The 71210-nt window shown below is 37.3% G+C and overlaps 5 protein-coding genes across 33 annotated transcripts; 3 read left to right on the forward strand and 2 right to left on the reverse strand.

The window, feature by feature from the left end:
* Positions 1 to 17796: 17796 nt before the first annotated feature.
* Positions 17797 to 20237, reverse strand: LOC104244154 (protein FAR-RED IMPAIRED RESPONSE 1-like). The gene is made up of 4 exons (XM_009799501.2): positions 19190 to 20237; positions 18627 to 18959; positions 17959 to 18407; positions 17797 to 17883 (listed from the first exon to the last, which is right to left on the reverse strand). The coding sequence occupies exons 1-4, from the start codon at positions 20235 to 20237 to the stop codon at positions 17797 to 17799; spliced, it is 1917 nt and encodes a 638-aa protein (XP_009797803.2).
* Positions 20238 to 20830: 593 nt separating this feature from the next.
* On the forward strand, positions 20831 to 22574 carry LOC138872585 (putative F-box/FBD/LRR-repeat protein At5g62970). The gene is made up of 2 exons (XM_070150872.1): positions 20831 to 20869; positions 21894 to 22574. Exons 1-2 carry the CDS (start codon positions 20831 to 20833, stop codon positions 22572 to 22574), a joined length of 720 nt encoding a protein of 239 aa, XP_070006973.1.
* LOC104244149 (putative F-box/FBD/LRR-repeat protein At3g49480) lies at positions 21951 to 33550 on the forward strand. Of its 6 annotated transcripts, XR_715417.2 has the most exons (7): positions 21951 to 22556; positions 22850 to 23010; positions 24136 to 24431; positions 25521 to 25562; positions 28252 to 28310; positions 32270 to 32369; positions 32753 to 33548. XR_715417.2 is itself a non-coding variant. In XM_009799471.2 (6 exons), the coding sequence occupies exons 2-6, from the start codon at positions 22945 to 22947 to the stop codon at positions 32302 to 32304; spliced, it is 498 nt and encodes a 165-aa protein (XP_009797773.1). In that variant the 5' UTR covers positions 21951 to 22556; positions 22850 to 22944; the 3' UTR covers positions 32305 to 33550. The 6 variants fall into 6 exon arrangements, 3 of the variants coding, with proteins under 3 accessions (XP_009797773.1, XP_009797774.1, XP_009797775.1); XR_715419.2 differs by lacking the exons at positions 32270 to 32369; positions 32753 to 33548 and adding an exon at positions 25670 to 25772 and having other exon boundaries at positions 28252 to 28329; XR_715418.2 differs by lacking the exons at positions 28252 to 28310; positions 32270 to 32369; positions 32753 to 33548 and adding exons at positions 25670 to 25772; positions 27144 to 28245.
* A 1487-nt stretch (positions 33551 to 35037) lies between these two features.
* Positions 35038 to 43760, forward strand: LOC104244152 (putative FBD-associated F-box protein At3g50710). 24 transcript variants are annotated; one of them, XM_070166156.1, is made up of 9 exons: positions 35045 to 35450; positions 36219 to 37295; positions 38096 to 38146; positions 38755 to 38879; positions 40123 to 40266; positions 40438 to 40551; positions 40650 to 41249; positions 41676 to 41840; positions 42996 to 43760. In XM_070166156.1, exons 6-9 carry the CDS (start codon positions 40480 to 40482, stop codon positions 43227 to 43229), a joined length of 1071 nt encoding a protein of 356 aa, XP_070022257.1. In that variant the 5' UTR covers positions 35045 to 35450; positions 36219 to 37295; positions 38096 to 38146; positions 38755 to 38879; positions 40123 to 40266; positions 40438 to 40479; the 3' UTR covers positions 43230 to 43760. The 24 variants fall into 24 exon arrangements, 23 of the variants coding, with proteins under 23 accessions (XP_070022257.1, XP_070022272.1, XP_070022276.1 ...); XM_070166171.1 differs by lacking the exon at positions 38755 to 38879 and having other exon boundaries at positions 36219 to 36714; positions 37241 to 37295; XM_070166175.1 differs by having other exon boundaries at positions 36219 to 36714.
* Positions 43761 to 59795: 16035 nt separating this feature from the next.
* LOC104244153 (probable WRKY transcription factor 12) lies at positions 59796 to 64403 on the reverse strand. The gene is made up of 4 exons (XM_009799500.2): positions 63991 to 64403; positions 63617 to 63690; positions 62712 to 62873; positions 59796 to 60129 (listed from the first exon to the last, which is right to left on the reverse strand). Exons 1-4 carry the CDS (start codon positions 64297 to 64299, stop codon positions 59967 to 59969), a joined length of 708 nt encoding a protein of 235 aa, XP_009797802.1. The 5' UTR covers positions 64300 to 64403; the 3' UTR covers positions 59796 to 59966.
* Between the last annotated feature and the right edge of the window lie 6807 nt (positions 64404 to 71210).

Here is a 71210-nt window from a genome sequence, read left to right on the forward strand (position 1 = left end):
TCGCTGCACAAACCTCCAAAACTGTAAAGTAAATTGAGTGCTCCTATCTAGAATGATAGAAACTGGGACACCATGCAAACGAACAATCTCCCGGATATAGATCTCTGCCAACTTCTCTAATGAATAGGTAGTACACACAGGAATGAAGTGCGCGGACTTGGTCAGCAGATCCACAATCACCCAAATAGCATCGAACTTCTTCAAAGTCTGTGGGAGCCCAACTACAAAGTCCATAGTGATCTGCTCCCACTTCCACTCTAGAATATCCATCCGCTGAAGCAAGCCACCCGTCTCTGATGCTCATATTTCACCTGCTGACAATTGAGACACCGAGCTACAAATCCCACAATGTCTTTCTTCATTCTCCTCCACCAATAATGTTGTCTCAGATCCTGACACATCTTCGCGGCACCCAGATGAATGGAATACTGCGAGCTATAGGCCTCCTCTAGAATCAACTCCCGAAGCCCATCCACATTGGGCACCCATATCCGACCCTGCATCCTCAATATTCCGTCATTACAAATAGTCACGTCTCTGGCATTATCATGTTGAAATCTGTCCTTAAGGACAAGCAAATATGGATCATCATACTGGTGCTCTCTGATGCGATCATATAAGGAAGACCGAGAAATCACACAAGCTAATACCCGACTGGGCTCCGAAATATCCAACCTAACGAACCGATTGGCCAAGGCCTGAACATCAACTGCAAGAGGTCTCTCCCCCACTAGAATATATGCCAAAGTCCCCATACTCACCACCTTCCGGCTCAAAGCATCGGCCACCATATTGGCCTTCCCCGGATGGTACAAAATGGTAATATCATAATCGTTTAGCAGCTCCAACCATCTTTGCTGCCTCAAATTGAGATCCTTCTATTTGAACAAGTGTTGGAGGCTATGATGATCAGTAAACACCTCACAATACACACCATACAAATAATGCCTCCAAATCTTTAATGCGTGAACAATGACAACCAACTCCAAATCAGGAACAAGGTAGTTCTTCTCATGGGGCTTCAACTGGAGAGAAGCATAAGCAATAACTCTACCCTCCTACATCAATACACACCCAATACCAACTCTCGAAGCATCACAATACACGGTATAGGAACCTGAAGCTGATGACAACAGTAACACTGGAGCTACGGTCAAGGCGGTCTTAAGCTTCTGAAAGCTCTCCTCACACTCATCCAACTATTCAAATGAAGCACCCTTTTGAGTCAACTTGGTCAAGGGCAACGCGATAGATGAGAATCTCTAAACAAACCAGCGGTAATAACCCGCCAAACCAAGAAAACTACAAATCTCTATAGCTGAGGACGGTCTGGGCCAACTCTGGACCGCCTCTATCTTCTTTGGATCAACCTGAATACCCTCACTGGACACCACGTGTCCCAAGAAAGCCACTGAACTGATCCAAAACTCACACTTGGAGAACTTTGCATAAAGCTTCTCCTCCCTCAATCCCAGCAACACAACTCTTAAATGCTCTGCCTGCTCCTCCTGATCATGCGAGTATACCAGAATATCATCAATGAAAACTATGACAAACAAGTTGAGATAAGGCCGAAACACGTTGTTCATCAAATGCATGAACGATGCTGGGGCATTGGTCAGCCCAAAAGACATCACCAAGAACTCATAATGACCGTATCGGGTCCTGAAAGCCGTCTTAAGAATATCCAAGTCCCTGATCTTCAGCTGGTGATAACCTGAATGGAGATCAATCTTAGAGAACACTCTCACTCCTTGAAGCTGGTCAAATAAATCATCAATGCGAGACAGAGGATACTTGTTCTTAATTGTTACTTTATTCAACTGCCTATAATCAATGCACATCCTTATAGTGCCATACTTCTTCTTCACGAATAGAACAGGCGCACCCCGTCACACTAGGCCGAATGAACCCCTTATCAAGGAGTTCCTGAAGCTGCTACTTTAACTCCTTCAACTCCGCTAGAGCCATACGATACAGTGGAATAGAGATGGGCTGAGTGCCTGGCACCGGATCAATACCAAAATCAGTATTCCTGTCCGGTGGCATGCCCCGTAGGTCTGCAGGAAACACATCGGGAAAATTCCTCACAACTGGAACAAAATCAATACTAGGAGTCTCTACACCGACGTCCCTCACAAAGGCTAAATACGAAAGACAACCCTTCCCAGCCATACGCTGGGCCTTCAAAAATGAAATCATCCTACTGGGGACAAAATCAGTAGAACCTCGCCACTCAATCCGTGGCACACCCGGCATAGCCAAAGTCACTGTCTTAGCATGGCAGTCCAAAATAGAGTGACACAGAGATAGCTAGTCCATGCCAAAAATAACATCAAAATCCACTATAGATAAAAACAAAAAATCCACTCGGGTCTCCAGACCCCCAATAGTCACCACACATGACCGGTACACATGGTCTACGACAATAGTATAACCCACCGGAGTAGATACACGATTAGATGAAACAAGAGACTCATGGGGCGTATCCAAATAATGAGCAAAGTATGATGACACATAAGAATAAGTAGAACTGGGATCAAATAATAAAGAGGCATCTCTGCGGCAAACTAAGACAATACCCGTAATCACAGCATTCGAAGCAACAACATCTGATCTGCCTGGGAAGGCATAGAAACGAGCCTGACCACCACATGATCGACCTCTCCCTCTGGGGCGACCCCTAGCTGACTGACCCCCACCCCTAGCTACCTGAGCGGGTGGTGAAGTGACTGGAGCTGAAGTCGAGAGCTGACCCCTCTGCTGAGATAGACCCTCAAAAAGATGAGGGCACTGCCTCCTCATATGCCCAAACTCTCCACACTTATAACATCTCCCCGGTGTTGGAGACGGGGACTGAAGGGAACCCCTGGCACCAGAATGACCGGTAGAAGGCTGGCACGGAAGAACCCTGAACTGATGGGGCACGGGACGAACTCTGGGCTGGAAAGTCACTGAGTGATGAATGGCCTTGATAAGAACTATGAGAACCATGACCCAATGATGCCCCACAATAACCTGGGCGAGCTGACTGAGCCTACCTGAATGGACGACCTCTACCGTGCTGAAACTGACCCCTCGAAGGAGCATTACCAAAGCCACCAGATTCTCGAGGCCTCTTGGCCTCCCTCTTCTCTCACTCCTGGAGACATACCAACTCAATCTCGCGGGCGATGTCAACAACCTCCTCAAAAGTAGTACCTGACACCATCTCCCTAGTCATGAGAATCTGAAGCTAATATGTGAGGCCATTAATGAACTCCTGATCCTCTCTCGATTTGTGGGAACCAACCAGACTACATGGCGAGCTAACTCAGAAAACTGCATCTCATATACATCACAGTCATATCTTCCTGATGCAACTGCTCGAACTACATGCGCAGCTCCTCTCGGCGAGACTATGGCACATACTTCTCTAGAAAGAGAACGGAGAACTGTTGCCAGGTAAGGGGCGCTGCACCAATAGGCCTATGCCTCTCATAAGTCTCCCACCAAGTAAAGGCAACTAGAGAAAACTGAAAGGTAGTAAATGCTACACCACTGGTCTCTAGAATACTTGTTGTACAAAGAATCCTCTAACACTTGTCCAAACAACTCTAGGCATCCTCGCCCTCAGTACTGCTAAAAGTCGGAGGCTGAAGTTTACCAAACCTCTCCAATCGACGCTGCTCGTCGTCAGGCATAACCGGTACCACATACTCCTGTGATGGTGCAACTGGCTAGGTTGGAGGTGCCCCCCGGTGTCTAAAGTCCCTGCACAACCTGCTCAGGTGTGCGAGCAATGGGAGTTTGGGTGCCTCCCCCGGAATGAGAGTAGTTGCGACCGTTGTAATTGAGACCGCCTGAGCCAAATCGGTGCACACTGATAGAATCTGAGCTAAAGCCTCCTGAAGGCCGGGGATCACAATAGGCATAGCTGGTGCCTAAGCTGGTGCTGTTGGAGCATCAACAACTAGGAACTGATCCTGAACTGGGGCGGCTGGTAGATCTGCAGGTGCTACCCTAGCTGCTCTGCGTGCTACACCTCTGCCCCTACCACGGCCTCGACCGCGTCCTCGACCTCTAGTGGCCCTAGTTGGTGGTACTGGTGATCGTCTATCTTGACCGATAGCACGTGTCCTCACCATCTGTGAGAGAATGGAATAACCGAAGTTTAGTACGCGGATCAACAGATTCGCACGACAAGAATTTCAAGAATGTGAAGTTTTTCCTAAAGGTTTTGCAGCCTCCCGAGGATAATTATAGACGTCTCTGTACCGATCTGCGAGACTCTACTAAACCGGCCTCATGACTCGCGAGACCTATGTAACCTACACTCTGATACCAACTTGTCATGACCCCAAATACTCGATCGTGATGGTGCCTATCACAATACTAAGCAATTCAACCCAACAGGTAACCACAGTCAATTTCTTTTATTAAAAACATTTTTCTAACATTTAGTTAAGTCTCAACTTTCATAAGGAATTTCTAAATCACTGAAATGTGTGGAAAACATTACAGAAATAGACCAACACAACCCAAACATCTGGTGTCACGAGTCTAGAGCCTCTAAATACACTGATCCGACTTTCTACTACATAAGAACTCTAAAAGTGCTGAAACACAAAGATAGGAAGGAGGAAAGCAGGGTTGCGGACGCCGTGCATCTACCTTGCAATCTCCGATAAGCTTTGGAAATGCTGGGAACCCTCACTCTGGCGCTCAGGCACCTAGATCTACACACAAGGTGTAGGGAGTAACGTGAGTACGCCAACTCAGTAAGTAACTAAGGTAAATAAGGTCTGAAAGCAGTGACGAGCAGTTAAAGATCATATAAAAAGTAAACAATAGAATATCAAGTCAAACTCAACGGTTTAAAAACCAATTTCTTCATAAAGCTTCAGTTTCAGTTGAAATACTTTGAAATCATTTACTTAGCAGTTTTCAACAGAGGCTCATTATAAAAGAAGAGCAAAATGAGCAAAAATATCATAAATGGGCCCCTCAGGCAGGGTATCACTCATAAATATAGCCTCTCAGTCACTCGTGACTCAGCTCTCCTCACTCAGTACTCACACTCAATACTCTAGCTCAATAACATCTCATAATAGTAATAATCATAATAACCGCTGCGGCGTGCGACCCAATCCATAGTTTATAGTCGACTACGCTCACTGGGTGTACAGACTCCGGAAGGGCTCATACAGCCCAAGCATCATATCGCTGCGGCCCGTAGCCCGATCCAATATATATATATATATATATATATATCACTACGATGTACAGCCCGATCCATATAAGTATCGTTGCGGTGTGCAACCCGATCCATAATATATATATATAATATTGCTGTGGTGTGCAGCTCGATCCGTAATATTTATAATCCTTACCATTAGGTTCTCAACCTCTCTCATTTATTAACCTCACAGCCACTCGGGCATAACAGTGGAAATCAGGGAACTCAGTCCAAACAGTTCTCACATTTTTAAGAAGTAGAGTGATGAAAATAGTTTTTAAAACAATAAATAGGTAAAACATGACTGAGGATATGCTTTGAAACAAATAGAGTGAAGAAGATAGTAAAAATGCCCTTAAAGGTCTCAATAGGTCGGCACAAGGCCACAAACATGGCATACAACCCATAATACAGTATAAATGTGACGACCTCGCCAGTCGTTTCATGAGTTACCATTCCGTTTTACCTTTTTCTACTTCTTATTGCTTTTTGTATCGGTTCTATGTATGATTGGGTTGGTTGGCTCGGGTTCGAAAAGGATTTAGTAAGGTTTGAGACACTTAGTCTCTTTTGAGGAAGCTTAAGATAGAAAAGTCAACCGGATGTTGACTTATGAGTTAGAGGGCTCGGATATGAGTTCCGATGGTTCGGATAGCTTCGGTAGGTGATTTGATACTTAAGAGCGTGATCGGAAGGTGTTTTGGAGGTCCGGAGTAGATTTACGCTTGAATTGACGAAAATGGATTTTTGGCGTTTTCTGGTTGGTAGGTGAGATTTTGATATAGGGGTCGGAATGGAATTCCGGGAGTTGTAGTAGTTCCGTTGGGTCATTTGGGATGTGTATGCTAAATTTCAAGTAGTTCGGATATGGTTTGGTATACTTTTTGATCAAAAGCATAATTCGGAATATTTTGGAAACTTAGGCTTGAATCCGATGTGTTTTGGTTGATTTGATGTTGTTTGGGGTGTTTTGAAAATTGCTACGAGTTTGAATAAGGTTATGGAATATGCTTTTGCTTTTGGTTGAGGTCCCGGGGGCCTTGGGGTGATTTCAGATGGTTGATGGAGAGTTTGGAAATTTGGTTTGGCAGCTGAAGTGTGGAATTTGCTGTCATAACCGCACCTGCGGCTAGGGCACCGCAGGTGCGGTATCGCAGAAGCGATTTAGGAGTCACAGAAGCGGAAAGGGGCTAGGAAGGCTGGAGCCGCAGAAGCGGCTGAGGAGTCGCGCCTGCGATGGCGCATGTGCGGAAGGTGCATCGCAGATGCGGAAGCTGGGGAATAAGTGAAAACCGCAAAAGAGGCATCTTGGACCGCAAAAGTGGTACTGCATAAGCAGTAGATGGGGCCGCAGATGCAAAATGCCTGGGCCAAAACATATAAATTCATTCCTTCGCGATTTTTGAGCTATTCCCCCATTTTTAGTCGGTTTTGGAGCTTTTTGGGCGATTTGAAGAAGGATTTCAAGGGAACTTCATTGAGGTAAGGATTTTGGACCTAAAACTCGTTCATATGGTATTATTTCACGGATTAGAGCTATAATTAATAGAATTTAAGGATCAAAGTTTGGGGAAACTAGGGTTTGGTATTGGAGACCTAGACTTGGGAATTTGAGGGACCATTTGTGGTTGGATTTTGGGACTTTTGATATGTATGAACTCATGGGGAGATAAGAAATCTATTGATGTGAATTTTATCGAATTTCTAGACGTAGGCCCGGGGGTCGGGTTTTGGTAATTTCGGGATTTATGCTATAAATTGATTATTTTCGCTTGGGCTTTATTCCCTTAGCATATTTTGACGTCGTGATTCTGATTTTGGATAGATTTGACGCGAGTGGAGGCCAATCGAGGGGCAAAGGCATCTCGGGCTAGAGTTTGGACCAGATTGAGGTGAGTAATGATTGTAAATGTCGTCCTGAGGGTATGAAACCCCGGATCGCACATCGTTGTGCTATATTGAGGCGACGCACACGCTAGATGACGAGCGTGGGGTCGTGCACTGTTGGGGATTGTGACTTAGTCCATCCCGAATGGCTATTTTATCGTGTAATTGATTGAAAACTATTTGCTATCATCATGTGTTGGGCTGAAGGCCATATTTGGGTCTCGTGCCAACTATTTGTACCCTTAGGGGATTTTTACTGGTATTTCCTCACTATTTTGACTTTATACTTGAACTCAGTTATGTTATATTCTATTGTTTTCATAACTCAGCCATGTTTACTCTGTTTTAACACATTAAATGAGATTCTAAATAATAATTTGGACTGAGCATCATGTTTTACTGTTGCCCGAGGGGCTTATGAGATTCTGACTAAGTAAGGCCGAGGGCTTATGTTATGAGGATACACTGATTTATGATTATGAGGCCGAGGGCCTGTGTTGTACGCCACGAGATGGCTTGATATTGTGCTTGAGCCGTAAGGGGCCCCTCCAGGAGTCTGCACACCCCCAGTGAGCGCGGGTACCCATTGTGATGTGAGATATAGCCCGATGGGATGGTGTTGTTCTATGATATTGCCCGAGGGGCGGATTTTGTTGACATTATGCCCGAGGGGCGATCTTTTATGTGTTTATCTTTCCTAGTATCCTGTTATTTACCTGCTTAATTGTTAAAAAGGCATTTCATGAAGTTTAATCTAAACTAAAATAAATTTACATATCTTCACTAATTCACTGTTTTTACTGGTTTTTATTGCTTTATTATAGCCTGTAATGTGCCTTATGTAATTTCATATTTCACAGTCTTTATTTATGATTATTACTCACTAAGTTGGAGTACTCACTTTACTCCTTGCACCCCGTGTGCAGATTCAGGCGCTGCTAATCCTGCTTGCGAGGGTTGAGAGCTCTAGGCAGATTTTGGAGTTCACGAGGTAGCTGCTCGGTGTACTACTGTAAATTGCTTAAAATGAATTGGGAATGTGTAAGCTGGCCTTGTCTTCATGAGAAGCGCCATCACGACCGGGTCCGGGTTTAGGGTCGTGACAAGTTAGCATCAGAGCCTAGGTTACATAGGTCTCACGAGTCATGAGCAGATTTAGTAGAGTCTCGCGGATCGGTACAGAGACGTCTGTATTTATCCTCGAGAGGCTGCAGAACCTTTAGGAAAAACTTCATATTCTTTAAATTCTTGTCATGCGAATCTGTTGATCCGAGTACTAAACTTCTGTTATTTTATTCTCTAACAGATGGTGAGGACACGTGCTACCGGTCAGGATGGACGACCACCAGTACAACCAGCTGTGGCCACTAGAGGCCGAGGATGCGGTCGTGGTCGCGGTAGGGGCAGAGGTGTGGCCCGCACAACAGTTAGGGCAGTACCTGCAGATCTACCAGCCGCCCCAGTTCAGGATCAAGTCCCAGTTGTAGATGCTCCAGCAGCACCAGCTCAAGCACCAGTTGTGCCCATTGTAATTCCGGGTCTTCAAGAGGTCTTGGCTCAGATTCTATCAGTATGCACTAGACTAACTTAGGTGGTCTCAGTTACTACAGCCGCAACTAATTCTCAAGCCGGGAGAGGCACTCAAACTCCTGTCGCTCGCACACTTGAGCAGGTCGTGCAGGGACTTTAGACACCGGCGGCGCATCCAGCCTAGCCGATTGCAGCTGCTCAAGACTATGTAGTTCCGGCCATGCCAGAGGACGAGCACTGTAGGTTGGAGAGGTTTGGTAGACTTCAGCCTCCGACTTTCAGTGGTGCAGAGGGTGAGGATGCCCAGGGTTTCTTGGATAAGTGTTAGAGGATGCTTCATACAGCGGGTATTTTGGAGACCAGCGGGGTCGCTTTCACTACATATCAGTTTTCTGGAGCTGCCTTCACTTGGTGGGAAACTTTTGAGAGGCGTAGGCCTATTGGTGCAGCACCCCTTACCTGACAGCAGCTCTTCATTCTCTTTCTAGAGAAGTATGTGTCGCAGTCTCGCAAAGAGGAGCTGCACAAGCAATTTGAGTGATTGCGTCTGGGAGAGATGATTGTGACGCAGTATGAGATAAGGTTCTCAGAGTTAGCTCGTCATGCTATTTGGTTGGTTCCAACAGATAGAGAGAGGATTAGGAGGTTTGTTGATGGCCTCACTTATCAGCTTTGTACTCTTATGACTAGAGAGAGGGTGACTGGTGCTACTTTTGAGGAGGTTGTAGACATTGCTTGTGAAATTGAGTCAGTTCGTCGCCAGGAGCGAGAGGAGAGGGAGGCCAAAAGGCCTCGAGGATCTGGTAGTTATAGTGGTGCTCCTTTTGAGAGGTCAATTTCAGCATGGCAAAGGCCGTCCATTCAGGCATGCTCAGCCAGCTCGCCCAGGTTATCGTGGGGCATCATCGGGTCATGGTTCTCACAGTTCGCATCAGGGCTAGTTATCACTTAGTGCCCTTCCAGCTCAAAGTTCATCTCGTGCTCCATCAGTTCAAGTCTCTTCTATGCCAGGTGCATCTGCTAGTCATTCTGGTGCGAGGGGTTCCCTTCAGTGCCCTTCTCTAACACCTGGGAGTTGCTATGAGTGTGGAGAGATGGGTCATATATGGAGGTAGTGTCCTCATCATCTTACGGGTTCATCTCAGTAGAGGAGTCAGCCATCGGCTTCAGCACCAGCTACTTCATCACTACCCACCCAACCAGCTAGGGATGGAGGTCAGTCAGCTAGGGGTCACCCTAGAGGGGGAGGTCAATCAGGTGGCGATCAGGCCCGTTTCTATGAACTTCCATCTAGACCCGATGTTATTACTTTTGATGTTGTTATTACAGGTATTGTTTCAATCTGCCACAGAGATGCCTCTGTATTATTTGATCTCGGTTCCACCTTTTCTTATGTGTCATCATATTTTGCTCATTATTTGAGTACGCCCCGTGAGTCTCTTGTTTCACCTGTTCATGTATCTACCTCGGTGGGCGATACTGTTATTGTATACCGTGTGTACCGATCATGTGTGGTAACTATTAGGGGTCTGGAGACCCAAATGGATCTTTTATTATTGTGTATGGTGGACTTAGATGTTATTTTGGGCATGGATTGGCTATCTCCGTGTCATGCTATTTTGGACTGTCATGCTAAGATAGTCACATTTGCTATACCGGGTGTGCCACATATTGAGTGGTGAGGTTTGACCGATTATGTTCCCAGTAGGGTAATTTCATTCTTGAAGGCCCAGCGTATGGTTGGAAAGGGTTGCCTTTCATATCTAGCCTTTGTGAGGGATGTCGGTTCAGAGACTCCCAATATTGATTCTGTTCCAATTGTGAGGAATTTTCCCGATGTGTTTCCTGCAAACCTGTCGGGCATGCCACCGGACAAGGATATTGACTTTGGTATTGAACTGGTGCTGGGCACTCAGCCCATTTCTATTCCGTTGTATCGTATGGCACTAGCGGAGTTGAAGGAGTTAAAGGAGCAGCTTCTGGAACTCCTTGATAAGGGGTTCATTCGGCCTAGTGTATCACCTTGGGGTGCGCCGGTTCTATTTATGAAGAAAAAGGATGGCACTATGAGGATGTGCATTGATTATAGGCAATTAAACAAAGTAACAGTTAAGAACAAGTATAATTTGCCTCGCATTGATGATTTATTCAACCAGCTTCAGGGAGTAAGAGTGTTCTCCAAGATTGATCTCCGTTCAGGTTATCACCAGTTGAAGATAAAGGACTCAGATATTCTTAAGACGACTTTCAAGACCTGATATGGTCATTATAAGTTCTTGGTGATGTCTTTTGGGCTGACCAATGCCCCAGCAACGTTCATGCATTTGATGAACAACGTGTTCCAGCCTTATCTTGACTCGTTTATCATAGTCTTCATTGATGATATTCTGGTGTATTTACATGGTCAAGAGGAGCACACGGAGCATTTGAGAGTTGTGTTGCAGAGATTGAGGGAGGAGAAGCTTTATGTAAAATTCTCCAAGTGTGAGTTTTGGCTCAATTCAGTGGCTTTCTTGGGGCACGTGGTGTCCAGCGAGGGTATTCAGGTTGATCCAAAGAAGATAGAGGCGGTTCAAATTTGTCCCAGACCGTCCTCAACCACAGAGATTCGTAGCTTTCTTGGTTTGGCGGGTTATTATCGCCAGTTTGTTCAGGGATTCTCATCTATCGCATCGCCCTTGACCAAGATGACTCAGAAGGGTGCTTCATTTGTATGGTCGGATGAGTGTGAGGAGAGCTTTCAGAAGCTCAAGACAGCCTTGACCACAACTCTAGTGTTGGTTTTGCCATCAACTTCAGGTTCATATACCGTGTATTGTGATGCTTCGAAAGTTGGTATAGGGTGTGTATTGATGTAGGAGGGTAGAGTTATTGCTTATGCTTCTTGTTAGTTGAAGCCCCATAAGAAAAACTACCGTGTTCGTGATTTGGAGTTGGCTGCCATAGTTCACGCGTTGAAGATTTGGAGGCATTACTTGTATGGTGTGTCTTGTGAGGTGTTTACTGATCATCGTAGCCTCCAACACTTGTTCAAATAGAAGGATCTCAATTTGAGGTAGCGGAGATGGTTGGAGTTGCTAAAGGATTATGATATCACTATATTGCACCATCTGGGTAAGGCCAATGTGTTGGCCGATGCTTTGAGCCAAAAGGCGATGAGTATGGGGAGTTTGGCATATATTCCAGTTGGGGAGAGACCTTTTGCAGTTAACGTTCAGGCCTTGGCCAATCGGTTCGTGAGGTTAGATATTTCGGAGCCCAGTCAATTATTGGCTTGTGTGATTTCTCGGTCTTCCTTATATGATCGCATCAGAGAGCATCAGTATAATGATCCTCATTTTCTTGTCCTTAAGGATAGAGTTCAACACGATGATGCTGGAGATGTGACTATTGGTGATGATGGGGTGTTGAAGATGCAGGGTCGGGTATGTGTGCCCAATGTGGATGGGCTTCGGGAGTTGATCTTGGAGGAGGCCCATAGTTCGCGGTATTCCATTCATCCGGGTGCCGTGAAGATGTATCAGGATCTGAGACTACATTATTGGTGGAGAAGAATGAAGAAGGATATTGTGGGATTTGTAGCGCGGTGTCTCAATTGTCAGCAGGTAAAATATGAGCATCAGAGACCGGGTGACTTGCTTCAGTGGATGGATATTCCAAAGTGGAAGTGGGGGAGGATCACTATGGATTTTGTAGTTGGACTTCCACGGACTTTGAAGAAGTTCGATGCTATTGGGTGATTGTGGATCGGCTGACCAAGTCCGTACACTTCATTCCTGTGTGTACTACCTATTCTTCAGAGCGGTTGGCAGGGATCTATATCTGAGAGATTGTTCGTTTGCATGGTGTTCCGGTTTCCATCATTTCAGATAGAGGTACTCGATTTACTTTGCAGTTTTGAAGGTCTGTGCAGCGAGAGTTGGGTACTTAGGTTGAGTTGAGCACAACTTTTCACCCTCATATGGACGGGCAGTCTGAGTGCACTATTCAAATATTGGAGGACATGTTGTGTGCTTGTGTCATTGATTTCGAAGGGTAATAGGATCAGTTTCTACCGCTTGCAGTGTTTGCTTATAACAACAGCTACCAGTCGAGTATTCAGATGGCTCAATATGAGGCTTTGTATGGGAGGCGGTGTAGATCTCCAGTTGGTTGGTTTGAGCCGGGTGAGGCTAGGCTATTGGGAACAGACTTGGTGCAGGATGCTTTAGAAAAGGTGAAGGTATTCGGGAGAGGCTTCGTACAGTGCAGTCGAGGCAAAAGGGTTATGCCGACCGGAAGGTTCGGGATGTGTCCTACATAGTTGGTGAGAAGGTTCTGTTGAAGGGTTCACCCATGAAGGGTCTTATGAGTTTTGGGAAGAAGGGTAAATTGAGTCCTCGGTTCATTGGACCTTTTGAGGTGCTTCGAAGGATTGGAGAGGTGGCTTATGAGCTTGCTTTGCCCCCAGCTTCTCGAGTGTGCATCCGGTATTTCATGTTTCTATGCTTCGGAAGTATATTGGGGATCCATCTTATATTCTGGATTTCAGCACGGTTCAGTTGGATGGTGATTTGACTTATGATGTGGAGCCAACAACTATTTTGGAGCGTCAGGTTCGAAAGTTGAGATCAAAGTATATAGCTTCAGTGAAAGTGCAGTGGAGAGGTCAGCCTGTGGAGGAGGCTACCTGGGAGACCGAGCGGGAGATGCGGAGCAGATATCCTCACCTGTTTGAGGCTTTAGGTATGTTTCTTAACTCGTTTGAGGACGAACGTTTGTTTAAGAGGGGGATGTGACGACCCATCCAGTTGTCTCATGAGTTACCGCTCTATTTTCCCCATTTCTGCTTCTTATTGCTTTATGTATCGATTTTATGTGTGATCAGGTTGGTTGGCTCGGGTTCGAAAAAGATTGGTAAGGTTTGAGATACTTAGTCTCTTTTGAGGAAGCTTAAGATGGAAAAGTCAATTGGATGTTGACTTATGAGTTAGAGGGCTCAGATGTGAGTTCTGATTGTTCGGATAGCTTCAGGAGGTGATTTGAGACTTAGGAGCATGATCGGAATGTGTTTTGGAGGTCCGTAGTAGATTTAGACTTAAATTGTCGAAATTAGATTTTTGGCATTTTCCGGTTGGTAGGTGACATTTTGATATAGGGGTCGGAATGGAATTCCGGGAGTTGCAGTAGATCCGTTGGGTTATTTAGGATGGGTGTGCTAAATTTCAGGTCGTTCGGACGTGGTTTGGTATACTTTTTGGTCAAAAGCGTAATTCGAAAGATTTTGGAAACTTAGGCTTGAATCCGATATGTTTTGGTTGATTCGATGTTGTTTGGGGTGTTTTGAAGATTGGTACGAGTTTGAATAAGGTTATGGGATATGTTTGTGTTTTTGGTTGAGGTCCCAGGGGCCTCGATGTGATTTTAGATGGTTGATGGAGAGTTTGGAAATTTGGTTTGGCAGTTGAAGTGTGGAATTTGCTGTCATAACCGCACATGCGGCTAGGGGACCGCAGGTGCGATCTCGCAGAAGCGATTTAGGAATCGCAGAAGCGGAAAGGGGCTAGGAAGGCTGGAGCCGCAGAAGCGGTTGAGGAGCCACACCTGCGATAGCGCAGGTGCGGAAGGTGCATCGCAGATGTGAAAGCTGGGGAATAAGTGAGAACCGCAGAAGCGGCATATTGGACTGCAAAAACGGTACCGCAGAAGCGGTAGATGGGGCCACATATGCGAAATGCCTAGGCTAGAACATATAAATTTATTCCTTCGCGATGTTTGAGATATTCCACCATTTTTAAGTCGGTTTTTGGAGCTTTTTGGGCGATTTAAAGAAGGATTTCAAGGGAACTTCATTGAGGTAAGAATTTTGGACCTAAAACTCGTTCCTATGGTATTATTTCACGGATTAGAGCTATAATTGATGGAATTTAAGGATCAAAGTTTGGGGAAACTAGACTTGGGGATTTAAGGGACCATTTGTAGTCGGATTTGGTACTTTTGATATATATGAACTCGTGGGGAGATAAGGAATCTATTGATGTAAATTTTATCGAATTCCAATATGTGGGTCCGGGGGTCGGGTTTTGGTAATTTCGGAATTTATGCTATAAATTGATTATTTTCGCTTGGGCTTCGTTCCCTTAGCATATTTTGATGTCGTGATTCTGATTTTGGATAGATTCGACGCGAGTAGAGGACGATTCGAGGGGCAAAGGCATCGCGGGCTAGAGTTTGGACCGAATTGAGGTGAGTAATGATTGTAAATGTTGTCTTGAGGGTATGAAACCCCGGATCACACATCGTTATGCTATATTTAGGTGACACACACGCTAAATGACAAGAGTGGGGTCGTACACTATTGGGGATTGTGACTCAGTCCATCCCGAATGACTGTTTTTCTGCGTAATTGATTGAAACTATTTGCTATCATCATGTTTTAGGCTGAATGCCATATTTGGGTCTCGTGCTAACTATTTGTACCCTTATGGGATTTTTACTAATATTTCCTCACTGTTTTGACTTTATACTTGTACTCAGTCATGCCATATTCTACTATTTTCATAACTCAACCATGTTTACTCTACTTTAACACTTAAAATAATATGTTAAATGATATTTTGGGCTGAGCATCATGTTTTACTGTTGTCCGAGTGGCTTGTGAGATTCTGACTAAGTAAGGTCGAGGGCCTATGTTGTGAGGAAACACTGATTATGATTATGAGGCCGAGGGCCTGAGATTTGTATGCCACGAGGTGGCTTGTTGATATAAGGCCGAGAGCTTATGTGATTATGCCACGAGATGACTTGATATTGCGCTTGGGTCGTAAGAGGCTCCTCCAGGAGTCTGCACACCCCCAGTGAGTGCGGGTACCCATTGTGATGTGAGATATAGCCTGAGGGGCTGGTGTTGTTCTATGATATTGCCCAAAGGCCAACCTTTATGTGTTTATCTTTCCTAGTTGCCTGTCATTTACATGCTTAATTGTTAAAAAAGCATTTCATGAAGTTTAAACTGAACTAAAATGACTTTACATATCTTCACTGATTCACTGTTTTTACTGGCTTTTACTGCTTCATTATAGCATGTAATGTGCCTTACGTGATTTCATATTTCTCAGCCTTTATTTACTGCACCCCGTGTGCAGATTCAGGCACTTCAGGTCCCGCTAGTGAGTGTTGATCCTTCCAGCTCAGGCGGATTCAGAGATTCTCTAGGTAGCTGCCGGTGTTCGCAGCCCAGAGCTTCTTCCCTTATATTAAATTCTCTGTTTTAGCTCTATATTAGACTATGTAGACTCTTCACACTTGTAGTATATTGATAGATGCTCATGATTGGTGACATCCCGATGTCGGGCCGTGTTGTTTCCGCAAATTATATTATTCACCGTATTTTGGGATTTTATTATGTTTAATGACTTAATTTGTACTACTTTAAATTTCTTAAAATGAATTGGAAATGTGTCGGCTGACCTTGTCTTCACGAGAGGCGCCATCACGACCAGGTCCGGGTTAGGGTCATGACAGAAGACAAAATAACACATTTATTTCATCTAACACCATTTATTTCAACTAACACCATTTATATCAACCAACACTATTTATTTCTACCAACACCATTAATTTGCCAAAATTGAACAAAAAAAAAGCCGCTCAAATTTGAAATATTTTTAGGACTGGGTTGGCCCCCCATATATAGTCACATACTCAAACCCTAAACTATGAAAAATACACTCACCTACAAACCCTAAATTATGGATGCCTCTCCCTCTACCAAACGAGATCTATCTTACTCTTCTACTAGCAGTGATAATGAAGAAAAGAGTCCTCCAACATTTGAAGTGGTTATGACTGATTCATACATCAACTACGACGATCTGGTAAATTATTATATATTTTAAACATTATTTCTTTGAATATTACATAACTTCTTGAGTTAATCCTAACTGATTTTTTTTACATAAAATACTTTTATTTCTTACACCTTAACTCCAGAAAATATATATGCGCTAGTATTGTATATGTTGATTCAGTTTCATATTTTCCGAAACTTAATAGTAATGTTTTTTTAAAGTATATTCCTAGAAAAATACAAGCATCTCCCTCTAACAGTGGACACCGCGCTTCTTTACTATCGTGGCAATTGTGGTATGTAAATATGAGTGTTGGTGATAGAAGAAGGTTCAATGCATGCTAGAAACTTTTTGTTTTGGACAATTATGTCAAGCGAGGTTTCATAGTCAAATTTACGTTGGTTGATATTGCACCACTATATGTTGACTTCAATGTTGAATTGAAGGGAGAAGGAACTTCTGATAATAATTCGGTTGAAATTGATTAGGATTTTTGTTGTGTTTTTCTATCCCTTTACTATTTTTTATTTTCATGTATGTTGATGTGTTAATTTTATGAAATTACAATCGTCATATTGGTCTTCTTTACCATAATAATTTTCTTTTTTAATGGAATGTTTAGTAATGCTTTTTTTTGTTAATTCTCCCTTACGGTGGCAGTGTCCTTTATATCTACCATTTCAATATACAAAAATATTGAAAGGGAAATAAAGAGCAAAAATACAGAAGAAAATAATAATAATAATAATAGTAATAATATAAAATAATAGTAAATGCTTCATAGGGAAGTTAAATAGGTTAATAATGTATTGTAAGATCTAGTAAATGCTACATAGGGAAGTTAAATGGGTAGATTTTATATTCAAAGAGGAACGATTACACTAATTTTACAATGAACTCTTGGAGTATTTGGTTGAAGTTAGGGTTAGAAATTGGTTGCAGTTGAATGTTGAAATTTTCTGGGGGAAAAACGTGCAATGTAAGGGTTGAAGGTAGGGATACCAAGATAGGTGTTGAAGGTAGGGTTTTAAGTTGAATGTTGAAAGTAGGGTTGAAGGGTAGAGTTTTAATAACTGAATGTGAGTATTTTAGTTCTTAGTTTGAACTGATTATAATGTTCTGAAGTCTTTCACGATTTGTACTAGATGCAACTAATCACATTTTGCTAGTCTAGTCCTCTAAACTAAAATGAAGTAACAATAAAATGAAGAAATATTTAACAATGACAATTATAATACCATACGTTTAAATTATTACAAAACAAAGTCAAAAAATTCAAAAAATTCTATCTCAAATCAAATTAAATAAGATTCAAACTTAAATCATCTCAAGCTAAACGGTCAAGTCTTCTATTTCCCAATTTGCTTCATCGTTTAGATCAGGCAAACTACTATGTGGTGGTACTGTTGCATCATCTTGCTGTATAGAGTAAATAACACTAATAAACAATGTATTTTTCGAAAAGAAATATAATATTAATTTGTTATACTTTACCTCTATTCCTTCCGCTAACCCAGTTTTTCCACCACCTCTACCACCACCTCTACTACCACTTCTACCACCACCTCTGTCAACACCTCTACCACCACCTCTACCCCTCATATTACCTCTAACTCCACTTCCATCACCTGTTTGTGAACTTCTAAAGTATGAATCAATTCGCCCTCTATATCTGTTCAACCCTGGACGTCCACAAGAAGCTACATATCTAGGATCTCTTATATTTCTTCCTTCACCCTCACCCTCACCCTCACCTTCACCCCCACCCTCACCCTCACCCTCACCCTCACCCTCACCCTCACATTCACCCCCACCCTCACCCTCACCCACACCATCATGTGTATCTTCCAATATCCAATTTGGAACTATCATATGATCATCATCCCAATTCAAAAGGTCACGCTCCAATATGTTCAAATGATACTTAATATATCGCCTCATCACTTCAGTGTCCAATGCAATATCACAAACCTATTCAAAATGCTTTAATAGTTCCCTGTACATCATGTATTCAGAAGTCACACGTGGGTAAGCTCCAAGAAAGAAACGTTTCAAGTGCGGAGGAACAATATTTTTTCTCCACCTTCTCAATATATACCTCTCATTAACGTTTTTAATCCTCTTATGAGACAACACCTTAAGTATATGGCATCATAGAATACCTCTTATTTCAAACCACTTGCAGTTGCAACTTAGATATTCGCCAATAGGTGTATATTCAACCGTGAATACAAATGGATCTCTAGTGTTAAAACTCCTGAATGAATAATCTGCGATAATGTAATTCTCCACTCCAACTGTTGCTTGATGGTCTTCAGGGGTGCTGATTTCACAATGGTACAGTTTCCTTAACTGTACTTGAAAAAATTCAAACACTTCACGAGTATAACATGTTTGAAATTTTTCCTCCCATGCAAATTCAGATAAACATTTTGGTTCAAAGCACCTTGGCTCATATTCAGCTTCCAATTCTTTCTCGAACTTAGCTCCTATGGCTACTCATATTGCTGAACAAATAGCTTTAAAGTGCTTTGTCGGGTGATGAATCCGTCAAAGAAAGCATGCATTCCTTCACTTCTTTGTGTAGACAACATCCCAGCCCAAAAGTGGTAATTTAGGTATACATGAACTCATTTCTCCTTCTCCAAATAAAGCTTATAAAACCAATCCCTTCCATCTAAGTTATATCTTTTAATACAATCAGTCCATCGTCTATCAAACTTACCAATGTTAATGCTATCAAGGACTAAAGCCTTAAATTCTGCCTTTGCAATCTTATCATCAAGAACTCTACTTAACTTCGTAGGCAACTTTGCGAATATGTGCCATATACAATATCTATGTACCGTATTTGGCATCAATGCATTGATGACAGCCTTAATACTATCACATTGGTCAGTCATGATAGCTAATGGATGAACATTGTTTTGAGCCCCAAGCCATGTAGATAGCACCATTTTGTAACTTGTTATATCCTCACTAGACATAAGAGCACATCCCAAAAGTATGGACTGCCTATACTGATTGACACCAGCAAATGAAGCAAATGGCATATTGTATCGATTCACAAGGTATGTGGTATCAAGGCATATTACATCATGGAACTCCTCATATGCAACTTTAGAGTGTGAATGAACCCATACGACATTACGAAATTGACCAAAACTATCCACATCTACGGAGCAGTAAAATTCCCTATCGTTTTGTTGCATGTCACTGAAGAACTTGAGTAATGATTGTGCATCCCCTTCTTGCAACTGAAGCTTTTTACTCTTCAAAATATAATTTCTACAGTCCTTTGGTGTACAACCCAGATTTTCGGGGCCACCAACAAGTACTTCAGCGACTCTTATATTTTTTGAGGGTCTTAAGCCAGCAATATCTTTGACTGCAAGAGTTCTCTTAAGAGACTTACTAAGCGATCTGTGTCCAACCATCAATCGCGATAGTGCTGGTTCCAATTGATGATTATGTTTTTTAACCACATTTGAAATACGCCATGAACCATTCTCCTCCAAAATTCTATTTATTCTAGCACGACAGTTCCTCCTCTTGGTAACATGCTTATTCCTTGGTTTCCTTGACGTATCACAACCATATTGCACATAACTAATAATATCACCAACTTTTTTATTTGATGTTCTTTTGACAATGCAAAACCCCGGTAATCTTGCATGTTCTTTGTAAAAATCAAACATAACATCCTTACTACTGAACCGCATCCCAGTAATTGGACCAATTATGAGATCTTCTTCATTGAACTCATTAGGCATTTCCCTGTCCTCTCCAACTTCTCCCCTTCCTCTAAATAATGGCCGTCATCATCATCATCATCATCTTCATCAGCAGCATCGTCAACATGATTTTATCCATCATTGAAGTTGCCGTCTGAATCAATGTCGATTGACTCATCTTCGTTCATCAAACTGCCGTCCGAATTCAACCCCAATGATATGTGTAATGCATTCTTTAGTTGCTCCGACCTAGTTTCTAGGCTGTTATTTGGGTTTAATGGATCCAAACTAGTTTCTAGGTCAGCATTCATGTTTAGGTTAAGGGAAGGGTGGTGAATTATGTATTTAATGAAAGCTCTCTTAACATAAGTATATGGTATGACAAGGAATAACGTATAAATGAAAAAACAATATTATGTATACATAATAGACTTTTGATCTTCCCATCCGAATAAATTGCATTTAAAAAAAAAATACATAATTGTATTTAAAAAAACGTAATGAGAAAATATACGAAGGCTGTCATCCGTATATACAAAGGTTTTTTATCTTCCTATGCATGAGAGAATGATGATTTATGGGATCAATGTTTTGGAATAATCAAAATTTATTAACTAATTTTGGAGGGAAAAATGGCCATTAAGTCAAATGTGAAAATAAGGGTTTTACTGGTATTTCACGAGTTTCATTGTTGGGCCACACTGAGTTTGGCCGAATAGCAGCACTCTTTGGGAAAAACCTTTACATTTTTCTTCCGAAGGCAGGAAAACCTTTTCACATAGACGGAGACCACTAAGAGGATGTTTGGCTAAGCTTATAAGCTGGTCAAACTGGCTTATAAACACTTTTTGGCTTATCTGCGCGTTTTGTAAAATTAAAAACGCTTATAAGTTAAGTGCTTATAAGCCAAAAATAAATCAAAAGTCATAAGTTGGTCTCCTCCAGCTTATCAAATTTCAGCTTATAAGCACTTTAAGTTTGACCAAAATATTTACTATTCTATCCCTAAAATACTTTTTTTTAAAACAAAACTTTCATATACTCCATTTTTCAGCTACATATTATTAATTTCAACACTTTTATTTAAACACATAACTGCTTATTTTTTAAATTAATTTGAGCATTTAAAAAAGATACTTTTCATCACACCTAATGGTTATCATGCTTATTTATCAGGTACCCTAAATCAAAATCAGCTAAGCCAAACGGGCTCTACATTGAAAGGGCCAAATTTCTGTCGCTTTTTTCCTCTCTAGGGTTCATAGAGAGTGGTCGCATTCAGTTCCCGAGATGATTATGAGGAAATCCATTATTAGTTTTACTATTCGGGTACGCAATTCGACCTATCAAATATCCGGGGAAAGGTAATTTGTTGGTATTTTCTGCTTTCTAATCGAAAGAGATAATGGAAACATCAACAAGTAAAGCTAAGATTTGCGGCAGTACAAGTAAAGGGATCGATAGAATAAGCGCTTTACCAGATGATGTACTCCACAACATCCTTTCATCTCTATTTATTTTTGATGTGGTTCAGTTGAGTGTACTGTCTAAAAGATGGAAATACATATGGACTACTATGCCTTACTTGCACTTTGATTTTGATAAATTTTATTCAGAACGGCTCAAACGGCTTTGTAATATGGAAATGACTGAGAAATTCAAAGATTTTATCAATTGGGTCTTAATTTCCCAAAGGGCAACTATCTTGTCCGTTTTGTTCTCATTGTCGATATCTACGGTATCTTTGATAAAGTAGATATTTTTCGGTGGATTCATGCTACAACAAGGCGAAATGTTCAAGAACTTTTGTTAGAATTTTGTCTTGATGAGCCATTTGAGTTACCATATTGTGTTGCATCTTGTGAATCTTTGCAAGTTTTAAAGCTAAACTTGTCTGGGGACATACTCAAACTGCCTAATCATTTGGGATTTTGTCAACTGAAATTGCTCCATCTTGAGAACGTGGAGTTATCAGACCAGCAATTGACAAATTGTTTGTTCTCAAAATGTCACCTCCTCGAAAATTTGATTTTACACGAATGTAGTTTAGGAGCCATGACACTACTTGATATTGCTTCAACATCTCTTATTTATGTTACTTTTGGAACTGACTATTATAATGTGGAGAGTTATGGCGATTGTGAAGTCAAAATTTGTTGCCCCAATCTCAAGTTCTTAAAATATAAAGCTCCAATGCCAAAGGATATAATCTTTGAGAATCTGTTTTCAATAGAAGATGTTCGTATCGTCTTTACTGATAGGATCCGCTCACTTGAAGAAACTGGTATACTCGTGCATAAGATGATCAAAGAGGTTCCTTCTACATCAGTTTTGAAGCTATGCAAGGCTTCCTTTTCGGTAAGCTTATCTCTTTAGCTTAACTAGAAAAGGAATATTGGAGTACTGAAAAGATATACAACGTAATTACATTTTTTGAATACTTAACTATATATTTTTTGACATAGAGTCTGACTACTTATTAAAAGTATATTTACTGTCTAAGTATTTATTTAAAAAAATACAGTCAGTATTCTAAGTCGTCTGGGGAACTTGTCGGTAGCTTTTCATATTAGTCTCTTAACCAATAAATTTTTCACTTCTTACTTTCTTAGTTATCGGGAAAAAAAAAATATTCTTATTTGCTGCTGCAGGGTCTGTATGAAGCGAATCAAAAGGAAGACTCTCTCGCGTCTCCTTTTATAAGCTGAAGTCCTTAAAACTGAAAGTGGGAATTGATGAAGATGTTATGCAAGTCATGATGTTATTGCTCAAATATTCTCCTAATCTGGAGGTTCTAAAATTGTGGTCCGAGGTAAAGCTCTTCATCCTTTCCCGAAATCTGCGTAAAAATTCTGTTTCTTTTATATGGTAGTTGGTCGTAAGGACTTGTAAGTTTTGTAAAACTAGAAGTTGATTAACATGAAAGGATTCTTTCAATAACTGAAGGTGGTGAATTTACGCTTGAAAACTGACGTCACTAAACTTTCCAAGGAAAAGTTCACTGATAATTGCAATGTCATTGTAACAATGCTAAACTGTGAATATATATTCGAGTAAAGCAGAATCTAACAAGCAAAATTCCTCTTACCTAAATGATAAATATGCCACAATGAAAGAGGTAGACATGACTAGTCAAGAGTTTTAACTTTTAACATCCACCTTGGGAATTGGCTGCTAGAATTGTTTACTCATGCCATTGATTTAATCATGTATGCTGCATGAATTTAATGGTAAAATGGATTTGAACCGTGAATTCCAGTGGGGAAAGTTTAAGAAGTACTGAGATGATGCTACAACTTTAAGGAGCATTAAGTTAATAAATGAAGGAGAAATTGTAAACGTGGCCCTGAATGATACCTTGTTAAAAAAAATTGCCAACAACCGTATACTCTAACTTTGGTTCTAAGCTGAGGTTTACCGGAGAGGGAGCTTACCCGTAGTTCATTTCCCTCGTAAAAGAAAGATGCATAATTGACAGATTCTGAAATCAACTCAATTCGAAGCTAGAACTCTGGAGATGTGTGTTTCAAATCTTCTCATGCGCAAGCAATGTGGTCTAAAGGGAGCATTAGTATAAATTCACTTGGCTTAATGAGGGGATTGCTAGTTTAGATGACCTGAGATGAGCAAGATGTTCGTTAGATGGATGGCATGGTTTGAATAGCAGGTACCATACTCTGAAATACTAACAGATCACTGGAACTTTTAATGCATCTGTGATGCCTAGGGGGGAAATAAAAATTCCAAAGAGAAGGAAATGGCTCAAAACATTTTGGAAGTGAATCTTGTTTGACATTTTCACTTGTAATGGAGGAAAATGGTTGCTTACGCTGCTGAATGATTGGTTATTGTTATTTGTTGTTGTTTCAATATAAGTGTTTACTATTCTCGATCAAGTGGTTACTGGTTTCTCCTCTGACTCTCAACTGTCTGCTAGGATGAATTCTGGAGTGTGAATTGGAAGCTGCATGATCCTGATGAAAGCATTGTATGCTTGGAATCTCATCTAAAGTCAATTCAGTTGAATGGTTTCAAAGGTCAACAAAACGAGATAGAACTACTAAGGTTTTTTCTGAAGAATGCACAAGTTTTGGAAAAGCTGACGATTGTTTGGGACGAGTATGCTTCTAAATCAGAAAAGGCATCAGTTGAGGTTTTGAAGTTTCCTAGAACGTCTTCACACGTTTTTCTGACATTTCGTGGTGCCAAGCCCAAACCAAGTTCTCCTAACTGGTACACTAGATATTAAAAATGACTTGACCTGGGAGATCATTATTCTATTGTTGGATGTACTTTTATTGAAATTGCTCTTAAAGATCCAAGTCAGCCATACTAAATAAGAAATTACATGAGGTCTTGATGTTTATGAAACTTCTCTGGCTGTTTTGCGTATATGCTTGAACTGCTATAGAGTAACTAGGAAGGTCATGTCTTATTTCTACTGCAAGGTAAGCAGGATGTGGTTAATTTCTTTTACAAGTGTCGAAGAAACAATTATGATGCTTCAGCAAAACCAATGTTTCTGCAACCACTTTTTATCCTCACACTGTTTGATCTGCGATCAATATGGACTTCATAGACACACTTCCTAATGTTTAAAGGGAATGAAGTTGTTTAGGTCATATTTGATAAGCTCAGCAACTATGCTTTCTTGTCCCTCGCCCGTCCTTATACAGCACACCCACTAGCTCAAATATTCCTGGACAACATCTTTAGCTATATGGAATGCTTGCTGTTATTGTGAGCGGTAAAGATCCAATTTTCATCAGCTCAATCTGGAAAGAGTGTTTTTTCTGTTAGGAGTGCAACTACACACTTGAAAATATCATCCTCAGTCTGAAGCCAAACTGAGATCCTCAACAGGCATCTCATGGCTTATTTGATGTGTTTTTGTGTTTTTCTCCTCCTGACTGGGTTCGGTATTTTATTCTAGATGAATGATGGTAGAATACCACATCTCATTTCGCAATTCAGTTAACTTCTTTTGAAGTTCTATCTGGTCAACCTCCCCCCAAAGTCCAAACTCATTTGCCTTACTTGATTGGTGATTCTACTTTGGAGGTGCTCGATATTTCACTTACTCAAAGAGAGCTTAAGTTGCAATTAATTCTTACATTTCACTTGGTAAGGTGTCATCAAAGAATAAGGTAATTAGAAGATAATCACACATCCGATGGGCAATTTCATGTGGGAGATTTTGTTTGTTTGTTTTTGTGTGTGTTTTCCTGAAGTAGCAGCACTATAGACAACTTTACCTTGTTCATAAACCTGTCCACAAACTCACTTTTAAATACTTTGGATCATATCATGTTGTTGCTGAAGGAGAAACAAGGGCCTACAATTAAGCTTCAACTTCCTCAACAGGTGCATAGATGTCCTCTCTCTCTTTTTTTTTTTTTTGTGTATAACTTAGTTGAAGGCCATTTTTTGCTCTCTCTGCTCATCTAATTATCCTCCTATGGTTGATTTAGCTCATCCACCTTTTCCCAACTACTGAGGCTGTCCTATACAGGAGAATAATCAAGAAAAGGCAAAGGCAGTGGGCCCACGTGTAACGACAAGGCCGGTCGTTTCGTGAGTTACAACCTCGTTCCCCATTTTTCTGCTTCATTTGTGTTCTTCAGCTGTATTATATCTTACCGGGTCAGTTGGTTCGGGTTCGGAGTGGTTTTGGAGTAAATTGAGACATTTAGTCTCTTAGGAGAGTTTAAGATGGAAAAGTTGACTGGATGTTGACTTATGTGTAAACGATCTTGGATTTGAATTTTGATGGTTCCGTTATCTCCGTTAGGTGATTTTGGACTTGGGAACCCGTCTGGAATGTGATTTGGAGGCCCGTGGTAGAATTAGGCTTGAATTGGTGAAAGTTAGAATTTTGGCGATTTTGGTCGACAGTGTAAATTTTGATATCGGGGTCGGAATGGAATTTCGAAAGTTGGGAATAGGTTCGTGGTGTCATTTCTGACGTGTGTGCAAAATTTGAGGTCATTCGGACGTGATTTGATAGGTTTTGGTGTCGTTTGCGGATTTTGGAAGTTTAGAGGTTCTTAGGCTTGAATCCGAGGGGTAATTTGGTGTTTTGATGTTGTTTTGAGTGATTCGAAGGTTCGACTAAGTTCGTATAGGGTTATATGACTTGTTGGCATGTTGGGTTGAGGTCCCGGGGGCCTCGGGTGTGTTTCGGGTGGTTAACGGATCAAGTTTGAAGTTTGGAGAATTGCTGAAGTTGGCCTGTTGCTGGTGTAATCGCACCTGCGAGGGTATTGCCGCAGGTGCGGAAGTGTGTTGGATTGGGGAAGACCGTAGGTGCGACTGGTCGTACGCATCTGCGAGCCCGCAGCAGAGGGTAGTTGCCCGCAGAAGCGGGAGAGAGGAGGTCTGGCAGTGGCCGCATGTGCGAGGTCTTTTCTGCACCTGTGAGGTCGCGAAGCGGATAAGGAGTGCAGGTGTGGAGATGGGGATTTAAGTGGTTTTCCGCAGATGCGGAGATTTTTGCGCACAAGCAGCACCGCAAAAGCGCATATTGAGCGGCAAGTGCGAAAAACCTAGGCAGAACCTATAAATAGAAGACTTTGCGAATTTTTGCTCATTTCCACCATTTTCACGAAGGTAAGTTGCTTGAGCTCTATTATCATTAGCTATGGTGTTTTCATGTTGATTTCCTACCTAATTAGTAGGATTATTGAAGTGAAATAAGGGGGTTAGGGCTTGGAATTTTGGAGAGGATTATTTCGGTATTTGAGGGATCAAATGATGTCGAATTTTGATGAAATTGGTATGGGTAGACTCATGAGTGAATGGGCTTTCTAGTTTTGTGACTTTTGTTGGATTTCGAGATGCGGGTCGGGTTTAAGTTAATTTCGGGATTTGAGACGAATTTAGTAGTTTTCTGGTGGAATTGGTTCCTTTGACATATATTGATTGTGTTGTATTACTTTTGGCTAGATTCGGGACGTTTGGAGGCCGATTCGAGAGGCAAAGGCATCGCAGAGTAGGATTTTGCTCGGATTGAGGTAAGTAACAATTTAAATCTGGTCTTGAAGGTATGAAACCTCGGACATTATGTCTTGTGACTATTTTGGAGGTGACATACATGTTAGGTGATGGACGTACGGGCGTGCATCGAGGGGATTGTGACTTGGTCCGTCCCGTAGAACTGTAAAGTTGAACAACATGCTGAGGAGATTGTGACTTGGTCCGTCCCGTAGAAATATAAAGTTGAACAACATGCTATTAGCTATATGCTCCCTATGTGTTATGAAAGATCGACTCTAAATCATGTTAGAAACCATGTTTAGGCTATATGTTGGCATCGTTAGGTCCCGTAGGGGCCGCGTTACATGTTGAATTGCCTGTTAAATGCTATTTGTACTCAGTCACAGTTTTTACTCGTATATCATATCCCAGTCTCTATATTCTATCTGATACTTCATGTTATTGCTGTTTGGGCCGATTTTCCTGATTTCTGAGAGCGTAGAGGCTGGAGAGATTGATGACTGAATGAGGTCGAATGCCTGATTGTGAGGATATTAGTGGGATCGGACTGCACGCCGTAACATGTTTTATTGATTTATGACCGAGTGAGGTCGAGGGCCTGATTGATTTGTGCCATAATTGGCTTGTTATGATGCTTGGGCTGAAGGAGCCCCTCTGGAGTCTTCACACCCCTAGTGAGCGCATGTACCTACTGAGTGCGAGTGCCGAGTGATTGTGAGGAATGAGTGACTAGGAGGTTAGAGTGATTGGGAGGACTGAGAGATGATTGCCTGAGAGGCAGTATATGATTACATTATTGATGCTCATAATTGCCTTATATCCATATTTTGAAAACTGTTGAAAGATATTCTTATCTGGTTTTACTTGAACTTGCCTGAAATAAATTGACTTGACTTGAATTATCGAAACTTAGGAAGCATGGCTATTTTCCTTTTTGAAATTATTGAAATGAACTAAAACTGTGTAGCTCGTCACTATCTTCAGTTCCTTATTTATTATTATTACTTACTGAGTTGACGTACTCACGTTATTCCCTGCACCACGTGTGTGGATCCAGGAGCTGTTGGATGCAGAGGTTGTTGATAGTACTCGTAGCTGGTCATTGGAGATCGCGAGGTAGCTGCCGGCGTTCGCAACCCTGCTTTCTTCTTCCCTATCTATCCTTATTTTCTGTATTTTTTGATTCCAGACTATGTTACGTCTTGTTACTTTTGGGTCGGGTATGTTAGATACTCATGACTAGTGACATCCCGATGTCGGGCTTTATTTCCGTACTTATGTTTTGGGGTTCACCCTGTTTTATGGCAAAGATTTCAGTTATTTTAAGTAGGTCTGCTTATCAGGCAGATTGAGCGGTTATTTACTCTTAACGGTTTGGCTTATCGGTTATCGGCTTTTAAATATATTAATTTGCTAGCCACCCGATAAGATATCGGGCGAATTGGTATCAGTTTAGCTCTTATCGGGTGGTTATCGGGCGATTTATCGGCCTAATTCAAAGTATGCTAAATTTGTTAGGAATCAATTCCCCGCAATAAGATTAAGAAGAAAATTGTTAGAACATATGATAAAAAGTTAAAGCAATGTTATACGGGATGAAAACTAAAGCTTCATGCTTAGATAAATGTGTCTAGAACCTACGTTTTGTTGGCTCATCTGAGGAAAATTCCTTGCAAACAACCTACGTTTTGTTGGCTCATCTAAGGAAAAATCCATGCAAACAAACTCATTTAACTTTTCCGTTGTTACTTTTTACTTAGAAAAGGAATAAAATGGTGGGAAGATTACGGCCCAATTCGAAATGAAACGTCAAATGATTTAGAGAAGGTACATTTGGAAAGAGAGCCAAACCTTAAACTCTAAAAAATTCCCGCAAAATTGTCTCAACTTTCGGCTACTTGGCGAGATGGAGACGGTGGCAATGGCGAGAGGGAGAGGGAGACGGTGGTGAGAGGACGAGATGGAGTATGCGTTAGGGTTTCTGTTCTGATTATTTAGGACCCGAAACGGGTCCGTTAAACCGTTAACCCGATACCAATAAGCCATTAAGCTTCGGTTTTCGGTTTCGGTTTGGTTTTGAACCCCTAATTTTAAGAGTTTTGGTTATTTCTGGTTATTGTTGAAAGCGTTTTGGTAATGTCAGCTGGCCTAGTATCATCGCTAGGCGCCATCACGACGGGTCGTGTTTTGGATCGTGACACCACACCTCATCAAATGAACAAAATTTCCTACAGATCCTGCAGCCTCTTGAAAAGTTGGTTTGAGTTATGAGCTTGTTTTCCTTCTTTCTTCCCTAAATGCAGATGGTATTTGCTAGGATGATTTTTGCAGGAGTTAGTTACTAGTCATTATGTGGCTTAGCTCCTTAACAATCGGTTACTATTACAATGTACACATACATTACATGTACAGGTACTTTTAAAGCTGCATTGTAGTAAGAAACTTCACAACCAGATTTTGACCTGCGTTCTTGTTGGTCTTATCTTGGAACCCTACTTCCCTGATAATTTCCCTTCAATTCTCAAGCTTAATTATGCATTAGTTGAATTTTGCATCATACAGAACCAGAAACTAAAACATGTTACTTAAAACTCTTGACGGCATTTAAAGGAAAAGATAAATGGACTCTTCATTAACAGTAAAAATTTACCCTTTAATATATATTCAAGGAAATACCTCTCTTAACCACTTACAATTTGAATAGAAGAATACTATCTCCTATGAAGTGATCACTTAATTTGATATATATCGGGCGCAGATAAGTATTTGCCCTCTATTAACCTACTGCCAGCAAAACCTTATTTTCCTACACATGTATAAATGCATGTCAAATTTCTTTTCATTCATCCCATCTCCAAAGTGATTATCAATTTGCTGGTGTATTACTATTCCTATCTAATTTTAATGTTCTAATGCATTAAATAATCAAATTATTTCGTCAAGCTTTTAAGTAAATTTGTAAAATTGAATTTGTGTTCCTTGCATAAATAATGATAGCAAATTAACAATATTCTCTCCTCTTTTACTTGCAACCTACAGTATGTTGTTTTAGTCTTTTCTGGAACATTTGAAAAAGGTAGTCCCTGTCTAGATTTTTTTTTTTTAAAATAACGAAAGAGTAATCCTATGGCCGTTAATAATAATAATAATACTGAAATTCAGTATTTGTAACTGAGAATATTTCCTAAACTTTAATTTCAAATATTTTCAACTTCAACTGCACATTGTTCAAATGCCTACTTAATTTTGGGAAAACCTCAACAATTTCTTTCTTTTTCCCAAAAGCGGGAAAAGGGAAAATCTTCACACAATGGGACAAACCCCAAATGGTGAGCCTGTCGCTCTTTTCCTCTCTAGGGCTCATAGTGAGTGGTAGCGCCTTGTTCGAAATCCATTCTTGAGTTTTTCTATCAAATCATTGAGGCAAGGTAATTTTGTTGATATTTTTATGATTTTTTGTCGTTCAAATCGGTATATATAATGCAAACAGGGGCGGATTTAGGGGGGCGCAAGGGGTTACCCGAACCCCCTTTACCGAAAAATTACACTGTATATATAAGACAAAATCTGTTTTTTACCTCTATATATTAAGTTTTGAACCCCCTTAACACAATCCAAAAGTGTAGTTTAGTGGTCAAGGGGGTTCAAAATCTACATAAGGTCATGAGTTCAATTCCCACTAACCCTCTTCGTGGAGATTCTGCCTCCGCCACTGAATGCAAACATCAAAAAGAAAACTCAAGATCTCCGGTAATACAAGTAAAGGGATTGATGGACGATGTACTCCACAACATCCTTTCATCTCTCTGTATCTTTGATGTGGTTAAGTTTAGTCTATTGTCAAAAAGATGGAAATATATATATGCACTACAATCCCTTACTTGCACTTTGATATTGATCAATGAAGTGAGAGGAAAACCATTAGGTCTCAAGCTCTAATCCCAACAGAAGCAAAGAAACACTATGTGATTTCTTTTCCATCTGTCAAAGTGTTGGTGGGTAGAGTTACCCGATATATATATGTTGGAGGGAGGTAGGTAACCGGTGGAATTGTTGAGGTGCGTCATGCTTGCAAGTTGGGCCGTACACTACTGTCATAAAAAAAATAAACCTATATTCGAGTAAAGCAAAAACCGAACTAACAAAATTTACTCTCACTAGAATGATAAACATGCCACAGTGAATAAGAGATAACCTCACAAGGTAGGGGTAAGGTCTGCGTACACACTAGCCTCCCCAGATCCACAGTTAGTGAAGAAGAGATATGATCTGTCTAATCATTAATTTTAACTTTTAATGTTCACTTTGTCAGTTGACAAGTATCACCTGTATACTCGTGCCATTGAGTTTATTTATGTTTGCTGCATGAAACTTATGGTAGAAATGATTTGAATGTGAATTGATGTGGGAAAAGTGTAAGACGAACTGAGATGATCATATAACTTTAGGGAGCATTAAGTTGATAAATGAAGGAGGAGTTGCGAATCTGGTCCTTAACAGTATCTTGATTAAAAAAATTCCCAATAATCATAGTATCTAAATATGGTTCTAAGGTGAGCTTGATTTAAATTACCCAAATTAATTCATTTCCCTTGTAAAGAAAGATGCATAATTGATACTTACAGATTCTGAAATCAACCATTGCCATGCTAGAATTTTGGAGATGTGTGTTCAAATATTTTCATGCACAAGAGATGTGGTCTAAAGGGAGCACTAGAATAAATTCACTTGGCTTATTTAGGGGATGCTGGTTTAGATGACCTGATATGAGTAAGATGTTTGTTAGATGGATTGCATAGGTTGAATAGACTATGGTAAGCACCATGAAATATGAACAGATAACTGGAATTTTTAGTGCATCAGTGATGTCTAGGGAAAAAGTAACATTCCAAAGAGAAGGAAATGGTCTAAAACATTTTGGAAGTGAATCTTGTTTGACATTTTCACTTATAATGGTGGAAATGGTTGCTTACACTGCTGAATGGTTGATTATTGTTATTTATTATTGTTTCAATATAAGCGTTTTACTGTGCCCAATGATGTGGTTTCTCCTCTGACTCTCAATTGTGTGCTAGAATGGAGGCTGGAGGGAGAATTTGCAGATGCATGATCCTGATGAAAGCATTGCATGCTTGGAGTCTCATCTAAAGTCGATTCTGTTTACTGGTTTCAAAGGTGAAGAGTACTTGGTAGAACTACTAAGGTTTTTTCTGAAGAATGCACGAGTATTGGAAATACTGACGATTGTCTGGGACAAGCATGCTGATAAATCAGAAGAGGCATCAGAGGATGTTTTGAAGTTTCCTAGAACTTTCAAACGTTGTTCTGAAGTTTCTTGATGCCAAGCCCAAATCGTGAATCCTGTTTGAAATTTATCTTTTAACAGAGGAATATTTGCTTACACTGCGACAATAGATCCTTGTGGTTTGGCCCTTCCCCGGACCCCGTGCATACCAGGCTTCCCCCCACTGCTGAATGATTGCTTATTGTTATTTCGACATAAGATTCTATTGTGCTTGATTAAGTGGTTTCTCCTCTGACTCTCAACTGTTTGCTAGATTGAGGACTGGGGTGTGAATAGGCAGCTGCTTGATCCTGATGAAAGCATCGTGTGCTTGGAATCTCATCTAAAGTCAATTAAGTTGACTGGTTTCAAAGGTGAAGAACACGAGATAGAACTACTTAGGTTTTTCTGAAGAATGCACGAGTATTGGAAAAATTGACGATTGTCTGGAACGACAATGCTGATAAATCAGAAGAGGCAAATGAGGAGGTTTTGAAGTTTCCAAGAACTTCTTCACACGTTGTTCTGACATTTCTTGATGCCAAGCCCATACCAAGTTGTCCAAAATGGTACAATAGATATTAAAAATGACTCGACTTGGGAGAGGATTATTCGAATTTCTGGATGTACTCTTATTGAGATTCTCTTCAAGGTTCAAATCAGAACCGAACTGTATAAAAAATTACATGGAATCGTGATGGTTATGAAACTTGTATTGGCCTTTCTTGTTTGAACTGCTATAGAGTAACAAAGAAGGTCATGTCTTTTTTCTATGGTAAAGTATCAAGCAGGGTGTGGTTAACTTCATTTAAAGGGGTAGCACGAAGCATCCTGCATTCACGCAGGGTCCCGGGAATTGCTGCATCCCAAGGGGTTACAAGTGTCAAAAAGACAATTATGATGTTTCAGCATACCAATGTTTTCGGCAACCCCTTCTTATTCTCACATTGTTTGGTCTGTAATCAATATGGATTTCATAGAAACATTTCTTGATGTCTTTTGCGTCATAGTTGATAAGCTCAGTGAATATGGCCATTTCTTGTTCCTTGCTCATCCTTATACAGCACACTCTCTAGCTCAAATATTCATGGACAGCATTTTTAGCCTATAAGGACTGCTTGCTGTTATTGTGAGTGGTAGAGATCCAATTTTCATTAGCCCAATCTGGCGAGAGTTTTCTTCTGTTACGGTGCAACTTCGCATGTCATATTTTGTCCGATGCCAAGCCAAGATCCTCAACAGGTGCCTCAAGGCTTCGTTGACGTGTTTTTTTTTGTGTTGATTCTCCTCGTGACTGGGTTAAATACCTTCTTCTAATTGAATGGCGGTAGCTTGATGCCAAATTTTATTTTGCAATTTGTTAACATGTTTTGAAGTTCTATATGGTCAACCCCAACTCAACTTGCAAATTCTTACATTTCACATGGCTGGGGGCCAACAAAGAATTAGGTAATTAGATCCGATGGGCAATTTTATGTGGGAGAGTGTGTGTGTGTGTGTTTCCTCCCTGAAGTTGAAACACTTCTGCAACTTCCCCTTGTTCATACAATGTAATCACAATGTACATACATGTGCAACTACTCGTAAAGCTCCATTGTTAAGAAATGAGAAACCACACAAGTACATCTTCTATACTCTTATATTTTAATCTTACATTGCATTCCTAGTTCCATGATAATTCCCTTCGAATCTCAAGCTTGATTATTCATTTGTTGAATTTTGCATCATAGAGAAGAAGAAAAGAAACGTTACTTGAAACCCTTCTTTGAATGTTATAAGATAACAACACTTTTTATTTTAAGGAAAAAATGTAAAGGTATTCCCCAAAATTAAGTGAACAATATATATATATATATATATATATATATATATATATATATATATATATATATATATATATATATATATATATATATATATATATATAAAGTGTGTGTGTGTGTCTTGAAGTTGAAAAAAATAGTATTAGAAGTTTCAGAGTTGAGAAAAATATTGTCAAAGTATTGAAGTTCATTCACGCCCAACAAGGACTACTCTTTCAAAGGCATTAGAAATGTAAAAGGGATAGTAAAAAAAGAAATGATCAAAACATCAAGTAATAAAGGAGAGAAGGTTGTAGATTTTTAATAATTTATTACCTGTTTAAGGAAGATTGATGAAATATTATTACCTAATCAATTAGAACTTTGATGAAATATTATAATGTCGTAAATAGAAAATCACCTAGTAAGTGGGATGAGTAATAAGAATTTGATATACGTATACCATCATGTGGTAATAGGGTCGGGATCGGAAGTCTTCAATTTGAATCTTGAAAATGGAGAATTTTTTGGTAGGAAGCCTTGGGTTCGCGCCAAAAATTATTTATATTTGATAGCCAAAAAAATGTATAAAATTGCATAATTTTTGTATATGACATACAAAATATGTATATATATACAAAAAATATACATTTTTGAGTTATTATTTTAAGAGCGGCATTATAATATTATTTTTCCAAGCATTTACCCCTCAATGGGCCTAGTCGACACGAATCCTCTTAAATAACAACAATTGAATTTCCTCCGCTTTAGGTTTTTCAGCAACTTAAACCTCAAATTGAAGAAGAACGAAAATGCTTCGCATACCCAACTGCTTATACACGCACCACTTCGAAAAAAATCTTCAACCCCCTTTTCCCTGTTCAATTTCCCCCAGACTTCTAACTTTTTTATTTTATTTCTATAAACTCAACTCATCTGCCTTCTTTTTGTATTTCTTCTTTCTCTATGCTTATACAAATTCCGTTTCCTTCGACGCCAATGAAGACATCCAAAGAACACCATCACCCGACCACTGTTTCAGGTATTCACTCTATATTTATCATTTACGCCTTACTCTTATATATTTGACTCTTTCTAACTTGTATGAACCCTAATCTAATTGTATTGGTGTGGACAAACAAGTATGCAAAAATACATCAAAGGCATGAGGTACAGTCCAAACTTTCTTCGCTATTATTTTTTCCCTCTAAATCAGAACTTATAATGTCAATATTCAATGAAAGTATACTTTTGTTCCCTAATCAATAACTAAGGATGTACAAATTCTAAAATAGTTTCAAAAAATCCAAAGATTCGTAACTACTATGATTTTTTCATAATTGATACTAACTGTGTCGTTGATATGAAGTTGAAGAATGTTATATTACTAATAATTTCTTTTAGAACAATGTCTTTAAATATTCTACAATACTATACTTTTTTCCCTAATCAATAACTAAGGATCTAAAGATTCATTAAATATAGAGTGTTGCAATATTACCACTATTATACTTTTCCTGCTCTACCTTCTTGTGTTATGCTTGAAGATCAATACATGAATTTAACACAGAAGTTGTAGAAAAGGAAATAGGTGAAAGAAAGGAAATGTAAGAAGTAAAATCATTCTCTGGTAACTACATCCCTATGGGACTATTTTAAGGAGGTTGATCCTTAATCAATTAATTTATTAGACCGTGAATTAAGTATATTTGTCTTTTGTCATTTTAATTGTTCGGAGAAGATACGTGCATCCGATACTGCATATGGCCTTTCACTGTTTCTGGGAAGTAGCTTGAAACTGGTTTGAGGCGAACTATATATATATATATATATATATATATATATATATATATATATATATATATATATATATATATATATATATTGCTGGTCCTCTCCTTGAGGTACATTACCACTGCATAATTCAAATCATTGCAGAAGCTGATTCAGTCTGTGTTTGAGCTGCCTGGTGACTTCTTCTATTGCAGGCATTTATATTGGTTTTCCCTGACCTTGCACTACAGTCATTAGAACCAATATGTCCGAGAATGTTGATTCCGGTGAAATTTTTTCCTACTGTTTTTCTTCTTCTTTTTTATTTGGATTTTACATTGTTTATCCTGAGATTGAAATTTATGTGTTAACAAAAAAGTGTGAAAAAGGAAGGAAAAATGAAAATAGCTTCTGAAATTGGTGTTTGCAGCATATATAGGTTTTATAATGATATTGAAGTATGCTTAGTATGTTAAAAGTGACATAATTTTTTTTGTTTCCATTATGTTTATACTTGCCTGTAACCTGAGGTATATGGAGATTCTTGATCAAACTCCATGTTGAAATTGTACTTATATGGTCGTCACACAAAGGAACAAGCAAAGTGGTAGAAAAGAGAGGTTGAACACCCTTCCCGCTTTCCTTCTCCGAGGAAAAAAAAGTATTGTGCCCAACTCTAATTGATATTGTTCTTTATTCGTGAAACTTATATAATTATTTGAATCTAAGAGATATATTTCTACGTCTCATATTCTTGATTTTTCTTCATCTTTAGGTTGATATGTTTGTATCTTTCGGTCATTTTATTGTCCATTTTGTAAGATTTACTTAATCTTGAATGTGTTCACTTAATAAAACTTTCATCTAACATTTATGCATGGATAAAATGACCCGTCAATTGTTCATGGACACATAATGAGATAACGATGTTGCTTTTCTCATTTGGATATGTAATGAGGTAAAATGTTACCTTTCTCACACGGATACATAGTGAAGTAAAGATGGTGCCTTTGTCATTCCAGATTGAGATGAGAACTCTGAAATTGGTTGGAGTAATATTTGAACATTTTGAATATTCATTTTAAGTAAAAGAGCGGACACTTGGACGTTTCTCTTTGTTAGCACTTTTTTTTCTCAGAATTTATTTTGTTGGATTTTGGGTTATGATAGTAGACTTTGCTTTGTAGATACCATGAGAACGGCGGGCTATTCTGATATCATTGTTTTAATACACGTCAAAAGGTAGTGGTGCTAGCAGCAAGTATTCCAGTTGTTTATACAAGAGTTGATCCTGGACAACGTCGTGGTTATATGTTGTGATAAATTAGAGCTTAATTAATCATCTCTTTATTTCTTCATCCTTCGCTTGAAACTTAGATATCATGAGCTTTTATCGAAGTAGCGTCACAAACCTTTTCATGAATGTTATTTATTATATATTTTTTGGACCTTTTTTTGCCTTTTTCACTCTATATTCTGCCCCTTTAAAGATTTTTGGTTCTTTTGTTTTCCCTTTAACCTTCTTAAAGTCTTCCACATAATGATTGCCAAAAGTTTAAACTGAAAAAGAGGCAATTAAGTATTTTGGTCTTTCGCTCAGCTATATTTTATTTTTAATTCTTTTCAGATTTTGGTGTGTGTCCTATGCCTCTTCATTTTTATTAGCCCATTTTATGTCCATCCTGCATCCTTTTGCTTTTTTCTTTATTTTCTTCTCAGTGTGTATTTTGATGGAATCAGAAGGTATCGAATTTTGTGGGATAAACTTTGAGATGTATTTACATTGGGAGCATATTATTTATCATGCGAATGGTAATTCTTATATGTTCTTGAATATGGTATGATCAGTAAGTGCTCCGCTTCAGTTGGAATTAGTGTAAGTATGATGTAGTCCTTTTAACTTTTGTTGTTCAATTAGTTTTGATTGTTATTTAGCTGTTTCATGAGCATTAGAACTACTATCGATGTTTTTTTTTCAAAAAGACTATTTCCTATTGTTGTTTCAGATTTATTGGAGAAACTTTGCTGTTGTTATTTTATAGGAATACAGAAGGATCAAGTTTTAAGTATGGCGAGCATTTGACATCAAACACGTAAGTTATGCATCTAAACCTTTTTATATGTGCTTATGTGACATAAGTTTCCTTCTTTTTTTTTCCCTGAAATATTTGAACACTTCTATAAAATGGAAAGATCCATGCATCATCATGGATCTGTTTTAGAATTTATGCTCTTCCACTATCTTGATTCGTTGAGTTTAGTTTCTGCTTATGTATTATGCTTATAGGTTTATGAATTTGCTCTTTCTAATTCTTATTATAGTGTTGTTACTATCTATAGCACCATTACGACAACATATGTTGTTATTAGCTTCTGAGAATTTTCAGTGGTGGCAGACTTCATTTTCTCAGTGGTCTCTACAATTGTCTGTCTTCCTGTGCTCGGTATATTACTACTATTATGTTAAGGCTAAGATGTCAAGGTTCTTCTTTCCCAATTTCTACTTTAGATGTGTATAGAATATTAAATTTTATCTTGGCTTAGGATTTTTTTACAGTGAGTATATATACAAGTTCTATTTAAACCATTTCTCTCATATTTAATCTATTGGTTATGTGAATTCTAGCGAAATGTCATGGCATTTTTTCTTGATAATATATTACTATATATCAACCATGTCATTTTGGTCATTCAAATTTAGGTGCTATTGAAATTTCGGACTCAAATCTATTTGTGAGGAGAGTTTATAGAAACATCAAATACGACTATCTTTTGATGAAGAAGCTAAAAGCATGACTCTACTGGTCCATTTGGTTGATATTGGAGGTGAGGTCAAGAAAATCTCATGAACCAATTATCATTGTGGGTGTCCAATGGGTTTAATTATGGTAGCCACTTCTGCTCGGATTTTGGGAAGCCCTGAATTTCTTTTTTGTCTGTGAAGAAGATCATTTATTTCCTCTGTACTTATATTAGAATGAAAGAGAATTTAAATGATTTAAGGCTAGCTTAATAAGAGTTTCAAATGTAATGTGGTTACCCTCCAATACTAGAGAATGAGGTGCCTTGAGATGAAGCTGCTAGTGCCACAGGCTTGATTTGTGCTGTGTAAATCTTTGTTGTTATAAATGTTATGACTATAGCTTTTATTATTAATAAAATTCTGAGACATGCTTATTTCTGCTTATGGTTCTTGCTTAATATGGTTTCGTAACCTTTGAAATAGTCCAAGTCATCTTTATTAAAAATGGCATTTACTGAATGGTATGATAACCAGAGCGTTGGTATTATGCTAAACATGAAATTGGTTATTCCATATCATACTAATATAACCTCTTTTTAGTTTTTTTTTTAAAAAGTATATTGCTGTTGAATCTAATTTGACGGCTAAATCTTTGACTGATAATAATATTATTAGTGGCCTAAATGCTTTACATGACTTTATTTTTGCGGCAATTAAAATGGATACAAGGATACAAAGCCTAAGGTTGAGGCTAAGAATAGTGTCAGTGAAGCCATATTAACCAAAGCGAAAGAAGCACCACCAATAGCAGCACAAGCACCAAACACTTGATAGTATGATAGTAAATAACAAATAAATCAGTTTAGCTAGGGACTATTCTACTGTCTATACGTTAAAGCTTCTTAATAATCATCTCCTTTTTCCTATACTATTTTAGTAAGACCAAAACTGGATTCATTAATCTTAATTTTTTAAGTTGTTATTTAAAGCATTGTTTTTGTGTCTTAGATAGTGGAGCACTATAGTACTATGAGATTCACTTCATTTAGTCGAAGTACGGGGTTTTTTATCTGAAGTTAGAACTTAGTAAGTAAAGACAAATATTTAATTTTTAATTGTGTAAAAGACTTTTCATTATTAATATAATACCAATTCTGATATGTTATTATCCATCGTAATAGTTCATAGTAAAATCGTGAAAGAAATTTTTACAAGTAGAGATTGATTTTCTTTTATATGCCATTACTTATTCAGCCATGTTTTAAGCAAATTAACTAGTAGGTTAATAAAGTGTCATTTATTTTTTCATTTTTTCTCCCCCCAAAGGCGGGAAATCCTTTTCACAGCGGCACAGACGCGTCTCCGTCGTTCCCGCCTTCTCTACAATAAGTTCCCGAGATGACTGTGAAGAACTCCATTCCTTGAGTTTTGCTATTTGGGTACCCTTTCGGCTCAAATGTCTGAGACAAGGTAATTTGTTGGTATTTTTTTGCTTTTTAATCGAAAGATATAATGGAAACCTCAACCAGAAAACCTAAGATTTGTGGCAGTACAAGTAAAGGGATTGATAGAATAAGTTCATTGCCAGATGATATCCTGCACAACATCCTTTCATCTCTCTTTATTTTTGATGTGGTTCAGTTGAGTTTATTGCCAAAAAGATGGAAGTATATATGGACTACTATGCCTTACTTGCACTTTGATCTTGATCGATTTTATTCACAACGGATCAATCGGCCTTGTAACTCGGAAATGGTGAGGAATTCAAGGACTTTATCAATTGGGTCTTAATTTACCAAAGCGCCACTAAACTTGTTCGGTTTCTTCTCTGTTGTGCCAATATCTTTGATAAGTTTGCTATTTTGCGGTGGATTCATGTGTCAACAAGGCGAAATGTTCAAGAGCTTGTATTAAGTTTTAATCTTGGTGAGCCATTTGAGTTACCATATTGTCTTGCAACTTGTGAATCTTTGCAAATTTTAAAACTACGCTTGTCCGGGAACATACTTAAACTGCCTAATCATTTGGGATTTCATCAGCTGAAACTGCTTCATCTTGAGGATGTCGAGTTGTCAGACGAGCATTTGACAAGTTGCTTGTTCTCAAAATGTCATCTCCTTGAAAGGTTGATCTTAGAGGAATGTGGTTTAGGAGCTATGGCTCTACTTGATATTGCTTCAACATCTCTTATTTATTTTACTTTAGTAAATGACAATCATTATGTGGAGAGTTACTGCAATTGGGAAGTCAAAATTTGTTGCCCCAATCTCAAGTTCTTCAAATATCAAGCTCCAATGCCAAAGGATATAATCTTCGAGAATCTCTTTTCAATAGAAGACGTTCGCATCTTCTTTATTGATATGAGTGGATCTCGTGAAGAAAATGGCATATATAAGCTGATCAAGGAGGTTCCTTCTACATCAGTTTTGAAGCTATGCAAGCCGACTATTTGGGTATAGTTCTCTCTTTAGGTTAAGCATAAAAGGGAAATAGAAGTATTAAAGAAATATAAAGTGTCAATACGTTGTTTGAATACTTAGATTGTATGAGCAACAGAGGCGGAGCTAGGATTTGAACCTTATGGGTTTGAGATTATAATCCTTTTAAGTTATTGGATTCTAAATTAATAATTTTTACATATTCATTGAATTTCTTAATACAAATACATGGTTTGAACAAAAGCTATTGGGTTTGGCTGAACCAACAACCATCACTGTGGCTTCGCCCCTAATGAGCAGTCTAAGTACTTATCAAAAAAATATACAGTCTAAGTATCTCTAAGTCATTGTAAGAGCTCGCTTGTAGCTTTTCAATTAATCTCTTAATTTCACAACTGATTATCGAAAAACACTCTCATTTCTTCTTTTTTGCTGCTGTAGGATCTTTATGAAGCGGTTCGCACAGTAAGACTCGCTCCAATCTCTTTTTATAAGCTGAAGATCTTAAAGCTGTATGTGGATGTTGATGAAGATTTCATGCAAGCTATGATATTATTACTCAAGTATTCTCCTAATCTAGAGGTTCTTAAATTGTGGTCTGATGAGGTAATGCCCGCCATCTTTTCATTGATTCTTCTGTACAAATTCCGTTTCTTTTATATGCTAGTTGGTTGGAAGTACTTGTAAGTATTGTAACTACACTTTACAAGGAAAAATTGACATATAATTCCAATGTCATTGCAATAATAAGAGGGCAGCCAACATTCATGGAAGGCCCGTGAAAGGGCCGCACTCCAAAGGGGTGTGATGTAGGCAGCCTTCCCTGATGCAAGAGTCAGTGACAACTTTACTATTGCTCCAAGGCCCCCCTTCAATTTCATTACAATAAGGCTAAACTGCAAACCTATATTCAAGTAAAAAGAACTGTACAAGCAAAATTCCACTCAACAAAATGATAAACATGCCATAATGAAAGGGATAAGATTTGACTAATGATCAATTTTAACTTTTAACATTCACTCTGGGAGTTGGCAAGTATCACCTATTGCTAATGCCATTGAACTTATTCATATCTGCTGCATGGAACTTAATGGTGGAAATAGATTTGAGCAGTAAATTGATGTGGGGAAACTCTGAGAACTGAGATGATGATACACCTTTAGGGAGCATTGACTTGATAAATGAAAGAAATTTGCAAATCTGGTCCTGAACAGTAGCTTGGCCCTGAAAATTGCCAGCATATTAGTCTAAATTTAGTCCTAAGCTGAGCTTTATTGCAAAGAGAGTACCCAAATGAATTCATTTCCCTTGTGCAGAAAAAAGATTCATGATGGACTCTGATAGATTCTAAAATTTGATCAATGCTAGAACTTAGGCGATGTGTGTTTCAAATGTTTTCATGAGAGCATAAGTATCACTTGGCTTAATGAGGGGATTGTTGTTTTAGATTACCTGAAATGTCGAAGATGTTGATTGGATGGAGTGACATGGTTTGTATAGTAGGTACTACACTGTGAAATATCTACAGTTTACTAGAACTTCTAATGCATCAGTGACGCCAAGTGGAAAATAGAACAAAGAGAAGGAAATGGTGCAAATCATTGTTAAAAGTGAATGTTTTTTGGCATTTTCACTTGTAATGGTGGAAATGGTTGCTTATGCTGCTGAATGATTGCTTATTTTTATTTATTGCTGTGTCAATTTGAGTGTTTACTGTGCTCGATGAAGTGGTTTCTCTTCTGACTCTGAACTGTCTGCTAGAATGGAGACTGGATTGAGAATTTGCAGATGCATGATCCTGATGAAATCATTGTGTGCTTGGAATCTCATCTAAAGTCAATTGAGTTGATTGGTTTCAAAGATGACGAAAACGAGATAGAACTAATAAGGTTTTTTCTGAAGAATGCACGGGTATTGGAAAAACTGACGATTGTTTGGGCCAGCTATGCTGATAGATCAGAAGAGACATCTACGGAGGTCTTGAAGTTTTCCTAGAACTTCTTCACACGTCGTTCTGAAATTTGTCGATGCCAAGCCCTGGCCCAAGCCAAGAACTCGGCACAATAGGTATTACAAATGACAGGACTTGGAAGAGGATTCATTGTTGGATGTACTCTTGTTGAGATTTTAATCCAAGTCAGAACCAGACTGTATGCAGAAACTTCAAGGGGTGTTTTGCTTTTCATGTTTGAACTGCTATGCAGGAGTAGTAACTACTGAGTCAGAACTCAATACTAGATTATCTTTATGAGATGTGGTATCTAACTTCAAAGTCCAATGCAGTCTTGAATTTCGACCTGAATTGAAGGCCAAAACTGCTTAGCCGAGCTGGTTCTAATTAAGTGTATTTTTAAGCCGTAGTGTTTTAAATCATCTGGATAAGAGGGGGTAGATTCAACACTTTCAGGTTCTCTACCTAAGATGCACTTACTGTATGTATTATATCCACAAATACCACGTCGGTGGGTAACAATTTTGAATGAGAATTTTTCCTTATAAAAGGAGGCCTAATGTTTAGGATTAAAACACACCTCTTATTTGCCTCCTCATTTTCTTAAGACATTTGTATCTTCTCTCTTTAGTATAATTTCACTTGTATTTTTGGAGTGGAATAAAATATTGGTTGTGTCCGAGAAAGTAGGCAAAATTGGTCGAACCTCGTAAATTCTGGTGTTCCTTTTATTGTTATCTTATTGTCTTATTTATTATTTAGTGATTGCCATAATTTTTGGTATAGTAGTTGTGACTCATTTACACTATATACATTTAACTTCCGCAACAATTGGTATCAGAGCCAAGGTATTGTCTAAGTATGCTCTGTGGTTGCAGCATAGTCTGATCTTCCACATTAGAAAAGATTTATCTTGGTAGCTGAGTCAAGGTTCTGTTTGAGTATGTTCTGTGGTTGCAACTTAGTCTGATCTTCCACACCAGAAAGGAAATAATCTTGAGTTGTGTCGTCAGTTATTAAATAATATTTGTATAAAAAATGAGAGACAATAAACAAGAAGAAGCTACATCAAGTGTCGATAATACGTCATCATTGGCATTTTCGCTTATGACAAAAAATTGTGTCAAATGCGAAATTTGCGGTAGAAATTTTTGACGGGTCATGACATTTTGGGATGTGACAAGGCGAGGTTCTAGATGTCTTTTTTCAACAAGGGTCGGATCTTGCCATTGAAGAAAAGAAACCAGATGTTATTGGAGAAGAAGATTGGAAAATTATCAACCGTGTTGCTTGCGGTACTATTCAATCCTACCTTGCTAGAGAGCAAAAATATCCATACACAAAGGAAACTTCTGCAAGTAAATTATGGAAAACACTGGAGGATAAATTTTTGAAGAAAAACAGTCAAAATAAATTGTACATGAAAAAGAGACTGTTTCGCTTCACCTATGTTTCTGGTACCACGATGAATGACATATCACCAGTTTCAATAAGTTGGTCACAGATTTGCAAATATGGATGCAACTTTTGATTATGGTGACTTGACCTTGGTGTTGTTGGGGTTACTTCCTGATGAGTACGAACACCTTGAAACTACTGTACTCCATGGAAATGACGAAATTTCTCTCAGAAAAGTTTGTTCGACTTTGTACAACTATGAACAAAGAAAAGGAGAAAAACAGAAGGGGGGAGAAGGAGAAGCACTGGTTGTGAGGGGTCGTCCTCAAAATCAAACGAGGACAAAGAAGGGAAGATCCAAGTCAAGATCTAGACCCAGCAAAGATGAATGTGCCTTTTGTCGAGAAAAGGGGCACTGGAAGAAAGACTGTCCGAAGTTGAAGAATAAGTCCAAACATAACAATGGAAAGGCCATTATGGATTCAAATGTAGCTGATTGTGATGATTTAGACTTCTCAGTAGTTACAACAGAGTCATTAACATCATCAGACATATGGTTGATGGACTCGGCTTGTAGCTATCATATGTGTTCCGATAGGGACTGGTTCGTGGATTTTCAAGAAAGAGAATATGGAGTCATCCACATAGCGGACAACAACCCTCTTACCTCATATGGGATTGGTTCAATACGATTAAGGAACAATGATGGAATGATCAGAACATTAACAAATGTTCGATATGTACCGGATTTGAAGAAGAATCTCATCTCTGTGGGAGTCCTAAAATCAAAAGGGTTCAAAATCATTGCAGAAAATGGAGTGATGAGAATATGCTCCGGTGCACTAGTGGTAATGAAGGTCAATCAGAAGAATAATAACATGTATAGTTATCGCGGTAGTACAGTTATTGGGATATTGACAGTGACATATAGTGACGACAAAGAGGCAGAAGCAACCGGGGTATGACACATGCGAGAGGAAAATCCTTGAAAACTCTATCAGATCAAGGATTGTTAAAAGGAGTAAAACTTGCAACTTGGAGTTTTGTGAGCATTATGTCAAAGGGAAACATACAAGGGTTAAATTTGGTACAACGATCCATGATACTAAAGGCATTTTGGATTATGTACACTCTGATGTTTGGGGTCCTTCCAAAACACCTTCATTGGGTGGGAAACACTATTTTGTAACCTTTGCTAATGATATTTCCTAAAGTGTGTGAGTGTATACAATGAAGAGGAAAGATGAAGTGTTGGGAATTTTTCTCAAATGAAATATGATGGTGGAGAATCAAACAGGCAAGAGGATCAAGTGTATTCTCATAGACAATGAAAGTGAATACAAAAATGATCATTTCAATAAGGTCTGTAAAAATGATGGCATCGTCCGACACTTCACTGTCAGACATACAACACAACAAAATGGAGTGGTAGAACGTATGAACCAGACCTTGCTAGAGAAGGTACGGTGTTTGTTGTCCAATGCTGGCTTGGGCAAAGAATTTTGGGCTGAGGCAGTTACATATGCATGCCACCTCATTAATCGTCTACCATCTGCCGCTATTGATGGCAAGACACCATTTGAAAAATGGTATGGAAAGCCCGGTGTAGATTATGACTCTTTGCACGTGTTTGGCTCAACTACATATTATCATGTGACATAGTCAAAATTGGATTCAAGGGCAAATAAGGCTATTTTTATGGGGATTATTTCTGGAGTCAAAGGATATCACTTATGGTGTCCTATGACAAAGAAAGTAATATTCAGTAGGGATGTTATCTTTGATGAATATGCTGTGGTAAATAAGGTAACAGAAGATACCAAACAAAATGAGGGTGCTTCTAAGCAGGTGGAGTTTGAGGGAAAATTTATTTTTCCTACACAAGAAGCAGAGGAGGAAACAAATGAAGATTATCCTCTGGAAGAAGAGCCAGTAGAGAGGGAGGATCCAACTCAGGAACCTTAACAACAACTTGAATCAATAGCAACCAGCAGGCAAAAAGGACAATAACAAAACCTGTTTGTCTTATAGAGACAGTTGCTTCCGCCGCCTCAATTGTAGCTGATGATGTTCCTACCACTTATAAAGACGCAGTCCAAAGTTCAGAAGAAGATAAGTGGAGGATTGCCATGAATGATGAAATACAGTCCCTTCATCAGAATCATACATGGAGATTGGCCAATCTCCCGAAGGGAAAGAAAGCAATTGGGTGCAAATGGGTATTTGCAAAGAAAGAAGGATTTCCTAACCAAGAAGATGTTCGCTACAAAGCAAGATTGGTGGCCAAAGGATATGCTCAAAAGGAGGGAATTGATTACAATGAAGTGTTTTCTCCAGTTGTAAAACATTCCTCCATTAGAATTATGTTGGCTTTGGTAGCACAGTTGGATTTGGAACTAGTTCAGATAGATGTAAAAACTGCATTTTTACATGGAAACTTGGAGGAGAAAATCTACATGACTCAGCCAGAAGGATTCAAAGTTGCTGGAAAGGAAAATATGGTGTGCAAACTTGAAAAATCGTTGTACGGTTTGAAACAATCTTCTAGACAATGGTACAAACGATTTGACAAGTTTATGTTGCAGCAAGGGTACAAGAGAAGCAAATACGATCATTGTGTGTATTTGCGCAGGCTTAAAGATGGTTCCTTTATATATCTTCTCCTATATGTTGATGATATGTTGATAGCTTCCAAGAATTCGGAAGAAATTGATAAGTTGAAGATTCAACTGAAGAAGGAGTTTGAGATGAAGGATCTGGGTGAGGCAAAGAAAATTCTTGGCATGGAGATAATAAGAGATAGACGTTCAAAGAAACTCTGTTTATCTCAGAAAGAATATTTGAAAATAGTACTACAACGTTTTGGCATAGATGAAAAGACTAAGCCAGTTAGTACTCTACTTGCTCCCCATTTTAAGCTAAGTACTACTATGTCGCCAAAAGATGAAGCTGAACGAGAGTATATGTCAAAGGTACCATACACAAATGCTGTTGGTAGCTTGATATATGCAATGGTCTTTATGAGACCTGACATTTCACAAGCTGTTGGAGTTATTAGCAGATATATTCATAATCCAGGAAATGAGCATTGACAAGCTGTAAAGTGGATTCTACGGTATATTCATAATACTGTAGATGTTGGGTTAGTTTTTGAGCAGGAATGCAATCAGTCTGTAGTTGGATATTGTGACTCAGATTTTGCGGGTGACCTGGACAAACGAAGATCAACTACTGGTTATATGTTTATTTTTTGCAAAGGCACCAGTTAGTTGGAAGTCTACTTTACAATCAACAGTTACTTTGTCTACAATAGAGCCAGAGTACATGGCTATTACAGAGGCTGTGAAGGAGGCAATTTGGCTTCAGGGGTTGCTAAAGGAGCTTGGTATTGGACAAAAAAATATCACAATTTTTTTGTGATAGTTAAAGTGCTATTCAATTAGCGAAGAACCAAGTTTATCATGCAAGGACGAAGCACATTGATGTTCAGTATCATTTCGTACGAGAAATCACAGAAGAAGGTGGAGTCACGGTGAAGAAAATTCATACTACGGAGAATCTTGCTGATATGCTGGCAAAAGTGGTGACTGCGGTCAAGTTTCAACATTGTTTATCAACATTGTTGAACACTAAAGATTGAAGATGAAGACACAATCAAAATTTGTTATTGAGAGAAAATTGAAGATGTGGAATTTTGCCAAGGTGGAGATTTGTTGAAATTGTCAAAAGTCCCACATCGGTGAGTAACAATTTTGAATGAGAATTTTTCCCTATAAAAGAGGCCTAATGTTTAGGATTAAAACACACCTCTCATTTGCTTCCTCATCTTCTTAAGTCATTTGTATCTTCTCTTTTTAGTATTATTTCACTTGTATTTTTGGAGTGAAATAAAATATTAGTTGTGTCCGAGGAAGTAGGCAAAATTGGTCGAACCTTGTAAATTCTGGTGTTCCTTTTATTGTTATCTTATTGTCTTATTTATTATTTAGTAACTGCCATAATTTTTGGTATAGTAGTTGTGACTCATTCACACTATATATATTTGGCTTCCGCAACAGTCTGGACCTGATGCTTTATGTCTTTATTGGACTAACTATCTTGACCAACTTTTGCCTAGCTTGCCCAACCCCAGGATGATTGAGCTCACCAGTTCTGATTACTAGTTGGAAAAAGGAATTTTTACCTTTTATAGTAAAGGTTAACACCTAATTTATTTTAAATAAATACCATTTAAAAAAATTATATTCTATAGATACCTTTTGATGTTTACAACAAAATATCTAATTTTGATTACCTCCTACCCCTAAGCCACTAAATACGCTATTCAGTTACACCATTTTCTTTCTCTCTCTACTTTGATACATGTCATTCTCTTCCCCATTCCCTAAAAACACAACTGAGGGCTCCGCTCCGCCGTCTTCTTCCTCTGTTTCTGTTTGTCAAGTCTCCTAAATGCTCTCTCATTTCATCTCCAAATCCTCACACCTCCTACTCTTAATCCTGCTTCCTTCCAAAACCCACTTCTTAAACCCTAAACTCATTTCCACTATACCCTCTTTTCCTATTCCCAAGCCATGTTTCTTCCCCAACAACTCTCATTTCTTCTCCACAGGTAACATCAACAATGGCAAAGATTCAAAGCCATCATCTTCTGATTTGTGGAAACTTTTTTCTGAAACTGATCAATCACTGTTCAATGAAGATATAGAAAGTGTTGAGGGTATACAAACGCAGGTTCTTGATGATGGGCCTTAGGATAAACAAGAACAAGAAGAGAGTGGTGATGTGTTTAAAGAAAAGGGTGTTGGTGGAGGTGGGGAGGATGAGATTCGCCGAAAATTAGAGTTTGTTCTTGAACAAAGACGACGGAGTTTGGGGCTGAGCAACTTGATTTTCTGTTAATATATTTCAATGTATTTTCAACGTATCACGTTGTATTTTCATGTATTTCATTGTATTGTCTTTTTTTCATTGTAATTCAATGTATCTCGCTGTATTCCATGTATTTCATTGTATTCATTGCCTTTTTTTAAATTGTATTTCAATGTATCCCGCTGTATTCTATGTATTTCATTGTATTCACTGTCTCGTTATATGTCATGAATGTATTCATATGTTTTTTTAATTAATATAATTTATGTATTCAGATGTATTATATAATTTCTTTGAAGATTGCTATGTTTTTAGGGTATTTTTCGGTTGAGAATCTTTAATATACAAGGAAATACCAAATTTGTGTGTTATAATTGAGTTTGTTGAGTTATATTAGGAGTCTATTATGTTAATTGATTCACTTTCCGTTTAAAAACAGTGTAATCCCCTGTTTCACGCTGTGAATACAGTCGAATACAATAATTTGTCCGACTGTAATCCCATGTTTCACGCCATGAATATAGTCGAATACACTCGAATACAACAACTGATTAGCTGGACTTCCCTGATTCATGCCTATTTTTGCTATTGTATTCATGAATATAGTAGGTTAAATACATCTAATACATCTTATAACAACAAAAAACGTATCTACAATTCATAATATAGCAAATGGTATCTATAGATAGTTAATTACCGCTAAAAGATAGTGCTTTATGAAAATTTCTCTTAGAAAAATTACCACTCTTTTTATAATTTTTTCTCTATAGTTTACTAAGTGGTTCAGCTTAAGAGTTTGTCTATCCTGTCGAACTCCTTGAGTTGGCCTACTATATTTCTAGTCTAAGTTTTAGGGGAGAAATTCAAAAATAGCCAGATTTACAACTGGTCGTTCAAAAATAGCTAAATTTCAAAAGTAATCGAAATTTAGCCACTTTTCATGTAAAGATAAATCTGAGTGAAAACACTGTTCAAAACCCGAAAAATACGCCAATATATTATACTGGAGTTCTAAGCATAAGTATGCTTGAATTCCAGCATATTATACTGAAGTTTCAGGATAAGTATGCTGGAACTCCAGCATAATATGATGGAGTTCTAGCATAAGCACACTAGAACTCCAGCATAATATACTGGAGTTCCACGAAGTATAATTGTCCAGTATAATATACTGGAGTTTGGAGCACCGACACTCCAGTCTCCAGTATATTATACTGGAGTCAGCAAAGTATACCGGTCCAACATAATATGCTGGAGTTCATATATAGGTGCATCGAACTCCAGTATATTATGTTGGACCGGTCTCTGTTGCAGCAAAATAGTGGCTATTTTTTATTGACTTCATAAACGCTGGCTATTTTTAAATGACCAATCCGAAAACTGGCTATACCGTGCTATTTTTACAAGTTTTTAGCTATGCTTGGGCCTAAAATGTTCTAATTTAGGCTATGACGTGCCCCTCCACACATAACATGAAGATTCCCACTTTGTATGAATCAGGCACATAACATGAAGATTCCCACTTTGTATGAATCAGGTCCCCTTATTTTCCAATATTCATGGGTTTAGTTTATAATTATGTGCATAGAAATATAAAGACACATCCCGGGATAAGTTTAGACACGTTGCTGGGGGCATATATTCTACAAAATGAGGAAGAGGCATGGGCGAAGTCATATGTCAACCACCCTTCATCGGAAAATAACACTGAGTATATATGTAAAATATTAGGTATATAATATATATTGAACACTCTTTGTCGAAGAATTTTTATTTCTTTCAAGTTTGAACACCCTTAAAAAAATTTCTGCCTTCACAAGTGGGAAGGAGAGTCATATACTTAACTGGGACTAGATGCGGGTTCAGGCGTGAACAGCTAATTCAACACAAAAACCACTGCAAGGTACAATCCTATGCTAAAATTAGTTTACAAGACGAATTGTGATAATTGGATGGTAATTCTTGTTAAAAATCTTGAGTACGCCACTAGGAGTGGCACCATGATAATGTTAGTCACTAGTTGCCCCACTATTCAACAAATTTTCTTTGCGATACAGCAGAAGTTTTCCGTTAATAACAAACCAAGATGGTTCGATAGTCTCATAAATACTTCCTCCTCCGTTACTTGTCTACAGTGGACTATGCACTGCACTTAAGAATTAGTAAACAAAATACATATTTTACTATAATATCCATAATAATGATACTTTGGACTTTGAGCTTCCCTTAAGATCCTGTTTTCTTAGGATCAATGTTTTAAAGGGAGGGCGTGAGGCGAGGCGTTTTACCTCTGACGAGGCGAGGCGAGGCGAGGCGAGGCGAGGCGTAAGCCATCTGACATGGGACGTAAGTCCCACGGATTTTTAAATTTTATTAATTTCAAGAATTTTAAGATAGTATAAAATAAAAAATAATTATAAAATTACATTAAAATCACAAAATTATAGCAAATAATCTATTTAAAATATTTATAAATTATAATTCAACTATGAATAATACAAAAAGTATGACATATACCATAATATGCAAATTAGCTGCAACGCCTTTACAACTCAAATATCAAAAGTAATGTATTCGATGCGAAATCTTATATGTATCTCTTAATGAGTAATGAATCTTGAAAGAATTTCGATATCATAGTTTGATTTTTTTAAATACTCCTTTTATTTAATATGTTTTCTATTTGAACGAGAATTTATATAAAAATATAATTCACAATTTAAATATGATTCTCTGGCATCATTTATTTTTAAGCTTCAACAAGTTTATAAAGTGACACATAATTCACTATACTATATCATGATAACTAATTATTTGTAAATAGTTACTAGTTAATACTAAGCTATTAAGTTAATAAGTATTGTATCTCCTAAACGTAAAACAAATATTTAGAAAATAATTATAAATAAAATTATGGACTAATATAATAAAGACATAACAAAAGTTAATAAATAAATAGTTTTAAATAAAAAATTTATTTAAAAATCTACTATCATAGCAGCCTTAGTAGATAACATGCAATAATTTTTATTTTAATTATGACATAAAATACTCTCAACTTAATGATTTATGATTAAGAAAAAATAATTTTGAATAACCAACGATTTATTGAGAAAATTTGAGGATCTACAAGGTTAGTTACACACAATTGCATAAAGTCCTATTAGGCGAGCCCAATACGCTGGGCGTTGGGCGCGTCCGGGGCATAAGCCCCGATGACCGAGGCGTAAGTCTTACGGAACTAAGCCCCACATATAAACCGGGAGACGTTTTATGAGTGCTCCGCCCCAGAGCGAGCCCCGAGCGAGTCCCAATTCTGCCTTTTAAAACAGAGCTTAGGATCTTCAGTGAAAACCGTTCCACGTCTTTGTTGAGATTTCTTTACCTCCGAATACTTAAATATGTGAACTTATAATTAGTAACTGGTTTTCCAAAATCAAGAACCACGTTACTTAATCTGGAATAGGGAACAAAGCATCCACGTTATACTATACTACTCATGAGATGTGTAGGTAAATCTATGGATTACTTGAACTAACCATTCTTTTCTTCTTCTTTTTTTCTAGTTTAACCATTTGTTATCGGACTTGTGTCAATATGCTCCCTATTGAACATGATTGTTCATTCCAAAGGATCTAACCCGAGACATCTGATTAAAACAAAAAGAGATTCCAATCTCACGTATCCATTAGTGGTTACAAAGTTCAACAGTTCACTCCAACTACTTAGCAGCAATTACAACACCAGCATCATCTTGGTCAAGTTTTCAAGTGCAATTCATTTAGATTAATGGCATGTTTTAGGATTCGTGAGACTCCCAATTCCTATAACAAGTTCTTGTCTAATTGAGGGATTGAGATAATGCTTTAATCAACGCCTGGATAGTTTTTTCCTCTACTGGTCAATACAAGAATCACTAGATTTATGACGTCTCAACTTGCCCAAAAGTCCTTCTACCCAAAAAAAAAAAATCCTTATTTTTCCATACAGTTACTTTGAAACCAAACTTCCCTCATATTCAAAGATGTTTACTACTTAAGATTTGCATAATCATTTTGAGCTTTGACTTTAGACTATCACTTAATTCTATGTTTTCGTGATGCCTAAGGAATCTATCCTAATATTTGTTTTTCCTAAGAAGAGCTGATCATATTCTTGGTACTGGTTAATGGTTATGTTTTTGTTTTTTCATTTTGTTTAAATTTAATAACCAGAAAGATATTTAACCCAAAAGACAATGACCGTTAGTATGATGGTTCATTCCATTAGATGTAGTAGGTTCTACTTCAACTGACCAAAAGAATCACCAAAATAGACCATTAGGAAAACAAATGTTAATATGGTTGCCCTAATTAGAAATCCTTATTCTTCTTAAAAAGAAAAAGAAAATCTAAGGGAAAAGGTTTCATAATTTTTTAGACGTTTACTTCAACTCTAATATCAAGCAATGTGTGTTTCTTCTGTAGTATAAAGGTACTCCCTCTCTAAGTATATTTAAGTTGCAGATATTACTGTTAAACATCATTTTCTTTAAAATGCAGCTTTTCCTACCAAAAAACTCATGAATATGAATGATGACTTAATTAAGCAAAACAAGCAGCTATTACAGGTGTACTTGTAAAATTTGTTCAACCATCGACGTACATGCTAATAATGAATCCAACACTAATATTTGGATGTTGTTGATAATAATCTCTAATAAAAGCGTCATAAAATATTTACTTGATAAGGGTGCGTTATTTTGGTATGGGAGAACAAGCAACCCTATAGAAATTTGATTTCTCCCCCTTGCCCTAGCTATCGCACAATGCAAATGTGTATGGAGGCAGTAATCATAAATAGGGAGAGGACCAATTTAATGATGATGTCCATCTCATTGAAGAAGTATTAGGCATGTGCCTAATAAGAGTTTTCTTTGGTTTGGTAGCCAACCTTGTTGACTTGGTTTGGTTGGTAGCCAACCTTGTTGAATTAGTTTGGTTTGGTAGCCAACCTTGTTGAATTTCTTTGGTTTGGTAGCCAACTTTGTTGAATTGTGAAAAGTGTGTGTAAATTGTCAAATATTGTAGGCTTTAGAGGGTGAAGCTTTGGCTATAAAAGGAGAGCTTCAACTCTCATTTCTTCACACCAACAAAGAGAGAAAGAAAGAGTAAGGTTTCACAGACAAGGTATAAGAAAATAGTCTGTGAGGAAAATAGAGAGTGAGCGATATTGTAGTGAGGTGGGAATATCAAAAGAGGGTTATTTCTTTTGAGTGTTGTAGTGGTCTTTGGAGTATTTACCTCCGACCTACAAAGTTGTAAAATTCCTTACTATAGTGATATCAGTTGCTCCTCTCGGGGTCGTGGTTTTTTTTCCCTTATTCAGAAGGGTTTTCCACGTAAAAATTTTGGTGTCATTGTTACTCTTTTATTCTTGTTAATTACCGTATCTCGGTGCTACATTATTATTCCGCTTTATTACCGTGAATATTATTTTGGTAAGGGGTTTATTCCCAACAACTGGTATCAGAGCACAGGTTCTGCTCGTTCACTGAAATACTATTCACTGTCGGTAGTACTATACTTGGTGAAAAATAAAAATGTCCGGAGTAAAGTACGAGGTAGCAAAATTCAATGGAGATAACGGTTTCTCAACATGGCAAAGAAGGATGAGAGATCTGCTCATCCAACAAGGATTACACAAGGTTCTAGATGTTGATTCCAAAAAGCCTGATACCATGAAAGCTGAGGATTGGGCTGACTTGGATGAAAGAGCTGCTAGTGCAATCAGGTTGCACTTATCAGATGATGTGGTAAATAACATCATTGATGAAGACACTGCACGTGGAATTTGGACAAGGTTGGAAAGCCTATACATGTCCAAAACGCTGACAAATAAATTGTACCTGAAGAAGCAGTTATACGCCCTACACATGAGTGAAGGTACGAATTTTTTGTCACATTTAAATGTGTTTAACGGACTAATCACACAGCTTGCCAACCTCGGAGTGAAAATCGAGGAAGAAGATAAAGCCATCTTGCTATTGAACTCGTTGCCATCTTCGTACGATAATTTGGCAACAACCATCCTGCACGGTAAGACTACTATTGAGTTGAAAGATGTCACATCGGCTCTTCTACTCAATGAGAAGATGAGAAAGAAGCCTGAAAATCAAGGACAGGCTCTCATCACAGAAGGTAGAGGCAGGAGTTATCAAAGGAGTTCGAACAACTATGGTAGATCCGGAGCTCGTGGGAAGTCAAAGAACCGATCCAAATCAAGAGTCAGAAATTGCTACAACTGTAATCAACCAGGTCACTTCAAAAGAGATTGCCCAAATCCAAGGAAGGGCAAAGGTGAAACCAGTGGCCAGAAGAATGACGACAACACAGCCGCCATGGTGCAAAATAATGATAATGTTGTCCTCTTTATAAATGAGGAAGAGGAATGCATGCACCTGTCAGGTTCAGAGTCGGAATGGGTGGTTGACACAGCGGCATCTCACCATGCCACACCGGTAAGAGATCTTTTTTGCAGATATGTAGCAGGTGATTTCGGCACAGTGAAAATGGGTAACACAAGTTACTCAAAGATTGCGGGGATTGGTGACATTTGTATCAAGACAAATGTCGGATGCACATTGGTTCTAAAGGATGTGCGGCATGTACCTGATTTGCGGATGAACTTGATCTCGGGAATTGCTTTAGACCGAGATGGATACGAGAGTTATTTTGCAAATCAAAAGTGGAGACTCACTAAGGGATCATTGGTGATTGCAAAGGGAGTTGCTCGTGGCACGTTGTACAGGACAAATGCAGAAATATGCCAAGGTGAATTGAACGCGGCACAAGATGAGATTTCTGTAGATTTATGGCACAAAAGAATGGGTCATATGAGCGAGAAGGGATTGCAGATTCTTGCCAAGAAATCACTCATTTCTTATGCCAAAGGTACAACTGTAAAACCTTGTGACTACTGTTTATTTGGTAAGCAGCATAGAGTCTCATTTCAGACATCGTCTGAAAGAAAATTGAATATACTTGATTTAGTATATTCTGATGTTTGCGGCCCAATGGAAATTGAATCAATGGGCGGTAACAAATATTTTGTTACTTTTATTGATGATGCTTCACGAAAATTATGGGTTTATATTTTGAAAACCAAAGATCAGGTGTTTCAAGTTTTCCAGAAGTTTCATGCTCTAGTAGAAAGGGAGACGGGTCGAAAGCTAAAGCGTCTCCGAAGTGACAATGGAGGTGAGTACACTTCAAGGGAATTTGAAGAGTATTGTTCAAGTCATGGGATCAGACATGAAAAGACAGTTCCTGGAACCCCACAGCACAATGGCGTAGCCGAGAGGATGAACCGCACCATTGTGGAGAAGGTGAGAAGCATGCTCAGAATGGCTAAACTGCCTAAGTCATTCTGGGGTGAAGCAGTTCAGACAGCCTGTTACCTGATCAATAGGAGTCCATCAGTTCCGTTGGCGTTTGAAATCCCAGAGAGAGTCTGGACCAACAAGGAGGTGTCCTACTCGCATCTGAAGGTGTTCGGTTGCAGAGCTTTTGCACATGTACCAAAAGAGCAGAGAACAAAGCTGGATGATAAATCTATTCTCTGCATATTTATCGGATATGGAGATGAAGAGTTCGGGTACAGACTGTGGGATCCTGTAAAGAAGAAGGTCATCAGAAGTAGAGATGTAGTCTTCCGAGAAAGTGAAGTTGGAACTGCTGCTGATATGTCAGAAAAGGCGAAGAATGGTATAATTCCTAACTTTGTTACTATTCCTTCTACTTCTAACAATCCCACAAGTGCAGAAAGTACGACCGACGAGGTTGCCGAGCAGGGGGAGCAACCTGGTGAGGTTATTGAGCAGGGGGAGCAACTTGATGAAGGTGTCGAGGAAGTGGAGCACCCCACTCAGGGAGAAGAACAACCTCAACCTCTGAGGAGATCAGAGAGGCCAAGGGTAGAGTCATGCAGGTACCCTTCCACAGAGTATGTCCTCATCAGTGATGAGGGGGAGCCAGAAAGTCTTAAGGAGGTGTTGTCCCATCCAGAAAAGAACCAGTGGATGAAAGCTATGCAAGAAGAGATGGAATCTCTACAGAAAAATGGCACATACAAGCTGGTTGAACTTCCAAAGGGTAAAAGATCACTCAAATGCAAATGGATCTTTAAACTCAAGAAAGATGGAAATGGCAAGCTGGTCAGATACAAAGCTCGATTGGTGGTTAAAGGCTTCGAACAAAAGAAAGGTATTGATTTTGACGAAATTTTCTCACCTGTTGTCAAAATGACTTCTATTCGAACAATTTTGAGCTTAGCAGCTAGCCTAGATCTTGAAGTGGAGCAGTTGGATGTGAAAACTGCATTTCTTCATGGAGATTTGGAAGAGGAGATTTATATGGAGCAGCCAGAAGGATTTGAAGTAGCTGGAAAGAAACACATGGTGTGCAAATTGAATAAGAGTCTTTATGGATTGAAGCAGGCACCAAGGCAGTGGTACATGAAGTTTGATTCATTCATGAAAAGTCAAACATACCTAAAGACCTATTCTGATCCATGTGTATACTTCAAAAGATTTTCTGAGAATAACTTTATTATATTGTTGTTGTATGTGGATGACATGTTAATTGTAGGAAAAGACAAGGGGTTGATAGCAAAGTTGAAAGGAGATCTGTCCAAGTCATTTGATATGAAGGACTTGGGCCCAGCACAACAAATTCTAGGGATGAAGATAGTTCGAGAGAGAACAAGTAGAAAGTTGTGGCTATCTCAGGAGAAGTACATTGAACGTGTACTAGAACGCTTCAACATGAAGAATGCTAAGCCAGTCAGCACACCTCTTGCTGGTCATCTAAAGTTGAGTAAGAAGATGTTGTCCTACAACAGTGGAGGAGAAAGGGAACATGGCTAAAGTTCCTTATGCTTCAGCAGTCGGAAGCTTGATGTATGCAATGGTATGTACTAGACCTGATATTGCTCACGCAGTTGGTGTTGTCAGCAGGTTTCTTGAAAATCCTGGAAAGGAACATTGGGAAGCAGTCAAGTGGATACTCAGGTACCTGAGAGGTACCACGGGAGATTGTTTGTGCTTTGGAGGATCTGATCCAATCTTGAAGGGCTATACAGATGCTGATATGGCAGGTGACATTGACAACAGAAAATCTACTACTGGATATTTATTTACATTTTCAGGGGGAGCTATATCATGGCAGTCTAAGTTGCAGAAGTGCGTTGCACTTTCAACAACTGAAGCAGAGTACATTGCCGCTACAGAAACTGGCAAGGAGATGATATGGCTCAAGCGATTCCTTCAAGAGCTTGGATTGCATCAGAAGGAGTATGTCGTCTATTGTGACAGTCAAAGTGCAATAGACCTTAGCAAGAACTCTATGTACCATGCAAGGACCAAACACATTGATGTGAGATATCATTGGATTCGAGAAATGGTAGATGATGAATCTCTAAAAGTCTTGAAGATTTCTACAAGTGAGAATCCCGCAGATATGCTGACCAAGGTGGTACCAAGGAACAAGTTCGAGCTATGCAAAGAACTTGTCGGCATGCATTCAAACTAGAAGACAGTGCTACCTCCTCTGGATGAATGAGACTGGAGGGGGAGATTGATGATGTCCATCTCATTGAAGAAGTATTAGGCATGTGCCTAATAAGAGTTTTCTTTGGTTTGGTAGCCAACCTTGTTGACTTGGTTTGGTTGGTAGCCAACCTTGTTGAATTAGTTTGGTTTGGTAGCCAACCTTGTTGAATTTCTTTGGTTTGGTAGCCAACTTTGTTGAATTGTGAAAAGTGTGTGTAAATTGTCAAATATTGTAGGCTTTAGAGGGTGAAGCTTTGGCTATAAAAGGAGAGCTTCAACTCTCATTTCTTCACACCAACAAAGAGAGAAAGAAAGAGTAAGGTTTCACAGACAAGGTATAAGAAAATAGTCTGTGAGGAAAATAGAGAGTGAGCGATATTGTAGTGAGGTGGGAATATCAAAAGAGGGTTATTTCTTTTGAGTGTTGTAGTGGTCTTTGGAGTATTTACCTCCGACCTACAAAGTTGTAAAATTCCTTACTATAGTGATATCAGTTGCTCCTCTCGGGGTCGTGGTTTTTTTTCCCTTATTCAGAAGGGTTTTCCACGTAAAAATTTTGGTGTCATTGTTACTCTTTTATTCTTGTTAATTACCGTATCTCGGTGCTACATTATTATTCCGCTTTATTACCGTGAATATTATTTTGGTAAGGGGTTTATTCCCAACATTTAATTATAGGGTTTTAACTTTAATATGATACATTCATCCAGTAATTAAATGAATGGACAAGATTCGTCCGCTATAGAATACATAAATTATGAGCTTGACACAATGTTAAGCCATACATAATAAGAAAAAAAGACTAATCTGACATTACCAAGCCAGTAACATGAAGATAGGCACAATATAATGATTCGTTGTGACAATATATGGTTTGAAAGAGGTACTAATATGGTATATACAGAATTAATCTCTCGTATTTCTAGAAAGAGGTGAAACAATCATGTTCTGAAGAGTTTGAATCATCAGAAGGAGAATGGTTATGTCTACCTTCATAGGTTGTTATTACCATACGGCAATCTTCTGAAAGTCTTTCAACTCTCTTCTTCACTCGGCAATTACTGTGTGTACATCTATAGTAACTCCTACAATAACAAAATTATATATCTGATAAGCGAAACATTTTAAATAACAAATCAGAAATTGGTTGAAACAAAATCAGTCAAAGAAACAATTGTTACACCAGTATGTAAATAAGCATTGTACAAGCAGAAGATCAATAATTTAACTAGGGGTGTACATAAGTCGGGTTGATTCGGATTTTTTAATTACCAAACCAAACAAATAGTGTTGGGTCTTTAAATCTATAAACCAAACCAAACCAATAAAGTCAGGTTTTTCAATCTCGGTTTTCTCGGTTTTTTCGGGTTTTCGGGGGGTTTCCTGATAAAGTCTTCATAGTACAAAATATGTAACTTGTGCTCCAAATATTTCTTTAGTTTTAGTAGGATACAACTATATAATGTATTTTTCAAGAAAATAACACAATAATCCGAGATGAGTCGTAGCATTGTACTAAAATATTCAATAATAAAGATAATAAAATCGCATAAAGATAATATTACTAATTAATACGCCATAATAAAAGCTAACATAATCTAAAAATACTATATAGGTCATGCTAAAATAAGTACAACTAATAAGTATAATTATACAACTAAACACTAAAGAAAAAGATAAACTAAGTTATGCATATTACTAATGCAAAATTAAAAAATAGATATCCAATATTATTGTCAATTCTAGTGTTGAATTGAATTTTATTTATTAGTATTAGTATTGATTCGAACTCTATTTGATATTCTACCTTTATGGGCTATAAAATTAGTGTTGATATGAATTTTTTTTTATTAGTATTAGTATTGATTTGAAATCTATTTGACCTTCTACCTTTATGGGCTATAAAATTTATTGGACCATCAAGAATATTAAGTTCAAACTTTAAATAATATATTTAAAGATTAAACTGTGAATAAGTTTAAGAAATATTTACAATAAATATTTATATGTATAAAATATTTTTAAAAAATTGTATAAATATACTGTCGGGTTGGTTTGGTCTCAGTTTGACTTTTTTTTTTAGTTAAAATCAAACCAAACCAATTATGGTAGGGGTTTTTTTCCAACACCAAACTAAATCAAACCAAACCACAATCGGGATTTTTTTTTTCGGTTTGACTCGGATTATCGGTTTGGTACGATTTATCGTTTTTCTTTGTACACCTCTAAATTTAAACTTTTGGGTTAGCTATATATACAATATGCTACATGCCAGTTTTCGAGCATATGATCGGGAAAAATTACACCCGTAATTTGATTTAGGAGTTGGTTTACATTATTAGCCTTAGTAAAAGGTATTGGACAAGAATTTTCTATAAAATACTTAATTTCTTTTGAAATGCCTAATTAAGTTGCATTGCATGTTAAAATGTGCAGTGAGTATACATATGCAATTTTTATTCTATTGATATGGTCATACTACTTTTGCACAAATCAATCAACATAGTCAAAATCTATGTTGAGCATATATAATCAAAATAAATAAGTGCTCTCTCTAAAAAGCTTAATTAAGCTTTTGAATAAGATAGTTACACACTTCAACATGGTATCAGAGCTGGCAGCAGAGGTCCTGGATTCGAATTTCATTGTCACTCATTATCAAAAAGAATTTTTACGTACTTGGCTCATGTAAAAGAATCAAGCCCGCACGTGAGGGAGGCTCTCTCTAAAAGCGTAAGCTTTTAGATGAGATGATTACACATTTAAACAATCTAGAGAGAGCTTTTCGTCATAATTCGACTGATCTCCCAAAAACCATGAATATTTATATCCGCATTTTGAAAATTAGTTCGTTCTCCCATTTGCAAGGTTTGAATTGAACGAAATATATTTGAACAAGTGCATCATTAAAAGACTTAGTTCTATGGCAATCGATACCTAAAGCTAATTAGCCAACTATATATAACCAAATTTCTGTCTAACCTTGTTTAGGCCATAATGTAGGAAATATGAAATACAAGGTAATTGGAAAAAGAGAAAAATACTCAAACAAATAAAGCCAAAGTACAAAAATACAAAAGGAAGCAGAGAAAATAATGGTTAGAGGAGAACTCAACAGATATAGATGGACCATCCCTACTGTCAACACTCTCCCACTACTGGATATAGAGTAGAAGTAATAATACCAATTTAAACATTTCTTGTACTTCCCAAAACTATATGTAGGCACACGATCATTTTCCATTTTCTATTTTAATTTAAACTTGAAAGAAATTTGGTAGTATGAAATATTAGGTTCAGTGTCCAAATTGTATCATCTTTCGAGAAATGACAACTAATGCGAAGCTGGGAAAAATTAAATGTGGTTGCTATTTTCACAAAAAATTAAGTGTAGGAGAAGGAATTAAAGCCAAACAAATTTCCTATACTTTGTACGATAAATTTAAGTCTTTTTTGGGGAAAAAAGGATCTATTGTCTCTGTTAGTCCTTTGAGCCGAGGATCTCCCGGAAACAATATCTCTACTCCTTTTGAATAGGAGTAAGGTCTATGTACACTCTATCCTTCCCAGACTTTACTTGTGAAGTTTTACTGGCTGTTGTTGTTCTTTTCGGGGGGAAAAAGGAAAACAGAAGAAACTGGTAATTAGGGCAAAGATCATTAGGTACCTGGGATGAAGGCTGTTCTTGACAACTTTTTGACCATATTTTCTCCATTTATATCCATCATCAAGAACATCAATGTCACTCCTTGTTTGGAAACAAAACCTTGGTTCTCTTAGCTTTCTCCTTATCTTCACCTTTCCTTTATCTGAAGATGAACTTTTCCACCTACACGTTTAATTAGAGAACCCAATGTTAGTAATCACTTGAGTTCAAATAATATATACAAAAATATACAGATACTTCTGGTAGCAAAAAATGAAGTCTAATCATACGTGTTGAATCTGATGAAACACATGTGGGTAAAAATAGTTGAGCATTATAATATAAGTGGATGTAGCACTTTGTCCTTCTCAAACTGCACTACACCGTCCACCACATAGTACTACAAACCCACAGTATTTATACACATGTTGAATATAATTAAAGAGCCTAGAGACATTACATGAAATTATATGTCTGCCTGAATTCCTAGATCTTCGTAGATTCTAATCTAAAGCATGAAGAAACTTCTCTAGGGTATTAAATAGTGGGATTGAAAATAGAGGAGCAAAGACTGCTTTTTTCTCTTCAAACATCCGTAATTTACTGGTCTGACTAATTTGAATACGCTCACCGCCGTAGGAAACCCATCATGAGTTGAGAAGTTTTAGTGCTCACCACTGAAAAAGAATTCCATATTCGGGACTCAAACTTATGACATCATATTAAGGCTGAAGAATCTTTTACCGTTTCCACAACAAACTTAGACGGTTCTTAATTAAGAGATATCTACCATTCAAGGCTCCATTCCTTTAGATTCAGATGGAATGAATTTGTAAGCATGAAAACTATGCCCGATGGTGAAAGACTAATAGAACATTTTATTGTCATTTTGAAAATAACTCAGAGAGATATAGAGGGAGAGCTACCATGAATTGTTACCCTCGCTGGCATTACCGCTGCAATTTTCGTCATTAACAACCTTGGGATCTAGTGTTTCCACCTATGTAGAGATGATCCATAGAATACACACCATTAATTAATCAACAAAAGAGATGAGCACAAAGTAAATTAAGAATAAAATAGAGAAACCCTAAAAGAGATATCGGAATATTTGATTGTGTTATATCACAAAGACAAGAAGCTTGTATTATTTTTTTCCCATATGATAGTAGTGGCTGGATCAATTTGCGAGCATCTGATACTTGCTATCTTCCATCAATACAAATATGTCGTGACTTTTGTTCATCAAAACTTAAGCAGATGAGATGAGAAGAAGTCTGTAAAACAACCGAATAATTACCTGGTCATTATTCCAAGAAGGTCTATTGACAAGTTCATTGTGGTTAAACCCTAGGGCACTGCTAATGTTATTCGAGGCGGCAGCAGCGGTGGCGTTTGTGGTGGTGGTGGGAGGCGTAACGGTGGTGGCGGCGGCAACTTGAAGAGGCTGAGGTATTTGAGAAGACAGCTGTGAGTGTGAGGAAGGAGGAGCTAAGAAGCTCATCATCTGGTTATGATCTGCAAAGTGTACAAATCCCAAATCATGAGGTGCTGAGAAAGATACTTGTAACTCGTAGTTGTTTAGCTCCCTTCCTTCACCCCTTTCCATTGTCGTCTTTAATCTTTTTATTTCTTGATGTTTTGAACAATTTCTTCTGTTGCTGCTGCTTCTCCTTCTTCTAATGGATGTATTTTGGTCAATTGCATGTATTCGTACACCGTGTGGGGCTTCCAGAAGAATATTAGTGTTATTTCTTTCTCCAACATGGGATTTAAAGTTCTCTTCTGGTCAACTAGTAACGCTAAAAGGAATGTTTGTAGAAAATATATAAGCATTTATTTATAAGGATTTTATTGATATGCACGAATTATGTAAGAATTGTAGTGTAATCAATATGGTTTAACATATTATATTTATTAGGTGACCTTCTTACTACTGTATAGAGATTTTCCTAGAATTATCTAACATAAGTAACATTGTTGTATAGATATTAATATCTTGCCCAGCCATGTGCATACAACTTAAATCACCCTCTTCCAGACAATAAAAACTTACTCGTATCTGATTTCTCTAATTATATAGTGCATGCCAGGTATTTGCACATATACTTTTCTCATTTAATTATGGCAAAATGAATATTTAATTTTTCTTTACTAAATTACTTAACCCTGATAAATTTATAATTTTGTATAAACATTAGAATAATTGCTCATAAGTATTTACGTTTCAACGTTGTCTGAAGTCTACCTACAGTACAAGAATAGTGTTACAGGTCCATAGCATTATCTAGTAGAGAGGGAGATATCAGAGGATAAAATATATTGATAAACTTGAGGAACAAATAACAATGACCTCTTATTAAGAACAAAAGAAAATTAGAAAAAAATAATCTGATAGTAGTAATTAAGAAGTATTCTGATTAAAACATAGGAATAATATTTGGGTTATGAACTCTTTTGTATTTTTTAAAAGTTTCTGCTAGTGGACCTTTTTTACCTTATGCCTCATAAAACAATGTGAAATTAATGTTTTACTACAACTTTATATCTATATACAGTCCTTTTCTTATAAAGAGCTAAACAATCTTATGGAAAATTGGTACTCATACATTTGATGGATCCAATATAATATGGGATAGTTCTGCGGGATAAATTTGGAATCGCCTGGTAACGTATGAAATAGTCATTTATTTCTCTCTGTGTAATCATAAATCATAAAGAAAATTGAAAAGTTGAACTAATTTGTTAGGCTAGCTCTCGGTGGAGTTTGATAATAGCAATTACTTTGGAACTAAGTATATTTAAATAATCATTGTTATTGACTTATCATGCACTAAACCATTTTTAAGCGCTTTTAGTTTATTCATCGGAAGTCAATTAATTTCTTAATTAACGTTATAACCATGAATTATTTCAGCACATCTTTAACAAAAGTTTTTGTGTAATTTCAAAATATGACAGAATTCTTTTGTTTTTTCTTTCTGCTTGCAAATACTTGTCATTAACAAGATTACCATAATAATCAAATTTGTTTTAACCTAATCCATTGTGCATAACGTTGTAAAATCACCGATTGGCCACGGATTTCGCTTAATCAAATCTTTATTAGTTATATTTAGTAAGAAAAATTAAAGAATAATATTTCACTATATAGTAGCTTTTCGAAAAAATAAACAGAAATACTACAGTACATTATACTATAATACAGTTTACTTTTGTGTACCAATTATAACGTCGATGACTAATAGACTCTTCTTTTAATTTGTTCTTTTTCTCTTCGCTTTTGGTTAGCATAGGTCCATTATAAGGAATATTGTACCAAATGAAAAAGGATATTTTTTTTTCTTGGTCCAAAAATGAAAAAGTTAAGATTGAAATCTTAGGCAAACCTCGTCTCTGAGTTTTTAAAAAACAAAAAGGAAAAAAAAAAAAACTTTCCTTTGAAAAGAAAGACAAGAAAATAACATCCACTCATCAAAGGCAGTTTTACCTTGCATAGTGATCCTTTATCCTTTAGATTTACTCCAAACATACATCAATGTACCACTTGCTTTTTCTTTTAATAAAAAAATACCACATACCTAAATCTAACTAGTTTTAAAATCGTCGTAAAAAGAAGTGTATTGTGCAATCACCGTACTTATTTTATATATATGAAAGCGTGAACATAGGGTGTATTTAGTATAATGGAAAATATTTTCCGTGGAAATATTGACGGAAAAAAAAAATTGAAATATGAAAAAAAGCCTTTTTGGAGAGGGGGTGGGAGAAGTAGGGTAGGGGAGAGAAGGGGGCGGGGGTTGGGGTTAGATGTGAGAGTAAGTGGAGTTTTTGGAAAATGTTTTCCTAACTTTTTCTAGGGAAGTCATTTTCCTCCAATTTAAAGAAAATATGATATCTAGGAAAATATTTCCAAACTATTTTGTTCAACCAAACAGCGAAAAATGAGAAAATATTTTCCGTCATACCAAACACACCCATAGTGTGGGAGTATTTTCAAAATTTTAAAATAGTCATGTGTCTTTTCATTTTACAAGTGTCCTGTCTATTTTCAAGTGGCTTCTTGCATGAAGCCTTAAAGCCAAGTGTTGAATGAGTTTTGACAAGTAGCTATACAAATCTACCATGTGTCTTCATGCATGGAAGCCAAGGTGCATTTGTTAATATTGAAGCCAAGTGGACTAATATATTTGGACAAGTATTAAAAGACTCTTTACACTTGTCATACATGCAACCTCCCTAATTGCCTATAAATATGTTGCGGATTAGCCATCATACCCACTCAATTCTCAACGGAGAATTCATCTTGCTAATCATTACTTTCTTCCTACAATCATTACCTATTATTATTAATTCTTCTCTCAAATTTTCTGAACCTGCTGGATTTAATATTAAATTTTGCTGATTCCTGTATCATCTAAATAAATAGAGGCAGACTTGTTTAAACCTGGGAAAATATTTTGACACAGCTGAAATATTTTTTAGGATAATGCCCAGCACGACTCAAGCCAATTCTTGTATTTGCTCATAAATAATATTATTGTAGTATTATTATTACTTTTCCCGTGTTATTTAGCTTTTATTCCTTTGTAAAAACATTCAGAGGCCAATCTATGTAGACAATTAGCAACAACAAAAAAAAGACAATTAGAGTACCCACCCACCTCCCACACCCCCCCTCCAAAAAAAAAGGGGGAGGGTTGTGACATGACCTAAAACTTTATTTTATTTTTTGTCGTGAAATAGAATTGAATATATTCGATCTCCATGATAGGATCGTTGTTCTCCTAGCTCTCTAACAAATGCGTATTCGTTTCACTTAATGAATACTGTGGGTACGTGGTTGGGTGATATGTAAAGTTTGCAAATTAAATTATATCAAATCAAGTATCTTCGCACAGATTAATTATCTATATCTATATCTATATCTATCTATATTATTATAAAAGCATGAAGACAATGTCGATTTACAAAATAACTTTATCATATTAAGCATAATAGCTCATAATAAAAGGACATAACTAAAATTCTAGATATTAGCCTTATAATCCTATTAATTTTAGGACATAATACTAAGTTAGGAATCCTACATGATTTCTAACTTAATTTGATAATTCAACTCATACAAATCTTGTAAACAGCTCCAACGTTAAATCCAGCGCCTACTTCAAAGGTAAGAGGAACACCAGATAATTAGTGGTGAAGGTCTTGAAGCAAGCCAACAAAGGTTTAGTAAAATCAATTTCATCATCCTCTGTATTTGTAATACATTACCACTCCATAATGTTCAATACCAAAAAAAAAATAAAAGTAATATTAAATGGACTGCATAAAGATCTAAAAGTGAAATATCATATCAATCTTTTACTATTTGAAAATAAAATTTATGGTGGATAAAATTATAATTAAGATTAAATATTCAAAACAAAAGATGAACTAATATTAAGATCTGAATCAACATAGTATAAATTATTTTCTTATGTTAAATCAAATAATTAAATCTTTTAATTAATTATTTAGCAAGAGAATCCAATTCAATTATTTTTTAAATTCATCATATGAGTAAAATTCTTATTCAAGTTAAAAAAATCTTAGGGTACATAAATTTATTCCATAAAAAGAGCGTTAGAACACAAAGTAAAAAAGGTTAATATATTATTAAGAGTCAAAATGCTATACAAGTGTCTAAGGAAGCACAATCAAAGCTAAATCCTAAACAAGAACAAGCTTTCAAGACTATATTATAAAGAGTCGACTCTGCTATAACGGGATTATTCTTTGTAGATGCCTCCGGTAGAATCGAAATAATATTTCTATGTTATGCATTACTTGAAAATATTATATCAAGAGGCATGACACTATTAGCAATAATATCAAGTAGCGTACCGACACCGATTTTATTGTAAAGCCACCCAGTTTACATTTAATATACCACTTCAAACAACTTAAATAAACATTATAAATATATCAAAGCAAAGCAATGATGCTAAATTTATAAGGAAAACAAAATTGATAATATGGGATGAAGCACTTATGGCTAAGTGTCAAACGAAGTTCTAGAGATATATTGGATATTAATGAACCGTTTGGTGAAAAATTAATGGTTTGGGTGGTAATTTATGTCAAGTACTACCATTTGTTCCAAAATAGACAGAAGTAGAGACTGTAAAAGCTAGCTTGCCAAAGTTATACTTCTGGCCTCAAATGAAAAAGATTCAACTGACAAGAAATATAAATTAAGAACAGATCCAGTATTCAGTGTCTTCTTGCTTCGGGTCGGAAACGAATAAAAGCATCCAATAAAAGATGGTTAGGTTCTTCCTGAACACTTGGTTATAAATCCTAATGGTAATCATATGCATTTAATAAGAGAATATTTCTATTATTAAATTAGAACGCAAGTTGTGCAAATCGCGTGATAGAATTAGAAAAACATCTTAGCTAGCAGAAATTAATGAATACGTTGATCAACTAAATAAAAGGTTGATTGCAAAATTTTATAGCAAAAAAAACAAAATATTTTTCTGTTTTTGACTCAGCAGAAAATACCGATAATTACCACCAAGAAGAATACTTAAATACTTTAATACCTAACGGCCTTCTACCATACATATTTGTTGTCAAGTTCATTATTTCTTACGTATGTTAGTGTCACTGTATATATAATAGACTAAGTTGATCTTCCATTGTATATAGGTTGATTTTGAAGAAAAATATGTCCGCCATGCTACTGAAAAACTTAAAGACGCCAAATAGCTTATGTAATAACACACATATGGTATATAGAAGTTTGGACAATAACGTCATACATGCAAAATTATGATACTGGTCAATGTGCTTCTAAGTATATTGTTATCCCTCAATTCAACTTTCGTCTTCTGAAACTAAGGAATATTCTTTTAAATTTGTGTGAAAATAATTTTAGTATGTTTATGTTTTGCAAATATAACAAATAAAATAAACATCCTAAATATTGGATTATATTTACGACAATATATTTTCTTCCACGAATAACTGTATATTGTATTTTCAAGAGGGATATCAAGATCGACAACAAGAGTTCTGGTTAAGGCAAAACAACCAAAATATTAGGAGGAAATATACACACAAAAATATTGTCCACAAAGAAGTGTTCGTTAAGATACCATCACATTAAATACTTTTAAATTATAATACATGATTATCTAATTAACATGACAAAATTGATCATTTTGTGTAAGTTTTGATGATGTCCTTTTATTTTAAATTCATGTATTATGCTAATGTAATAATATATTTCGGTATTTAGATGATTGTTGTATTATTATACATAAAATTTCTCTTATTAATTAAATTTTATTGTTCCTTCATATAAATAAATGTTTAAATCATCACATGTCATTATTAACGTGCAACGCATGTTCATATATACTAGTACTATATTAAAAGCACGAAGACCCTTAGGGAAATATCATTCGCCTTTTTTACCCTTTAAAAATAGATTTTACTTTGGATAAAATCGTAATTAGATTATTTTCCTTATATTTAGTACTTCAAAATTAACTAAAATTTAGAGTTTTATATCATTCCTTCTTTGGATTATGTAAGAAGTCCTAATATAGGACTTAAATTAAGGACGTAGAAGGTAAGTATTTAAAAAAAAAAAGAATTATGTTCACGTATGGAAAACTTGTACTCCTTATAGAGTCCAAGTCAACATAGAATATGTTTAGTATCTATATCTATATATATATATATTAAAAACACGAAGGCTGTTAGCGAAATGTCGTTCGACTTTTTTAATAGAGTTCACATTAGACAAGATTGTAATTAATTATTTTTTTCATATTTAGGATTTTAAAATCAAATAAATTTTTTCTTATTAAATTTTTCCTTATTTGATCTATGTAGAGCTCCTAATATTTAGGAATTTGAGATTGAGTAAGATTTTTATCTCGAAATTTTCTATAAATTAGGCCAAGTAATAACATCTCACTTTTAAGCTCCTTTCAGGCTACGTTACAGATGAATAAAAATTTTGATTCTCATAATATTCACAAACAAAAATATGATTTTTAAGTGGTTCATAAAAAGCAAAGAGACCAACGAAAACCAAAAAAAGCAGAAGCACAAAAACTCTTTGGGGCTATATCAACAAATTAATCTAAGGGTTTTGTTAAATCACTTTTGTTGTTTTTTCTTTCTCTTTCTTCACCTTTAAAGTCAAAATATATTTTAAAGGGATCCTTTATGATTCTCCCTTCAAAAATATATCTTACACTAGATTAATAACTATTTAATTATTTTATTAATATTTAAGACTTGAAAGTTCATTGAAATTTTGTTATTAAATTTTTACTAATTTGAATTCTATAACTAAAATTTAGGAATTTAAATCAATTAATTTTATCTTAAATAAATAGTTAAAAAGTCAACTATTTGAAGCGCTAATTTTTATTATCCCATCCTTATTGGAAATCTAAATCGATAGGTTAATTACCTATTTCATTGTCTTTGTTTTGCAAACATCTAATATTTATT

Source organism: Nicotiana sylvestris, chromosome 1 (assembly GCF_000393655.2).
Source record: "Nicotiana sylvestris chromosome 1, ASM39365v2, whole genome shotgun sequence".
Classification (NCBI taxonomy): Eukaryota; Viridiplantae; Streptophyta; class Magnoliopsida; order Solanales; family Solanaceae; genus Nicotiana; species Nicotiana sylvestris.

What these genes read in the sequence shown, in the direction of transcription:
- LOC104244149 (XM_009799471.2), top strand. Translation starts at nt 22,945, where the DNA reads ATGCAAGTCATGATGTTATTGCTCAAATATTCTCCTAATCTGGAGGTT. An exon ending in TTCTAAAATTGTGGTCCGAG is followed by an intron (nt 23,011 to 24,135) that starts GTAAAGCTCTTC and finishes ACTGTCTGCTAG; the next exon opens with GATGAATTCTGGAGTGTGAA. An exon ending in TGGTCATTGGAGATCGCGAG is followed by an intron (nt 28,311 to 32,269) that starts GTAGCTGCCGGC and finishes ATTGTGTGCTAG; the next exon opens with AATGGAGGCTGGAGGGAGAA.
- LOC104244152 (XM_009799475.2), top strand. Translation starts at nt 40,309, where the DNA reads ATGGAAACCTCAACCAGAAAACCTAAGATTTGTGGCAGTACAAGTAAA. An exon ending in GGCCTTGTAACTCGGAAATG is followed by an intron (nt 40,552 to 40,649) that starts GTGAGGAATTCA and finishes ATCTTTGATAAG; the next exon opens with TTTGCTATTTTGCGGTGGAT. An exon ending in TATGCAAGCCGACTATTTGG is followed by an intron (nt 41,250 to 41,675) that starts GTATAGTTCTCT and finishes TTGCTGCTGTAG; the next exon opens with GATCTTTATGAAGCGGTTCG.
- LOC104244153 (XM_009799500.2), bottom strand. Translation starts at nt 64,299, where the DNA reads ATGGAAAGGGGTGAAGGAAGGGAGCTAAACAACTACGAGTTACAAGTA. An exon ending in CTTCTTGGAATAATGACCAG is followed by an intron (nt 63,691 to 63,990) that starts GTAATTATTCGG and finishes ATCTCTACATAG; the next exon opens with GTGGAAACACTAGATCCCAA. An exon ending in AGCGAGGGTAACAATTCATG is followed by an intron (nt 62,874 to 63,616) that starts GTAGCTCTCCCT and finishes TTAAACGTGTAG; the next exon opens with GTGGAAAAGTTCATCTTCAG.
- LOC138872585 (XM_070150872.1), top strand. Translation starts at nt 20,831, where the DNA reads ATGGCCATTAAGTCAAATGTGAAAATAAGGGTTTTACTG. An exon ending in TGAAAATAAGGGTTTTACTG is followed by an intron (nt 20,870 to 21,893) that starts GTATTTCACGAG and finishes AATTTCCCAAAG; the next exon opens with GGCAACTATCTTGTCCGTTT.
- LOC104244154 (XM_009799501.2), bottom strand. Translation starts at nt 20,237, where the DNA reads ATGCCTAATGAGTTCAATGAAGAAGATCTCATAATTGGTCCAATTACT. An exon ending in CCTTGATAGCATTAACATTG is followed by an intron (nt 18,960 to 19,189) that starts GTAAGTTTGATA and finishes CAATATGAGTAG; the next exon opens with CCATAGGAGCTAAGTTCGAG. An exon ending in CAAGTGGTTTGAAATAAGAG is followed by an intron (nt 18,408 to 18,626) that starts GTATTCTATGAT and finishes TGGACACTGAAG; the next exon opens with TGATGAGGCGATATATTAAG.